The sequence below is a fragment of the Pleurodeles waltl genome, chromosome 6 (genome assembly GCF_031143425.1).
Source record: "Pleurodeles waltl isolate 20211129_DDA chromosome 6, aPleWal1.hap1.20221129, whole genome shotgun sequence".
NCBI lineage: Eukaryota > Metazoa > Chordata > Amphibia > Caudata > Salamandridae > Pleurodeles > Pleurodeles waltl.
In genome coordinates this window covers 308990467-309062555 of record NC_090445.1, presented here as the reverse complement: position 1 = coordinate 309062555, position 72089 = coordinate 308990467, and positions in this window count along the sequence as shown.

The window sequence follows — 72089 nt, the reverse complement described above, 5'->3', positions numbered from 1 at the left end:
AGTGATAGAAAAAGAGAAAAAGTTTGTCAGAGCTTTTTAGAAAGTCAGAGAAAAAAAACTTTTTTAACTTTTTAGAACTTTTTGAAAGTTTAGAAGTACTTTTCAGCACTTAGAAAAGAGTGAAAAGAGGAAATGCAAAACTTTTTAGCTATGTGTACACACACTGAACTTGTTTTGTATATTTTTCTCTTATGAAAAGTACAATGACAAGAGTGGTAAGTAGTCTCAAAGCACTTATCCCACCGCTGCACAACCAATGTAGGAGGCTGGACTGGCTTGTAGTGAGTATCAAGGGGTACTTGCACCTTGCACCAGGCCCAGTTATCCCTTATTAGTGTATAGGGTGTCTAGCAGCTTAGGCTGATAGATAATGGTAGCTTAGCAGAGCAGCTTAGGCTGAACTAGGAGACGAGTGAAGCTCCTACAGTACCACTTAGTGTCATATGCACAATATCATAAGAAAACACAATACACAGTTATACTAAAAATAAAGGTACTTTATTTTTATGACAATAAGCCAAAGTATCTTAGAGTGTACCCTCAGTGAGAGGATAGGAAATATACACAAGATATATATACACAATAGCAAAAATATGCAGTATAGTCTTAGAAAACAGTGCAAACAATGTATAGTTACAATAGGATGCAATGGGGACACATAGGGATAGGGGCAACACAAACCATATACTCCAAAAGTGGAATGCGAACCACGAATGGACCCCAAACCTATGTGACCTTGTAGAGGGTCGCTGGGACTATTAGAAAATAGTGAGAGTTAGAAAAATAACCCTCCCCAAGACCCTGAAAAGTGAGTGCAAAGTGCACTAAAGTTCCCCTAAGGACAAAGAAGTCGTGTTAGAGGAATAATGCAGGAAAGACACAAACCAACAATGCAACAACAATGGATTTCCAATCTAGGGTACCTGTGGAACAAGGGGACCAAGTCCAAAAGTCACAAGCAAGTCGGAGATGGGCATATGCCCAGGAAATGCCAGCAGTGGATGCAAAGAAGCTTCTACTGGACAGAAGAAGCTGAGGTTTCTGCAGGAACGAAAAAGGCTAGAGACTTCCCCTTTGGTGGACAGATCCATCTCGCCGTGAAGAGTCGTGCAAAAGTGTTTTCCTGCCGAAAGAATGCCAACAAGCCTTGCTAGCTGCAAATCGTGCAGTTAGCGTTTTTGGATGCTGCTGTGGGCCAGGAGGGACCAGGAGGTCGCAAATTGGACCAGGAGGTAGAGGGGACGTCGAGCAAGACAAGGAGCCCTCTTAGCAGCAGGTAGCACCTGTAGAAGTGCCAGAAACAGGCACTACAAGGATGCGTGAATCGGTGCTCACCCGAAGTCGCACAAAGAAGTCCCACGTCGCCGGAGACCAACTTAGAAAGTCGTGCAATGCAGGTTAGAGTGCCATGGACCCAGGCTTGGCTGTGCACAAAGGATTTCCGCCAAAAGTGCACAGGGGCCAGAGTAGCTGCAAAAGTCGCGGTTCCCAGGAATGCAGTCTAGCGAGGTGAGGCAAGGACTTACCTCCACCAAACTTGGACTGAAGAGTCACTGGACTGTGGGGGTCACTTGGACAGAGTTGCTGGATTCGAGGGACCTCGCTCGTCGTGCTGAGAGGAGACACAAGGGACCGGTAATGCAGCTTTTTGGTGCCTGCGGTTGCAGGGGGAAGATTCCGTCGACCCACTGGAGATTTCTTCGGAGCTTCTAGTGCAGAGAGGAGGCAGACTACCCCCACAGCATGCACCACCAGGAAAACAGTCGAGAAGGCGGCAGGATCAGCGTTACAGAGTTGCAGTAGTCGTCTTTGCTACTATGTTGCAGTTTTGCAGGCTTCCAGCGCGGTCAGCAGTCGATTCCTTGGCAGAAGGTGAAGAGAGAGATGCAGAGGAACTCGGATGAGCTCTTGCATTCGTTATCTAAAGAATCCCAAGAGACAGAGACCCTAAATAGCCAGAAAAGAGGGTTTGGCTACCTAGGAGAGAGGATAGGCTAGCAACACCTGAAGGAGCCTATCACAAGGAGTCTCTGACGTCACCTGGTGGCACTGGCCACTCAGAGCAGTCCAGTGTGCCAGCAGCACCTCTGTTTCCAAGATGGCAGAGGTCTGGAGCACACTGGAGGAGCTCTGGGCACCTCCCAGGGGAGGTACAGGTCAGGGGAGTGGTCACTCCCCTTTCCTTTGTCCAGTTTCGTGCCAGAGCAGGGCTAAGGGGTCCCCTGAACCGGTGTAGACTGGCTTATGCAGAATTGGGCACATCTGTGCCCAAGAAAGCATTTCCAGAGGCTGGGGGAGGCTACTCCTCCCCTGCCTTCACACCATGTTCCAAAGGGAGAGGGTGTAACACCCTCTCTCAGAGGAAGTCCTTTGTTCTGCCATCCTGGGCCAGGCCTGGCTGGACCCCAGGAGGGCAGCTGCCTGTCTGAGGGGTTGGCAGCACCAGCAGCTGCAGTGAAACCCCAGGAAGGGCAGTTTGGCAGTACCAGGGTCTGTGCTACAGACCACTGGGATCATGGGATTGTGCCAACTATGCCAGGATGGTATAGAGGGGGCAATTCCATGATCATAGACATGTTACATGGCCATATTCGGAGTTACCATTGTGAAGCTACATATAGGTAGTGACCTATATGTAGTGCACGCGTGTAATGGTGTCCCCGCACTCACAAAGTCCGGGGAATTGGCCCTGAACAATGTGGGGGCACCTTGGCTAGTGCCAGGGTGCCCTCACACTAAGTAAATTTGCACCTAACCTTTACCAGGTAAAGGTTAGACATATAGGTGACTTATAAGTTACTTAAGTGCAGTGTAAAATGGCTGTGAAATAACGTGGACGTTATTTCACTCAGGCTGCAGTGGCAGGCCTGTGTAAGAATTGTCAGAGCTCCCTATGGGTGGCAAAAGAAATGCTGCAGCCCATAGGGATCTCCTGGAACCCCAATACCCTGGGTACCTCAGTACCATATACTAGGGAATTATAAGGGTGTTCCAGTAAGCCAATGTAAATTGGTAAAATTGGTCACTAGCCTGTTAGTGACAATTTGGAAAGAAATGAGAGAGCATAACCACTGAGGTTCTGATTAGCAGAGCCTCAGTGAGACAGTTAGTCACTACACAGGTAACACATTCAGGCACACTTATGAGCACTGGGGCCCTGGGTTACCAGGGTCCCAGTGACACATACAACTAAAACAACATATATACAGTGAAAAAAATGGGGGTAACATGCCAGGCAAGATGGTACTTTCCTACAATTCTGCATTCTAGTGTATATGCTGTGTATATTACTTACCTCCAAAGGGAGTATAGTCTAAGGTATTTTTGCCATTGTGTCACCAAAATAAAGTACCTTTATTTTTGTAACACTGAGTATTTTCTTTCATGTGTGTGAGCACCATGACACTACAGTGGTATTGCATGAGCTTTGCATGTCTCCTAGTTCGGCCTTGGCTGCTCATCCACACTACCCCTAGAGAGCTTGGCTTCTAGACACTGACTACGTTTCACTAATAAGTGATAACTGGACCTGGTATAGGGTGTAGGTACCTTTGGTACCCAGTACAAACCAGGCCAGCCTCCTACATTGGTGGTGCACCGGTGGGATAAGTACCTGCAATTGCCTTATCACTCTGTCATCGGTGCTTTCCACAGTAAAGAGTACTCTGTACCTAGAGCTGTACATCCATATACCTAGTTACAGGGTATAGTCTCTTACCTTCCCTTTTAAGAGACTAGGGGTTAGGTAGAGTAGGTTTTTCTTTTCACTTACACTACTCTTACTGCATTATGTCTACTGCTGGGCCTAGCTCTGAGGTCATGGGTACTCCCTATGAGGGGATGACCTTCAAAGAACTTAAGAGGCTTTGCTCAGACAGGAGCCTAGATGTGGGAAGAACCCTAATAAGAATTTTCTGTTAAGTCATCTTCTCCAGGATGATCAGGAGCATGCTGATAACCAGGAGGAGGAGGAGTTGGGAGGTAAATTCTGACCCCTTAGAGTCAGGGAATCATCCTGAAGATTCAGGGGAGGGCTCTTTCAAAGATGTTTTCCCTAGCAAACCTTCTAGCCAGGCCAGCCTCCTACAGGGAATATATGTCAGAACCACGAATGCTGGAACCATGCATGCCTTAACAACGCTGTCGGAACTACGACTGTGTTGTTACCACGAATACTTTTACCACGGATGCCTTAACGATTTTTCGTTGTAAGGGCATTCCTGGTAAAGGCGTGCTTGGAACGGTATGGGTGGTTCCAGCATGCGACTCCCCACCCCTAAAACAATCATACCCCAAACTCCCACCCCTAAAAACAATTCTACCCCTACCCCATTCCCCCACCCCTAAAACTACTGAGACCCGCCACCCCCTAAAAACTAAAAATACCCCACTACTGCGATTCCCCAACCCACCAAAACCTAAACTACATGACCTCCGCCCCTAAAAACTACAAATAAACAACCTCCCTGCCCCACCCCTAAAACTAATGTGACCCTCCCTAAAACCTAAACTATCCGACACCCACCTCCCCACTCTGCCCCTAGAACTACAGCACCTCCCACCCCCTAAAACCTAAACTGCACCAACCCTCCACCCCTGACCCTAAAACTACAGCAACCCCCACCCCCCAAAGCCTAAACTACACCGACCCTCCACTCCTGTCCCTAAAACTACAGCAACCTCCATCCCCCCTAAAACCTAAACTACACCGACCCTCCACCACTGCCCCTAAAACTACTGCGACCTCCCACCCCCATAAAATCTAAACTACACCGCCCCGCACACCCCGTCCCTAAAACTACTGCGTACCATGACCCCACAACCCCTAAAACCTAAACTACCCCAACCCCCACCCTGCCCCTAAAAACTAAAAATAACCCGACCCCCAACCCTAAAACTACCGCGACCCCCCACCCCTCCTAAAACCTAAACTCCCCTGACCCCTCACCCCTAAAAAATAAAAATACCCGACCCCCCACCCCTAAAACAGCCCCAGCACTACTTACTGACCGCTTCCTCCTCAGAAGCAGACTCCCTTCTTCTGTGCCTTATCCATGCATTTGTGTTGTTCAGCACATGTGTGGTTAAGGCACAGAAGAACGAAGTCGTGGTTAATGAAACCGTTGTTCCGCTTTCTTTGTTCACAACTTAATTCTTCCGAAGTCGTGGTTTGGGATGTTTCCCTCCTACAGGGGGTTGTGTCCAACTCTACCTCAGTGCAGATGACATACTGCTCATCCTGACTGACCTGGGACGCTCCCTCCCAGCCCTTTTCAAGATTATTGATGGCTTTGCAACCCTTTCTTGGTACTGGGTGAATTGGGATAAGAGCGAAGCGCAGCCCCTTTCCAACCACACCAATCGAGCGGCAATCCACGACTTTCCCTTTCGCTGGACACTGCTCCACCTCAAATACCTGGGGATCCTTGTTAACTGAGGACTGGAGCACATGGTAGCAGACAACGTAGACCCTCTCATCACTTGCATGGCTGCGGCCTTTGAAAATATTGTCTCAACTGGGTCTCTCCATGTGGGTGAGGGTACAGGCAGTGAGGATGGTTACACTGCCGTGCTCTACCAATGTGCTAGGTATGGTACCTCTACAGGTGCCCCTCTCAACCCTCAGACAGATCGATAAGGCAATCAGAGGCTTTGTGTGGGGCTCCTCCTGACCCCGCTTATCGTCAGCAAAACTAATGGCGCGCTGCTCCCACAGAGGTATGGGGCTTCTGTCGATAGAACACTATGCCTTAGCCCTACCTAGCTCTCAGTTAGCATATTTACTACCCGAAGTAATGATCCGCCGCAATGGATCATTACAGACGTTTGTTGCTGTCCAGTAGAGGTGGAATTAGTGTCTTGTACAAAATTCACCCAGGTTCTGGTAACCCGATGCTGAAGGCAATGCATGCGGCCTGGCATAGGGCACATCACCTCCTAATAACCCATCCTTTTCTCCACTCGTTGGCCCCTATATGGGGTAATAATGGCCTACGGGTAGGAGGGACCTCCGTTCACCGGGAGCCCTGGAGCTGTATAGGCATTGACTATTTGAACCAGTTGCTCGAAAATGGTGAAATTAAATCATTTAAAACCTAAGGGCGGAGTATGGCCTCCACACCCCATCAAGAGTGCCATAACTTGCAACTCACACAATGTATCCAACGTAATATGGGAGCCGGACCCTGGTCCCCTATCCTGTCTTACCTTAAGACGTGGGGCAGCCTTAGGAGTGTAATGGTGGGCCTAAAAGGGGTTGTTACGTCTCACCTTTATTCATAGCCCCCTTAGAAAACCTACGCTATAAATGGCAGACATGCCTACAGGCAGAGATTAAGATAGAGGACTGGATGGATATGCTGGAGGCCTTGGACAGAGGAGTCCGAGAAGCACGCCTGCAGTTTTGTCATTTTAAATTCATTCACAATACCGGACTCATGCACAACTGCACATAATGGGCCTCCTACCCCACGCTGATTGCTGGCGCTACCCGGAGACCCACTGTGACCTGATCCACATCCTCTGTGAATGCCCGTTGATCCGGCCTTTTTGGGAGTCTGTGTTCCACCCTTAGTGCTTCCATGACACTCCAGACACTGCTCTCGTCTCCCTTCTTACTCTTACCTTTGCGACAGCCAAGATCTGGATCCTCCGTCATTGGAGGTCCCCTGCCCCTACAACGATGGAAGAGTGGATGGTGGCAATGATCCGAACCACCGCACACGAACGCGTTATATACCTAATGGAAGACCAAACTACTCAGTATGAGCAAACATAGGCACCCTTTATCACTGTTAACTCTCTCAATCATAATAACCCTGAATGACAATACCCTCTCCCCTCCTCTCCCCAGATGGCTGTCCTCACAGCCCCCTCCATCTGCTTTCCGCCTTCCCCTTTCCCCCCCACCCACTCACCAACCCTCCTACTCCACTGATTGCAACCCTTCCCCCAACCCTCTTCGAAATGCACCGGACTCTGGGCACCCACTCTCCCATCCTCCCCCCCACACCTCCCCACCTTCCTCCTTCGTGCTAAATCCATCTCATATCTCATCCTCTCCACCTCACACTACCATATCTCCTTCCCCTCCACACACACCCTCTTTATTTTATTTTATTCCACTATAATGAATTCTGTCTGCCGTCACTTTTCCTTCCTCAATTTGACCTTGCCCCTCTCTAATCCATCCTACCTTATTCAAGCACACATCATAACCTCGTCTTAACTCACAGCTCACCACACTACACCCTCGCACAGACTGCTTCCCACATGCCCAATCCAGCAGCCTCCTTCACCATCCCATGGCATGGCATGAACACCTGTTCCTGCTATCAAACGTAATGGCCTATAATCTAGACCTCCCTGATGAGGCACTTCTGTGTCCCTCCCTCTCTCAGCCTCACTACCCTTCCCTCCTATCCATAGTCCCTCTGCAGTAGGAAGTTCGGATCAACTGATGGTCGATTTTACCCCCCCCGGCACCCCATGACTGCTGAACACAAACCCGAAACTGTGTCAGGGCATGGGATCCTCCAATCCCTAGTTCAATATGCACCCGGCCTGAACCAACATCCGAGTGGCCCAGAATTGACTTGTCCCTTGCCAGATAGCAGCACCCCTGCAAAGGGGATCATTCCCACCACTGCATCCCACCTTCACTGTTTATGCGTCAATTGATGGTCAATTGTGTTCTGTTCATTTTTCTCTATGTATTGACTAATGACAGGTTACACTGTGAATCTGTATACAGTCTTGTTATACTAATAAAAAATTACAACACAAAAGAAGTCCTTTCAGGTATAGCAGCGGTCTGGCAGAGTGCACAGCAGCAGGTAGTCCTCTGATAGTCCTTTTGCAGGTCCAGCAGTGAACTGAAGAGTGGGTCTGAGGTCCCTGTTTTTATACCCTGGTGCCCTTCTCTTAGAAGGTGGATGACAGTTCCAGAAAAGGCACTTGAAGTTCTGGGAATTTCCTACCTCCCCTGCCCTGCTTCCCAGCTGGCTGAACTGAAAATACAGCGTTAACCCTATTGTGAGGAGATAGGACACAGCCTATTCAGGTGCAAGTGGGGCTGTGCTCAGCTCCACCCCAAGCCTGACAGCTGAAAGGCCATTCAGACTCTGCTAATCTCACTATTGTGTGACTGTCTAGAGGTAATTCACATAGGGCCAGATGTACCAAGAAGGCCTTTTGTGAGTCGGAAATAGCGATTTTTGAGAAATCGCTATTTCGGAATCGCAAAATGCAATGTATCACATTTGCGATTCGGTAATAGCGATTTCTTAAAAATCGCAAATGCTATTACCGAATCGCAAATTGCGATACCGGCCCCATTCACATCTATGGGCCTGTAGGACCATATCTGCACATTTTTTGCATTTCCAAAATTGCGATTTCTTAACTGGAAATCGCAATTTCGGAAATGCAAAACCCCAGGGTTCTGGGGGCCTCAGGCCCGTCTGCTGCACCCCAAAATAATTTTTTACAACATGTAAGGTGCACACATGCCAAAAGGGCATGTGTGCTTTACATGTAATTTTTTTTAATGCATTTTAAATGCATTTTTCAAATTTGCACATGGTTACCACCAGGTTGAACCTGGTGGTAGATAGTGATTCCTAAATGCCCAATTCGCATTTAGGAATTGCTTCTTACATGTGCTTTAGAATCGCAACTAAGAAACCTTATTTGCGATTTATTATTTAGAGAGTCGCAATTTGCGACTCTCTAAACAGGGTCGCAATTCTAAGGAATCGCTATTTTAGCGATTCCTTAAAATTGCTTTCAGAATGCCTTTAATACATTCTGAAATGGCTTTTTGCATTCGCCCCGTTTGCGAACGCAAAAAGCTTTCATACATCTGGCCCATAGTTCTGTGACTTATACCCAGTCATTTGACCTCAGACAGGTTGCAGGCACAGAGGGCTAATGGCAGGAAAATGCCAACTTTCTAAATGTAGGACTTTCAAACTTGTAATAATAAACCCTCTTTAATGGTAAAGGAACATTTATCATTACAAGTTCATAGGTGCCAAGCATGAAATATCTACCTCCTCATTTAGGAATGACAGCTTATTAAATATAATAAGGAATGCCCAATGTTATTCTAAGGGAGGTGTAGGCCTCATCATAATAAAAAGTGACTTTGGGAGTTTTTCAATACTAGGACATATAAAACTAAAACATACATGTCATACCTTTCAATTACACAGAACCCTGCCCTCTGGGCTACCTAGGGCCTACCTTAAGGGTAACATATGTAATAAAAGGGGAGTTTAAGGTTTGGCAAGGCATTTAAAATGCCCAATCGACATGCCAGTGGGACACTACATTCAGGCTGCAATGGCAAAGTTGGTGGCACAATAGGTGCAGTAAGCCTACTGGCAGCATTTAATCTACATCCCCTGGGTATATGACATACCACTTTACCAGGGACTTACAAATAAAACAAATATGCAAATTAGGTATATGCTATGTTTAGGGAAGGGTCCAGTCATGTGACCTACAACAGGTTGCAGGCACAGAGGGTTAAGGGCAAGAAAATGCCAACGTTCTAAAAGTAGGACTTTCAAACTTGTAATGATAAATTGGATGTTACCATTAAAAAGGGTTTATCATTACACGTTCATAGGTACCAAGCATGACATATCTACCTCCTCTCATTTAGGAATTACAGCTTATTAAATGTAATAAGGAACCCCCCAATATTATCCAATGGGAGGTGTAGGTCTCATAATAAAACATGACTTTGGGAGTTTTTCAATACTAGGACATGTAAAACTAAAACATACATGTCCTACCTTTTAATTACACAGGCTACCTAGGGCCTACTTTAGGGATGACTTATATGTAAATAAGGGGAGTTTAAGGCTTGGCAAGGGGTTTTAAATGCCAAGACGTCATGCCAGTGGGACACTACAATCAGGCTGCAATGGCAGGCCTGGGACATGTCTTAAGATGCTACTTAAGTGAGTGGCACAATAGGTGCTGCAAGCCCACTGGTAGCATTTAATCTACATGCCCTGGGCATATGGTATACCACTCTACAAGTGACTTACAAGTAATTAAATATGCAAATTAGGTATATGCCATGTTTAGGGGAGTGAGCACAAGCACTTTAGTGAGTGAGTCCTCGGGCCAACAGAAACTCAAATCCAGAAATAGTAGAGGCAACCAGGCAAAAGGTTTGGGGGCCGAACAACCTAAAACTGACAGGTCTAACAGTAAACGTGACCAGGGCAATCTTCAGGACAGGCTATCACAAGGACATTTAGTAGATAGCAACTTAAATGAGAAGAAAAAGGAAAGAAGAATGTGAAAATTAAGAAATATACCAAAAAGTGTTCATGTAGTTTAAAAAAACTGGAGAAAGCCATCACCAAGTTTGGGTTTACCTTAGCAGTTCCATGATGAATAAAAGATCTGATAAAAGCAAAAAGTAAAGGAATGGTGTACAGCGATACAAATCAAAAAATCAATATCACAATTGAGGAATATCCCAGCTCAACAATCAATTGTTCCTGAGCTTAATCATCATGACAAATTCCAGAAAATATTCACACAATAGAGCGTGTCCATAGAGGGCATGTGGCCAACCCTCATACTACCCACTGCCTTGACAATGCGCAGCAAAGTGTTGGCTGCAGGGTCTGGCCAGCATGGGACCGCCTCCATGCTGCATACAACCTTCAGGTGTTCACGTCAGGTGTTGGCCACAGGGCCTGACCTGCAGCCAGGCCCCACAGCTAACCCCCCCTGCAGGCAGCCAACCACATGCTGAGGGTCTATGATATGCACATGGTGACTGTATAGGTGTGTGTGGTTTTATGCGTGTGTAATTAGATGTATGAGTGTATGAGTGGGTGTATAAGTGCATGTGTGAGTGGCTGTGATTTTGTGGGTCTGTGAGTGTGTGTGTGTGAGTGTCTGTATGGGTGTGTGAGTGTGTGTGCGAGTAGCTGTGTGGGTATGTAATATGGTGTTTGACTTTTTGAGTGGGTGTGTGAATGGGTATATAGGTTGCTTAGTGTGTCTGTGAGTAGGTGTGCAAGTGACTGTATGGGTCTGTGAGCAGCCATTAGTGATTTTGTAGGTCTGTGAGTGGGAGTATTTTTTTGTAAATTGTTGTCTGGATATGCAGATCAAACGAAGAGTAACACCGGGGGCCATGGTGAGCGTTATGGAGGACCACAAAAAGAATTCCCTATGCAAACTAGGTCCTAACTTTAAGTACCCACTGTCATTTGCTAGTATGTATGTATGTATGTATGTATGTATATATATATATATATATACACATACACACACACCCACACATACATACGCAAGTAGCTCTGAGTAGCCCCTGCCATCCGAGCTAGGTCTCCTACAGGAGCCGGCATTGCTCCTGCATGCAGGGAGCTGCTCAAAATTCAGCTCCCTGCGTGTGAGGGCAATGTGTTCAACTCTTTCCCTGCCCGCATGACAGCAGGGAGGGAAAGATGAAAGATCCACTCCTAGCAAGCAGGAGAAATTTTAAGTTTAAGGCTCCCGCTTGCTGGAAGCAGAGGTATGTTTGCTTTCACTTGGCCCAGGGGAGGTGCTGGACAGTGGGAAAGGGGGTTTGCATGTCCCCCCTCCCAATATATGCATGGCCTCTTGGGCCCCAGGGAGGTGGTTGTCCCCAGGGACCTGTGGAATAAGCTGGCCCCTGTAGGAAAGTAACCTCTTTCTAAGCATGGTTACCCCCACTTTTTGCCTGTCTGTCAGTGTGTTTGACTGTGTTCACTGGGATCCTACTAACCAGGACCCCAGTGATTATGCGCTTTCCTTCAAATGTGGTTACTGGTAACATTTCATCCCACAATTGGCATACTGGTGCCCCCATGTAAGCCCCTAAGTATATAGTACCTAGGTACCCAGGGCATTGGGGAGCCAGGGGATCCCTATGGTCTGCAGCAGTTATTCTGCCATCCATAGGGAGCCCATGCAAAGGGTTCTGCAGGCCTGTCATTGCAGTCTACGTGAACCGGGAGCATGAACACGTTTTCACTGTAGGACACTGCACCAGCCCACTATAAGTGACCCCTATGGTAGGCCCTCTCAGCCCCGAGAGCAGGGTGCATGTACCTGTGTGTGAGGGCACCCCTGCACTAGCAGAGGTACCCCTCCCCCCAAACTCCAGACCCACTTTCCTGGATTTTGTGGGTGCAGGGACACTATTTTACGCATGTACTGGACATAGGTCACTACCTATGTCCAGCTACATAATGGTAACTCTGAACCTAGGCATGCTTGGTATCAAACATGTTTTTGCAAGTATTGTTTGTATGATTCCATGCACTCTGGAGGTTCCTTAGAGGACCCCCAGCATTGCTTCCACAGCCTTCTGAGGTTTTTCAGGCTGCCCCAGCTGCTGCCACTGCACAGACAGGTTTCTGCCCTCCTGTTGCTTGAGCATCTCAAGCCCAGGAAGGCAGAACAATGGATTTCCTTTGGGAGAGGGGTGTCACACTCTCTGCCTTTAGGAATAGGTGTTACATGGCTTTGGGGGATAGCCTCCCCAAGCCACTTGTATGCTTTGAAGTGCACATTTGGTGCTCTATGTGAATAAACCAGTCTACACCAGTTCAGGGCCCTCCAGTCCCTGCTCTGACATGAAAGGGGACAATGGAAAGGGGAGTGACCACTACCCTGTCCATCACCATCCCAGGAGTGGTAACCAGAGCTCCTCCAGAGGGTCCCTGGGCTCTGCCATTTTGAATCCAAGGTTGGCAGGGAACTCTAGGAGCATCTGAGTGGCCAGACAAGGCAGGTGATGTCAGAGCCCCCTCCTGATAGGTGGTCACCAGGCTAGGTAACAAATCCCCCTTCCAGGGCTATTTAGGGTCTCTCCTTTGGGTGGTCCTCGGATTCAGCTTGTAAGATTTAAGCAGGATTCCTCTGCATCCCTCACTTTGACTTCTGACCAAAGAAACTGTATCTGGACTCTCCAGGATCTGACAATCTGCAACAAAGATGAAGACCTTGCCTGCAACATTGTTTCTCCAGCTCCATCCAGCTTTTGCAACATTTCCCCAGTCGTGCAGCCTCTGAGGACAGCCTGTCTTCAGTCTGCATAGGAAAGAAGGAATTTCCCTTGGAGGAAAGAGTCACTCCTCGGCATCTGCAGGCACCAACATCAACGATAACTGGCTGCATGGATCCCCTCTCCTGCTGAGCTGCATGGGTCCTGCAACACGGGTGGGATTCTGAAGTGGTCCAGTCGGTCCTCTCTACCAGCTGTCCAACTTGGGTGCAGGTAAGCCCTTGCCTTCCGACGCAGGAGAGTACCCCACGCACCATGTCCTTTGCAGCTCCCAAGGCTTGTTTGCACTTCTTCCAAAGGGTCTTCAGTCTTCATGTAGCTCCCGCCACAGCACTCCTTCCTGTGATACACAGCTCCCTGAATGACCCTCCTGCAGCGTGGGACTTCTTTTTGTAGTACTGCATAGACCCCATTTGCACCTTCTGTGTCCCTGTCCTGTGGGACTCCTGTGTGTGCGGCCTGTGCTTCTGTGGGCTCTCTGCAATGCTGAGGGTCCCCTCCGACTCCACCTCCTGGGTTGAGTCCTCCTGTGCCCTGCTGGTCCCCAGCAGCACCACTTTCCACCAACTGCAAGTTTTGCCTGTGCCAAGGCTTGTTCTGGACACACAAACCTAACTGCAATCTTCCTTCAGGTGTGGGACATCACCTGCATCCTCCAGGAACCCGACTCCAACTCCAGAGCTGCAGTGCTGACTTTCCTCCTGCACCTTCAAGCAACTCCTGTAATCCTCAGCCTGGTGGATAGGGGCTCCTGCCCCCACTGGACTCTGCTGTATCTTTTGGACTTGGTCCCTTCTTTCCACATGTCTTCCTATTCAGTAATCCACTGTTGGTTTCCAGCAGTCATCTCTGAGTTTTGCAGTCCTCTTCTTTTCTTCTAAGTGGGTGTTCTGGGGAAATTCTAGTAATTTACTCCTGCTTTCCTGGTTGCTGGGGGCGTTGTGGTACTTACCTTTGTGCTTTCCTGGTACCGCCAGCGACCCTCTACACACTCCACTTATCCTGCATGGGGGCGACACTCTTGCATTCCATTTTCTTTTTGTATATGGTTTGTGCTCTCCCTAGCTCCGCTATTCTCTATTGTGTTTTACACTATTTGCACTGTTTTCTAACTATTCTTATGCCTATTTCTGACCACTAGTGTATATAACTTGTGTATTACTTACCTTCTAAGGGAATATTGCCTCTATAGTAATTTTGATGTGTGGTGTTACCATATTAAAGTACCTTTATTTTTGTAACATTAAGTGTATTCTTTCAAGTGTGTAAGTGCTGTGTGACTACCGTGGTATTGCATAAGCTTTCCATGCCTCCTAGATAAGCCTTGGCTGCTCACCCACAGCTACCTCTAGAGTGGCTGGCTTCTAGACACTGCCTACATTTCACTAATAGGGGATACCTGGACCTGGTATAAGGAGTAAGTATCTTAGGGACCCACCACACACCAGGCCAGCTTACTACAGGTCCCCCATTTGTTTTTTGATTCTAGTCCCAGGGAGGTGGTGGTCCCTGGTGCTTCCAAAAGCCCTAGGATGGGGCCCCATGAGACCCCTACTTAATGTTATATGTGCACATGCTCCCGGGACCTGGCCCACCTGGGGGCAAAATAATTTTAAAAAGCAAGAGACTGCATTAAAAAAAAAATAATAATAATAATAATATGTTTTGCACTCGGCTGAAGCAGAGTCCCAAAATGGCTGCCAACACTTCCTAGTTGAAGTGTTGTCAGTGAATCAGATCTCAGCATGAGATCTCTGGGATCCATGGAGCCTTCGGACCCCTAGATAGCTATATTATTTAGTCTTTAATATTTCTAAAACTACTGAACAGATTTACACCAAATCTCTGAAAGCATGATCTGTGCACCAATATCTAGCTTCCTACCAAATTTGTTTTAATTCCATTCAGCAGTTCAGGCTGTACTCATGTCTAAAATCCCTGTAGGAATTAATATGAAAAATGCACTTTTGCTGACCCCCCCTTTCTCTCGCCCACCAGTTGATGGATTGTCCTGAAACTTTCCATGCACAACAAGATCCTATTGGAAATTTTCTATAAGATTTGTCAAATAGTGCCAAAGATATAAGGAAGTCAAAACACTTTTCCTATGGATACCAGGTCTTTACTATATTAAAACAATGGTTAAAACTTAGTTATAGTTAAGAAGAACATTTTATTTTCAGAGCGGAGTGTCTTCAGGTGGAGTTTTCTTAAGTGGAGTGTTATAGAATATGGTAGAGGACAGTGTCATACATTGTAGTGATGTAGTGTCATACAATAGAGTGTCAGAATGCAGTCGCGCAAGGTGGCATGTCACAAAGTGGAGTAGGATAGAGTGGCATGGCATAGAGAGGAGTAGCATAGAGTAGAACAGCATAGAGTGGAGTGGCATAGAGTGAAGTGGTGTAGAGTCAAGTGGTATATAGAGGAATAGCCTAGAGTGGTGTGGCATAGAGTGGAGTGGTGTGCAGTGGAGTGGCTTACAGTAAAGTGGCATGGGGTGAAGTGGAGTGTCTAGAGCAGAGTGGCATAGAATGGTACACCATAGAGTGGAATAGTGTAGGATGGCTTACATTTGAGTGGCATTGCGTCGAATAGCATAGAGTGGAGTGGTGTAGAGTGGAGTGGCAGAGTTGAGTGGAGTACCTCAGAGTGGCATAGCATGGAGTGGCATAAAGTGGAAGAGCATAGAATGGAATGCTGAATAGTAGAGCGGCATAGAGTTGATTGGTGTAGAGTGGAAAAGCATAGACTAGAGTGGCGTAGAGTGGAGTGGCATAAATCTGGCGGATGGGTTTCTCCATCACAATGGTGACGGGTATCCCATCTGCCAAAATCTAAATGGAAAAGGATGCAGTGGGATTTAGATTTCGGTGGATGGGATATCCATCACTGTTGTGATGGAACAACCCATCTGCCAATATCTAAATCAGGCCCTAAGTGTCATAGTGGAATGACAGAGTGGAGTGGCGTAGAGAGGAGTGGCGTAGGATTGAGTACCATGCAAGGGAGTGGTGCAGAGTGGCATAGTGTCAAGTGGATTAGTGAGGAATAGCAAAGAGAAGAGTAGCGTAGGGTAGATTGGTAAACAGTAGAGTGCCTTTAAGTGGAGTGGTGTAAAGTAGAGTAGTGTAGAATGGAGTGGTGCAGATTAGAGTAGCATAGAATGGATTGGCATAGAGCGGATTGGTGTCCAGTGAAATTGCATGCAGTGGAGTGGCATAGAGTGGAGTGGTTTAGCGTGCGGTGGCATAGAGTGGAATAGCATAGACTGCATTGGTGTACAGTGGGGTGCCATAGTTTAGAGTGGCAAAGAGTGGTGTAGAGTTAAGTGGCAGAGTAGAATAGCATAACGTGGAGTGGCATAGAGTGGAGTAATGCAAAGTGAAGTGGTGTGCAATAGAGTGGCATAGAGTGGAGTGTATAGACTGGAATAGAGTATAGTAGATTGGCAGAGAGTGGAGTGGTGTTGAGCGGAGTAGAATGGGGTGGTGTGAGTGGAATGTCATAGAGTGGAATACCATAAAGTAGAGTAGCATAAAGCAGAATTGTGTAGAATGGACTGGCATGGGGTCAAGTGCCATAGAGTTGAATGGCATAGAGTGGAATACTATAGAGTGAAATGATGGAGAGTGGAGTGGTGCAGAGTGGAATAGCATAGAGTGGAGTTGTAGGAGGCTGGACTGGCTTGTAGTGAGTACCAAGGGGTACTTGCACCTTGCACCAGGCCCAGTTATCCCTTATTAGTGTATAGGGTGTCTAGCAGCTTAGGCTGATAGATAATGGTAGCTTAGCAGAGCAGCTTAGGCTGAACTAGGAGACGTGTGAAGCTACTACAGTACCACTTAGTGTCATATGCACAATATCATAAGAAAACACAATACACAGTTATACTAAAAATAAAGGTACTTTATTTTTATGACAATATGCCAAAGTATCTTAGAGTGTACCCTCAGTGAGAGGATAGGAAATATACACAAGATATATATACACAATAGCAAAAATATGCAGTATAGTCTTAGAAAACAGTGCAAACAATGTATAGTTACAATAGGATGCAATGGGGAAACATAGGGATAGGGGCAACACAAACCATATACTCCAAAAGTGGAATGCGAACCACGAATGGACCCCAAACCTATGTGACCTTGTAGAGGGTCGCTGGGACTATTAGAAAATAGTGAGAGTTAGCAAAATAACCCTCCCCAAGACCCTGAAAAGTGAGTGCAAAGTGCACCAAAGTTCCCCTAAGGACAAAATAGTCGTGTTAGAGGGAAAATGCAAGGAAAGCACAGATCAGCAATGCAACAACGATGGATTCCTGACTGAGGGTACCTGTGGAACAAGGGGACCAAGTCCAAAAGTCACAAGCAGCTCGGAGATGGGCAGATGCCCAAGAAATGCCAGCGGTTGGTGCAAAGAAGCTCTTACTAGGCTGAAGAACTGTGAATACTGCAGGAACGACAAGGGCTAGAGACTTCCCCTTTGGAGGATGGATCCCCCACGCCTTGGAGAGTCGTGCAGAAGTGTTTTCCCGCCGGATGGACGCCAACAAGCCTTGCTACACGCAAATCGTGCGTTTGGCGTTTTTGGACGCTGCTGGGGCCCAGGAGGGACCAGAAGGTCGCAAATTGGACCTGCAGAGAGAGGGGACGTCGAGCAAGACAAAGAGCCCTCACTGAAGCAGGTAGCACCCGGAGAAGTGCCAGAAACAGGCACTACGAGGATGCGTGAAACGGTGCTCGCCAAAGTTGCACAAAGGAGTCCCACGTCGCCGGAGACCAACTTAGAAAGTCGTGCAATGCAGGTTAGAGTGCCGTGGACCCAGGCTTGGCTGTGCACACAGGATTTCCGCCGGAAGTGCACAGGGGCCGGAGAAGCTTGCAAAGTCGCGGTTCCCAGCAATGCAGCCCAGCGAGGTGAGGCAAGGACTTACCTCCACCAAACTTGGGCTGAAGAGTCACTGGACTGTGGGGGTCACTTGGACGGTGTCGCTGGATTCGAGGGACCTCGCTCGTCGTGCTGAGAGGAGACCCAAGGGACCGGAGATGCAGCTTTTTGGTGCCTGCGGTTGCAGGGGGAAGATTCCGTCGACCCACGGGAGATTTCTTCGGAGCTTCTGGTGCAGAGAGGAGGCAGACTACCCCCACAGCATGCACAAGCAGGAAAACAGTCGAGAAGGCGGCAGGATCAGCGTTACAGAGTTGGAGTAGTCGTCTTTGCTACTATGTTGCAGGTTTGCAGGCTTCCAGCGCGGTCAGCGGTCGATTCCTTATCAGAAGGTGAAGAGGGAGATGCAGAGGAACTCGGCTGAGCTCATGCATTCGTTATCTCAAGTTTCCCCAGAGACAGAGACCCTAAATAGCCAGAAAAGAGGGTTTGGCTACTTAGGAGAGAGGAAAGGCTACTAACACCTGAAGGAGCCTATCACAAGGAGTCTCTGACGTCACCTGGTGGCACTGGCCACTCAGAGCAGTCCAGTGTGCCAGCAGCACCTCTGTTTCCAAGATGGCAGAGGTCTGGAGCACACTGGAGGAGCTCTGGACACCTCCCAGGGGAGGTGCAGGTCAGGGGAGTGGTCACTCCCCTTTCCTTTGTCCAGTTTCGCGCCAGAGCAGGGGCTAAGGGGTCCCTGAACCGGTGTAGACTGGCTTATGCAGAATTGGGCACATCTGTGCCCAACAAAGCATTTCCAGAGGCTGGGGGAGGCTACTCCTCCCCTGCCTTCACACCATTTTCCAAAGGGAGAGGGTGTCACACCCTCTCTCAGAGGAAGTTCTTTGTTCTGCCATCCTGGGCCAGGCCTGGCTGGACCCCAGGAGGGCAGCTGCCTGTCTGAGGGGTTGGCAGCAGCAGCAGCTGCAGAGAAACCCCAGGAAGGGCAGTCTGGCAGTACCAGGGTCTGTGCTACAGACCACTGGGATCATGGAATTGTACCAACAATGCCAGGATGGCATAGAGGGGGCAATTCCATGATCATAGACATGTTACATGGCCATATTCGGAGTTACCATGGTGAAGCTACATATAGGTAGTGACCTATATGTAGTGCACGCGTGTAATGGTGTCCCCGCACTCACAAAGTTCAGTGAATTGGCTCTGAACAATGTGGGGGCACCTTGGCTAGTGCCAGGGTGCCCTCACACTAAGTAACTTTGCACCTAACCTTTACCAGGTAAAGGTTAGACATATAGGTGACTTATAAGTTACTTAAGTGCAGTGTAAAATGGCTGTGAAATAACGTGGACGTTATTTCACTCAGGCTGCAGTGGCAGGCCTGTGTAAGAATTGTCAGAGCTCCCTATGGGTGGCAAAAGAAATGCTGCAGCCCATAGGGATCTCCTGGAACCCCAATACCCTGGGTACCTCAGTACCATATACTAGGGAATTATAAGGGTGTTCCAGTAAGCCAATGTAAATTGGTAAAAATGGTCACTAGCCTGTCAGTGACAATTTGAAAGTAATGAGAGAGCATAACCACTGAGGTTCTGGTTAGCAGAGCCTCAGTGAGACAGTTAGGCACCACACAGGGAACATATACATGCACACCTATGAGCACTGGGGCCCTGTGTGACAGGGTCCCAGTGACACATACATATAGGCCACAAACCTATGAGCACTGGGGTCCTGACCAACAGGATCCCAGTGACACATAACAACCATACTGAAAACATGGTGTTTTCACTATGAGCACTGAGGCCTGGCTATCAGGATCCCAGTGAGACAGTGAAAACAGTGACAAACACCCTGACATACACTCACAAACAGGCCAAAAGTGGGGGTAACAAGGCTAGAAAGAGGCTACCTTCTCACACAACCCCCCCCCCAAACGAAGGACAATAAGGCTAACCTTGGCCAGTTGAGACTTTATTGTCTAAGTGGTGATAAGTAGAGAGTAGCTCTGCAATAGACTGGTTACTCCCTTTATCATCCACTATATGGCTACTTCCCTGTGGGGATGTAAACCACCCTGTTTGAAGTTTTTTAGCTAAGCAACAATGTGAAGATGTATTTTCAGAGTTTCTATCAGTAAGTTTTAGGTTAGAGCAGTGGGAATTGTCCACTGAACCTATTTGTAGTGATGGAAATGCCAGACAGGGATGCTGTCTCAGAAAAGCCATAGCTGGGCAAAAACTTTGTCCATCTGGCTGGAAGAGAGAACAGGGATGCTGTTTCTCTTGAGTTGGAGCAGGGCAGGGATGCTGTCCTATGAGCTCCACACTAGGGCAGGGATGCTGTCCTAAGTGTTGTGAGGTACTGCAGGGTTTCTGCACTAAAGTTTCTCTGGGAGGGTTGGAGGGATGCTCCATGTTAACTAAAATGGTGCTGTTTTTCTCACCAATGTTAGTTATCCCACAGAGAGGTACTTCCACCTCAGGGAGTCCAGCTTTGCCAGCTGATGATTCCCTTGGAACAGGTGCCACCCCAGGAGAGGTTTCTCCCACCACAGGAATAGTATCCTGAATGGTAGGGTGGTTAGGGGATACTGTGATACCCTTTTTACCTGTTGATGGAGAGGGATCCTGAGTTTTCAGGCCTTCTCTCCTTTGCTTTTTCATTTCACTTGAAATGAGAGGGAACAATTCCTCAGGGATGCCCAGCATGGCTGCATGGGCATAAAACTCTACATCAGCCCAACCTGAGGCCTCTAGGTAATTACCTAAGAGACAGTCTACAGGTAAGCTAGGTGATACCACCACCTGCTTAGGGCCAGTAACTCCACCCCAACTAAACTGAATTATAGCTAAGGGAAGAAACTTAGTGGAGTTATGGACATCAATAATCTTATACTGTTGTCCAATGATGTGTTGTTCAGGAGGCACTAGGTTTTCAGTCACCAAAGTGAAACTGGCACCTGTGTCCCTGTAGGCCAAGGCCTCAACACCATTTATTGAAACTGTCTGCCTGTACTTATCCATTGTAAGGGGACAAGCAGCCAGTGTGGCAAGGCCAATGCCACTAGGTGTGACAGAAACTGTCTTGGGACTGATTACATCAGTTTCCACTATGGACCCATAAGTGAACCCAACTACACCCTTTGCTTGACTGTTGCCAGCAGTCCCACCACTAGTACCACTACTGCTAGGGGCACTAGAGCTTGATGTATTAGTGGTGGTAGGCTCAGGGGGTTTACCTGGACAGGACTTATCCCCTGGCCTATGGCCTCTCTTTTTACACACAAAGCACCAAGGCTTTTTAATGTGTGCAGGTTGGGAAGAAGAGGAAGAATTTGTTTTATCCCCACCCTCTGAAGAGTGTTTAAGATTTGAAGTGGGATCTTTGGTTTTACCCTTATCCCCATGCTTATCTTGAGATTTTTCACCATCTTTCTTCTTATTGCCATCTTTGTCATCCCCTGTATGAACTTTTCTGTTCACTCTTGTTCTGACCCATTTGTCTGCCTTCTTTCCCAATTCTTGGGGAGAGGTCAGATCAGAGTCTACCAGGTACTGGTGCAACAAATCAGACACACAATTATTAAGTATATGCTCTCTCAGGATTGTGTTATACAGGCTTTCATAATCAGTAACTTTACTGCCATGTAACCACCCCTCCAAGGCCTTCACTGAATGGTCAATGAAATCAACCCAGTCTTGTGAAGACTCCTTTTTGGTCTCTCTGAACTTTATCCTGTACTGTTCAGTGGTTAAGCCATAACCATCCAGGAGTGCATTCTTAAGAACTGTAAAATTATTGGCATCATTTTCTTTCACAGTAAGGAGCCTATCCCTACCTTTTCCACTAAATGATAGCCATAGGATAGCAGCCCACTGCCTTTGAGGGACATCCTGTACAACACAGGCCCTCTCAAGTGCAGCAAACCACTTGTTAATGTCATCCCCCTCCTTATAAGGGGGAACTATCTTGTGCAGATTCCTGGAATCATGCTCTTTTGCAGGATGACTATGGGGAATACTGCTGCTGCCACCATGGGTATCTAAACCCATCTTCTGTCTTTCCCTCTCTATTTCTAAAGACTGTCTATCCAAATCCAGCTGTTGCTTCTTGAGCTTCAGTCTGGTTTGCTCCACTCTCAATCTATTGAGCTCCCTTTCTAACAATCTGTCATCAGGGTGGGTGGGAGGGACATTTCTAGATACAGAGGTATGATGGGAATGAACAGAAGGAGACCTGTCCCTTACAGAGGGCACCCTAACAGCTTGGCTACCAGTATAATGTGAGAGCACATCATCAGTATGATGTGATTCAACCTCTGTACCAACTATGCTAGACTGTCTAGTAATGGGCAGGCTAAGAAGTTTCTTTCCTGAACCTTTTCCTGGGGGAGTCCCTGGATCAGATTGAGAACCATTAGCTACTTTTTCCACAGATTGGGCACTTATGGCCTTATCCTGTACTCTAAGCATATTAATTAACAGTTCTAAGGAAGGATTCTTCCCTACACTCAAACCTCTCTCTATGCAGAGACTCCTTGCTCCTTTCCAGCTAAGGTGATCATATGCAAGTTTGGACAGTTCAACTTTTTGGCCTGTGCCAGACATTTTTTAGAGACAGTTAAAGTGATAGCAAAAGAGGAAAAAAGTTTTCAGAACTTTTTGGAAAGACAAAAAAAAAACTTTTTAAACTTTTAAGAACTTTTTGAAAGTTTAGAAGTACTTTTCAGCACTTAGAAAAGAGTGAAAAGAGGAAATGCAAAACTTTTTGGCTATGTGTATATACACTGACCTTGTTTTGTATATTTTTCTCTTATGAAAAGTACAATGACAAGAGTGGTAAGTAGTCTCAAAGCACTTATCCCACCGCTGCACAACCAATGTAGGAGGCTGGACTGGCTTGTAGTGAGTACCAAGGGGTACTTGCACCTTGCACCAGGCCCAGTTATCCCTTATTAGTGTATAGGGTGTCTAGCAGCTTAGGCTGATAGATAATGGTAGCTTAGCAGAGCAGCTTAGGCTGAACTAGGAGACGTGTGAAGCTACTACAGTACCACTTAGTGTCATATGCACAATATCATAAGAAAACACAATACACAGTTATACTAAAAATAAAGGTACTTTATTTTTATGACAATATGCCAAAGTATCTTAGAGTGTACCCTCAGTGAGAGGATAGGAAATATACACAAGATATATATACACAATAGCAAAAATATGCAGTATAGTCTTAGAAAACAGTGCAAACAATGTATAGTTACAATAGGATGCAATGGGGAAACATAGGGATAGGGGCAACACAAACCATATACTCCAAAAGTGGAATGCGAACCACGAATGGACCCCAAACCTATGTGACCTTGTAGAGGGTCGCTGGGACTATTAGAAAATAGTGAGAGTTAGCAAAATAACCCTCCCCAAGACCCTGAAAAGTGAGTGCAAAGTGCACCAAAGTTCCCCTAAGGACAAAATAGTCGTGTTAGAGGGAAAATGCAAGGAAAGCACAGATCAGCAATGCAACAACGATGGATTCCTGACTGAGGGTACCTGTGGAACAAGGGGACCAAGTCCAAAAGTCACAAGCAGCTCGGAGATGGGCAGATGCCCAAGAAATGCCAGCGGTTGGTGCAAAGAAGCTCTTACTAGGCTGAAGAACTGTGAATACTGCAGGAACGACAAGGGCTAGAGACTTCCCCTTTGGAGGATGGATCCCCCACGCCTTGGAGAGTCGTGCAGAAGTGTTTTCCCGCCGGATGGACGCCAACAAGCCTTGCTACACGCAAATCGTGCGTTTGGCGTTTTTGGACGCTGCTGGGGCCCAGGAGGGACCAGAAGGTCGCAAATTGAACCTGCAGAGAGAGGGGACGTCGAGCAAGACAAAGAGCCCTCACTGAAGCAGGTAGCACCCGGAGAAGTGCCAGAAACAGGCACTACGAGGATGCGTGAAACGGTGCTCGCCGAAGTTGCACAAAGGAGTCCCACGTCGCCGGAGACCAACTTAGAAAGTCGTGCAATGCAGGTTAGAGTGCCGTGGACCCAGGCTTGGCTGTGCACACAGGATTTCCGCCGGAAGTGCACAGGGGCCGGAGAAGCTTGCAAAGTCGCGGTTCCCAGCAATGCAGCCCAGCGAGGTGAGGCAAGGACTTACCTCCACCAAACTTGGGCTGAAGAGTCACTGGACTGTGGGGGTCACTTGGACGGTGTCGCTGGACTCGAGGGACCTCGCTCGTCGTGCTGAGAGGAGACCCAAGGGACCGGAGATGCAGCTTTTTGGTGCCTGCGGTTGCAGGGGGAAGATTCCGTCGACCCACGGGAGATTTCTTCGGAGCTTCTGGTGCAGAGAGGAGGCAGACTACCCCCACAGCATGCACAAGCAGGAAAACAGTCGAGAAGGCGGCAGGATCAGCGTTACAGAGTTGCAGTAGTCGTCTTTGCTACTATGTTGCAGGTTTGCAGGCTTCCAGCGCGGTCAGCGGTCGATTCCTTATCAGAAGGTGAAGAGGGAGATGCAGAGGAACTCGGCTGAGCTCATGCATTCGTTATCTCAAGTTTCCCCAGAGACAGAGACCCTAAATAGCCAGAAAAGAGGGTTTGGCTACTTAGGAGAGAGGAAAGGCTACTAACACCTGAAGGAGCCTATCACAAGGAGTCTCTGACGTCACCTGGTGGCACTGGCCACTCAGAGCAGTCCAGTGTGCCAGCAGCACCTCTGTTTCCAAGATGGCAGAGGTCTGGAGCACACTGGAGGAGCTCTGGACACCTCCCAGGGGAGGTGCAGGTCAGGGGAGTGGTCACTCCCCTTTCCTTTGTCCAGTTTCGCGCCAGAGCAGGGGCTAAGGGGTCCCTGAACCGGTGTAGACTGGCTTATGCAGAATTGGGCACATCTGTGCCCAACAAAGCATTTCCAGAGGCTGGGGGAGGCTACTCCTCCCCTGCCTTCACACCATTTTCCAAAGGGAGAGGGTGTCACACCCTCTCTCAGAGGAAGTTCTTTGTTCTGCCATCCTGGGCCAGGCCTGGCTGGACCCCAGGAGGGCAGCTGCCTGTCTGAGGGGTTGGCAGCAGCAGCAGCTGCAGAGAAACCCCAGGAAGGGCAGTCTGGCAGTACCAGGGTCTGTGCTACAGACCACTGGGATCATGGAATTGTACCAACAATGCCAGGATGGCATAGAGGGGGCAATTCCATGATCATAGACATGTTACATGGCCATATTCGGAGTTACCATGGTGAAGCTACATATAGGTAGTGACCTATATGTAGTGCACGCGTGTAATGGTGTCCCCGCACTCACAAAGTTCAGTGAATTGGCTCTGAACAATGTGGGGGCACCTTGGCTAGTGCCAGGGTGCCCTCACACTAAGTAACTTTGCACCTAACCTTTACCAGGTAAAGGTTAGACATATAGGTGACTTATAAGTTACTTAAGTGCAGTGTAAAATGGCTGTGAAATAACGTGGACGTTATTTCACTCAGGCTGCAGTGGCAGGCCTGTGTAAGAATTGTCAGAGCTCCCTATGGGTGGCAAAAGAAATGCTGCAGCCCATAGGGATCTCCTGGAACCCCAATACCCTGGGTACCTCAGTACCATATACTAGGGAATTATAAGGGTGTTCCAGTAAGCCAATGTAAATTGGTAAAAATGGTCACTAGCCTGTCAGTGACAATTTGAAAGTAATGAGAGAGCCTAACCACTGAGGTTCTGGTTAGCAGAGCCTCAGTGAGACAGTTAGGCACCACACAGGGAACATATACATGCACACCTATGAGCACTGGGGCCCTGTGTGACAGGGTCCCAGTGACACATACATATAGGCCACAAACCTATGAGCACTGGGGTCCTGACCAACAGGATCCCAGTGACACATAACAACCATACTGAAAACATGGTGTTTTCACTATGAGCACTGAGGCCTGGCTATCAGGATCCCAGTGAGACAGTGAAAACAGTGACAAACACCCTGACATACACTCACAAACAGGCCAAAAGTGGGGGTAACAAGGCTAGAAAGAGGCTACCTTCTCACAGGAGTGGCATAGAGCGGTGTAGAATTGAGTGGCAGAGTGGAATAGTGTAGAGTGGAGTGGTATAGACTGGAATGGCACAGAGTGCAATGGCATACAGTGGAGTGGCATGATGTGATGTATAGTCCAGTGACATAGAGTGGAGTGGCATAGAGTGGATCGGCATAGAGTGGAGTGGCATTAAGCAAAATGGCACAGAGTTGAGTTGCACCGAGTGAAGTGCAAATTGGAGTGGTGTACAGCAGAGTGCAGTAAGGTGGACTGGCATAGAGTAGAACAGAGTAGAGAGGAGTGGCATAGAGTGGAGTGGCGTACATTGGAATAGCATAGATTGGAGTGGTTTAGTGTGCAGTGGCAGAGTAGAGTGGTGTAGACTGGATGGGCATAGATTGGGGTGGCATAGAGGAGAGTTGCGTAGAATAATGTAGAGTCATGTGGCATAGAGTGGAATATCACAAAGTGGGGTAGAATTGAGAGGATTGGCATACACAAGAGTTGCGTACAGTGGAATACAGTGGAATGGAATATAGTGGAGTGGTGAAGAGTAGTGTTTTGTTGAGTGGAGCAGAGTTGAATAGTGTAGAGTGGAGTGGTGTACAGTGGAGTGGCTTATAGTGGCATAGAGTGAAGTGACAGAGTGGAATAGTGTAGAGTGGCATAGACTGCAGAGGCATAGAGTAGAGTGGCATACAGTAGATTGACATACAGAGAAGTGTACATTTGAGTGGCATAGAGTAGAATAGCGTTAAGTGGAATGGTGTAGAGTAGAGCAGCATAGAGTGTAGTTGTGTTCTGTAAAGTGGCATAGGGTGTGAAGACTTAGGTGGTCATTATGAACATGGTGGGAAACAACCGCCAACCGCCGTGGCGACGGTGAACAGAAGACCGCCAGTGGCGGTGAACAGCACACCACCATATAATGATGCCAAAAACAAACCTCCAAAAAATCTGCTACCTCCAGCCACCGCCAGGGCCCTTGGCGGCAGAAAGGCTGCACACCCCACCCTGCCACCGCCAAGCAGGCAAACGCACCGCTCACTAAATAATGACACACAAATCAGCACGGCGGTGTGGACGACAGCGGTAAGACGTCGGTAGTGTGGGACTGTCCATACACAACATGGGACCCCAGCTTCCGTCATCGAGGACCCTGAAGAATGTAAGGCAAGCGGGGTCCATGGGTGAGTGTGGGTGTCCCTATGTGTGCCTGGGTTGTCTGGGTGATCAAATGTGGTGTCTATGTGGCTGTTGGTGTTCCGTGGCGGTAAAAATAAAAATTTGTATTTGTGATGTTTAAGTGTGTGGGGGCATGCGGTTGGTGGTGGGGGCCATAGTTTGAGTCATGGATGTGAAATTTGTGGGAATGGGAAGTGCCTATGGTGTTGCCTCCCAGTCCCCACTATACTTACAATGGGGACCACCATGCTTTACCTGGCGGTGATGACCGCTGCGGTACAGGTGGCGGTCCCTGTCATCATTATACCCGCTGTGTAAAAATGCATAGAGTAGAGTGGTATAGATTGGAGTTGCCTAGAGTAAAGTGACACACGGTAGAGGCGCATAAAGTGGAGTGGCCTGTAGTAGAATAGTGTAGAGTTGAGACAGTGTCCCACACACTATACAAGATGGCACTCCACTCTAACACTTTACTCCACTCTATGCCACTAGACAATACTCCACTCTATTATATCAGACTTTACTCCACTCTTTTACTAGTTCACTCAATGCTACTCCATTTGATTTCACTGTGTGACTATTGTACCCCACTTTATACCACTGTACCACTGTTCAAAACTCCAATGTATGATGCTGAACTCTACAACAATCTACTCTATAAAGTGCATTCTATAACACTCTACTATGCTCCACACCACTGTACAGCATTGTGTGCCCTTGCACTCTACTGTGCAGCACTCTATTCCACTCTATGCTACTGTACAACACTCTATTCAACTTTATTACACTCTACAATACTCTACCCCACTCTAAGACACACTACACAATTAGCTTCAGGCCACTCCACCACCCCATTTTATGCAACTGTACTCTGATATGTTACTCCAATCTACTTCACTGTACTCCACTACTCAACTGTACACCACTCCACGCAACTCAATGAGAGTCAACTCTAGAAAACTCAATATCACTACACTCTACAACAATGTACTGTATGCCACTCAATAACACTATATGGCACTCCAATGTACTGTACTATACATCACTTTCCAGCACTGTATGACCCACCACTCGACCCCACTATACAACATAGCCCTCAACTCTATGACACTTTACTACACTGTACCATATGTCAGGCCGATCTACTCCACTCAACAAGATAACAATCCACTGTATTACAATTTACTCCACTCTAGCCTACACAACTCCCCTTAACTCCACCCCCTTCTGCTTCAGCGTATGCTACTTTAGCCCACTGTACACCAGTGTGACACTCCACTCTATGCCGGTCTACTGTACAACACCATATTGTATTCTATGCAACTCCACTCCACAAGACTCTTCTACACTCTATGCCACTATATGACAGTTTACTCCACTCTCCACTGTACTATAGTGTATAACATTCTAGGACACGCTACTCCACTCCTCTCTATGACATTTCACTCTACTATATGACGACAGTACTCTACAACACCCTCCTACAGTATACAACAATGTACCAGTGTCCACTGTACAACACACTTCTCAAAGACACTTCACTGTATGACACTAGACTGTACAATACTCTCTGCTACTCTACTGGATGACACTCCTCTACAGAATACTGAACTATATCACACTTTACTGAATTGTACTCAACTTGTGTACAACACTCTTCACCCTCTATGCCACTGTACAACAGTACACTTGATGGCACTCCACTGCACCCACTGCAGAATACTTATCTCCTTGACACTGCAGTCATTGGCACTCCACTATCGGAGTCTTGACTGTACAATATGCCAATCTACTGTACAACACACCACAGCACTCTAATCTCCATTTGACACACTATGCCACTGCACTGTTTAACACTTTACTCAACTATAAGCAACACCACTCCTCTCAACTCCATTCCATTATATTCCACTCCAGACTATGCCCCTAGAAAGTATGACACTATCCTCGACTATACTCTAAGGAAGTGCATTTCACAACACTTAATTCAATGATACTCAAGACTTCGATTTGAAACACAGTTTTATTACAAAGTAATAGCCATTCAAATTCAATGTAAAAAACAAAGGCTAAAACTAAGTTATAGTTAGGAAACATTTATTTGTTCTTTCAATACAAACCCTACTTAAATTATACAAACACTAGAAAGTTATAGTAACAACATAAATTTCTAATTTACGCCTCACCGAGTATAACTTACATTTATAATGTATGCACCGCCTTCAATATATATAGGTTTTGCACACTTCCATACACAGAACTGTTGCCTAACTTGCTACACTACAAAAACGAAAACTTGCCTTTTCCCATGCATAGTGTTGGAAATTGTCCTCTCTATAGGGTCACCCTCAAACTTTTTGCCTTCCTTCTACTTTTTGCTGGACTTTTGTTTGATGACCTTAGGAATCTGTGCTCTTTACCACTGCTAACCCGTGCTAAACATGGTTTGATTGGCATATACTTAATTGGCATAATTAATTTACATTTACGTCCATGTAGATTAGTATACCATATACCCAGGGCCTGCAAGACCTATTGTGCCATCCACTTAACTAGCACCTTATAGCTTGTTCCAGGCCTGCCATTGCAGCCTGAGGACAGTGTTGCGCCGCCATGATGACTTAGCATTTAAAAACCCTTGCTAAGCCTTAAACTCTCCATTTATTACATATATGTCACCCCTAAGGTAGGCCCTAGGTAGACCAAAGGACAGAGTGCTGTGTAATTAAAGGGTAGGACATGTGCTTTTAAGTTCCTCATGTCCTAGTATTGTAAAACTCCCAAATTTGTTTTCTCACTACTGTGAGGCTTACCCCTCCCATACAATAACAATAGGCATTCCTTATTAAATTTAAAAAGTTGTAATTCCTAAACTAGAGGTGGCAGATATTTCATGTTTGGTATCTATGAACTTGTAATAATAAACCCTCTTTATTGGTAAAGTGTGGTTTATTATTACAAATTTGAAGATGCCACTTTTAGAAAGTTGTCATTTGCCTGCCCTTGGTCCTTTGTACCTGCAGCTTACCGTAGGTCACATGACAATGTGTAACTAACCGTTTTGACTTTGTGAATTCACTCTAGATAGCCACACAATGGTGGGATTAGCAGGGCCTGAAAGGCCTTTTCACTGGCAGGATAGGGGTAGAGCTGAGCTTTGCCCCACATACATTTGAATTGTTAAGCTCTGCTGCCAGAGAATAAGCTTAACAACCCTGTATTTTCAGGGGAGCAAGATAGGAGCCGGGGGGGGGGGATGCAGAAAATTCCTGAACTTCAGACAATCCTTCTGGAAACCTCTCCCAATTTTTGAGAGCAGGGTGCCAGGGTATAAAAATAAGGCTCTCAAACGCACTCTTTAGTTTACTACTAGACATGTGGAAGGACTGTCAGAGGAGTGCCTGCTGCTGTGACCTGTTGTGCACTCTGCCAGACTGCTGCTGCCGTACCTAGAAGGACTGCTTTGCTGCCTGGAGCCTGCACTGAACCTTCTGAGGCCAGCCCTACTGGTGAGCCCTGCATCTTCACCTCTACCAAGGGCTCCAGAAGTGATTCCAAGAGCTAGTTGGCCCCTGACCAGAGCCATAGGGACATAACAGGCTTCCACCATCTTGAACCTGCACATGGACCCACCCTGAGGGAATCTTGAACCCCCCAAGAGGACTCCATCCACTTGTGGACCCTTGGTTGTGATGCTGAAGGTGCCCAGGTGGCCGTTTTCTACAAAAGAGGACTTCATGCTATTTTGAACCTAAACTTTACAATTCATAACTCTGGTTCTACTGATTTGGGATTTTTTTAATGTGTTGTGTTTTCACTGTATTGCTGTTTGTGTACTGCATAAATACTTAACACATTGCCTCTAAGTCACAGCTAGTTATTCCCTTGCATATTACATCACTTACGCCATGTGACATCATAGCATTTATAACACTTATAACATCTCATTTGTAATGATGGGTGGAACTTTAGGAGTTTTATTCATGGAATTCCATGGAGCAACATAAAAACTCAGTGTGATTCCGTGGAGTTCTGCGATCTGGCAGAATTCAGGTATGGCATGCTGCTTGCGAAGGGCACCATGTGGTGTGCAAGCTTCTTTCTGCTTGAGTAGATTTTCCACTCGAGTGGCAGGTTCCTTAACGCAAACGGTTGCTACCTGTTGTGATCACTCACATTGAGAAATCTTGCAGGGAAGAGTGTTAGCACTCAAATATCCCACTAGTGAAGGTAAATTCTCGCTTGCCAACTTAACATTGGTGAGCCATGTGCGAGAGTGTGAGAAAAAAACTCTGCCAAGCAGCTGTTGGTAGAGTTTTGCCGGAACTTCGGGCCCCAAGTGGAACAAGGAGTTGGTAAAACTCTGCAAACTCTGCTGGTGGAGTAGAATTTTTCACCCAGTAATAATAATGTCTGAGAACAGAGTACATGGTAGAGTGGTGAGTTATACTTACTGTATTGTGCCGAGTGAGGTGACAAGACTTTGTATTGAGGTGCACACAGAGAGCTGGCCAGAGAGCCAGGAGCAGCACATAGACAACAAAGGGCAGGTAGGTGGATCAGATGCAGAACTCAAACAATGGAGGGCATTTGGGATGGACAAAGGAAGCAAGCTGACCACAGAGGCCAGGTGGGAGAGGTATAGTTGCACAATGGACCATGGAGGGAGGGTGAGAGGGTCAGGGGTGGTACACAGACCTCGGACAATAGGCAGGAGCAAAAGGGGCAGCACAGCAAGGTTTGAGGGCAGGTAGGAGGTGCATTGGCAGCACAAAGTACCACAGAGGGTAGGAAGGAGGTTCTGGGTCAGCACAGGCACAGTAGAAGACAGCTGAGAGGGTCAGAAGAACCAAACTGAAGACGTAGTGCAGGTGGGAGGGGAAGAGGTAGCACAACATAACACTGAGGGCAGGCAAGAGTGCCACTTCCAGTGCACAAACCACAGAGGCATATGGGAGGGGTGGTGGCAGCAAACTGAGGAAGGGGGGGCACAGGGAGGGGCATTGGCAGCACAACAGACCATGTGATGGAGGCAGGAGGTGCAGCACACGGACCAAATAGTGCATGCAGGAGAGGCAGGGTCACCACACTGAGCATGGATGGCAGGTTAATAGGGGCAGAGACAGGACAATGAAAGGCAGGTGGGAGGGGAAGGGAAGTACAGGGTCCATAGAGGACAGGTAGGAGGACAGGGGTAGCAAGATGAGCACACATGACAGACGAAAGGGGCACGGGGATCACAATGACCAATGGAGGGTAGGCATTTTTACAGGGGCAGCAACCAGAGCCTGGAGGACAGCACAGATGACCAAGGAGGACCAGTGAGAGCAGCACCGAGAGCACAACGAGCAGGATTGATGTACAACACCAGCAAGCTGATCACAGAAAGCAGGTGGGTGGGGCATAGAGAGCATGCGGGTGCAGGGACAGCACAACAAGCCATAGGGGGCAGGCTGGGCATTAGACGTCTCAGCTCTTGACATGGTTTCCCTGTCTTTTTGCTTCTGACCTCCAGTTTTGACCCCGTGCTGAATTTTGTTTTTGCTGGTTTTAGGACTCTTGGCACTTTACCGCTGCTGACCAGTGCTAAAGTGCATGTGCTCTCTGTCTAAATTGGATTGGTAATGTGTTTCTCTTTGATTGGCATATTTATTTTACTAATAAGTCACTAGTAAATTGCACCAAAAGTGCCCAGGGCCTGTAAATCAAATGCTACCAGTGGGTCAGTAGCACTAATTGTGAAACCCACATGAATGGCCCTGTAAACATGTCTCAGACCTGCCACTGCAGTGTCTGTGTGCAGTCATGAACTGACAATTTGACCTGGCAAATGTACCCACTTGCCAGGCCCAAATATTCCCTTTTACTACATGGAAGTCACCCCTAAGGTAGGCCTAAAGCAGCCCCATGTGCAGGGCGCAGTGTACATTTGGTGTTCACTATTGCAAGGCCTAGCTCTCCCACAGGCTAACATGGGGATTGCTTTGAAATATCTTTTAAGTGTCATTTCCCATTGGGACTCCATAGAGATATGAGGTTTGGGGTCTCTGAAATCACAATTTAAAAATATATCTTTAGGTAAAGTTGCTTTTAGATCACAAGTTTGAAAATGCCACTTTTAGAAAGTGGGCATTTTCTTGCTTAACCATTCTGTGCTTCTGCCTGGCTGTTGATTACACGTCTGGGTCAGACTGACATTTAAGTTGTTTGTGAATTCACTTTAGACAGTAATACAAAGGGAGCTGAGGTGTGCCCTGCATATCATGATGGGGCTTCCTGGGCTGGAGTGAGGTAGGAGCAGACACTTGCATCTGAATAGGGCTGTGCCTGTCCTTACGCAAAGCAGTCTCCAACCCCCTAGAGTGTGTCTGGGTCCAGGGCAGAGAGAGGCAGGGTTTTGTGCACTACAAAGACTTTCATTTGAAGTTTGTGTCCTTCAAATGAAGAAATGAGTATAAGTACTGGTCTGCTGACCCCCACAACTTCAGAACACTTCTGGACTGAGGACCTTCTGCCAGGGAGAAGAGCTGGATGCTTGAGGAGGACCTGCCACTGCCTGTTGCCTTCCTGTGCTCGACAATAACTTGGTACACTGTTCCATAAATAAAGAAAGAGAATCAATACACACAGAGCTAGAGATAGTCAGTAGTTAAGGAGAGCCCTCACACACCCAATAGGGTGTCAAGCTTCTTCACTGAGAAACCCCTCCACCGAGGAGATAGTAGTCAATTTATCCTGCAGACCACTTACCCCACATGAATCTAAAGCCCTCAACAGAGGCTTAGGCTTTATACCTACACCATCTGAAGATTTCTTCCGACTAAATTGTGAATGCTCCCAATTTTTTCAGGAAGATTCACCTGCATTTCTTTTTTAAGGACCAACCCCTGGTCCCTATGACCGAGGACACTGGTTTAAGGAAACCGTCCACTTTTGTTCCTCCATCACAAGCCCTTCCATGTGAGGTCCTCGCCTTTGAAAAAGCAGTCCTGTCTGACCTCGACAAGATTCAGCTGAGGCATCCATTCATCAATATATCTACATTGGAAAGGGAGGCTTTGAAGACTCTATCATCAGAACAATCAATAGTGATCAAACCAGCTTATAAAAGGGGCTGCTATAGTTATTATGGACGCTACTGACTATAGACATGAAGGTCTACGTCTCTTGAGCGATACTACTTACTGTGCACCTCTCCTATGTGACCACACTGAGAACTTGCAAACCCAGATCAGGAGTATGATTGAAGAGGCCTGCAACAATGCGTGGATCTCCCCTAAAGAAGCTGAGTTCTTTGGTACTGCTCACCCCCGTATTCCATATTTTTATTGCCTTCCCAAAATACATAAGGGTACATTTCCCCCGCCGGGGCGCCCAATTGTATCAGGAATTGCTCAGTCCTAGAACCGCTGTCTACATTTTGTGACCACTTTCTCCAAACCTTGGTGAAGAATTCAAGCACTTTCCTAAAAGACACCAAAGATGTCCTTAATTTAATTGAATCCATCAATTCAAGTACTGAGGGCCAGGCCTTGATTACTTTGTATGTAGAAGCCCTGTATACTAATATACCACAGGAAGCCACCCTACGAGTTGTTGAGTCTGCTCTTCTTCAAAGCCCATGGACCTCGTCTACCCCTATACAGTTTGTTATGCAATGCGCTACACTAGCCATAACTAAGAATTTTTTCAAGTTTGAGGACTCTCTTTACCACCAAGTCTGAGGTACATCCATGGGTAGTACATTCACACCAAGTCTAGCCTGTCTTTACATGTATGACTTTGAATTTTTTTTTATTCTACCGACATCTAATCCCTTCCATGATGGGATTAAGTTGTGGCGCAGATATATCGATGATATCCTCATTGTATGGCAGAGAACTCTTGAGGCTGTGAATCTCTTTACAAATTGGGCCAATACTTTAGACCCCTTTTTGAGATTCACGGCTCACACTTCATCTAAACAGGTTTCCTTCTTGGACTTGTTGATTAGAATTAACAACGGCAAGCTTGTGACTGATACTTACCATAAGAGTACCAACCGCAATAGCTTACTACTTTATGACAATCACCATCCTAAGGCCCTACATGACAATCTTCCTTTTGGCCAGTTCTTGAGGCTACGCCATAATTGCAGCTCTGTACTATTATTTGATATTCATGCCCAGGACCTGAAACGTAAGCGTCGCAATAGACATTACCCCCAGAGCGTTATCAACCCTGCCTGTAAGAGGGCTCGCAATAACCACAGGGATGCATTATTGGCACCAGTGGTCAAGGAACCAGATACTCACCTGACATGTGTATCGACATTCACCCCCCTGTCTAATACCGTCAAAAAACGTATTAATAATGGTTGGACCATCTTACAGAGCGGTGGCACACGTATAGCTAGGCCCCTTTTTGCATTCAAAAGGTCTACTAATATCAAAGACCTGGTGGTTCATACACATGCCCGTCAAAAACGGGACCTGTCGGTACAGACTTCCCTATAGAACCTTCCTCCTGTCACTGGCCACTGTCCTTGTGGCACTTGTAATGTCTGCCCCCTCACCATTAGGCAGATTGGACTTGAAATACATTGGGGTTTGGCACCTTAACAGACATACCAACTGCAATACATGACATTGTATCTACATGATTACCTGTCCTTGTGATCTACGCTATATTGGTATGATAACAAGGCCTGTAAAACAGAGGATTAATGAACATCGGAGCAACATTAGGTGCTCCCGCATCACTACTAAATTTAGTTCTCATTTTTTAGAAGCACATCATGGTCCTGACGACTTATGGTGGATTGTACTACAAGCTCCTAGGCTAGCTAATAATGACCATAAATACTGACTTTGTTATTGCTCCATTTATTCTTCAAAAATGGCTGCCGTGTAGTGCCGATGTCTTGTTTGCACTACAGACCATTGTTTCTTATTGGCCCGTGTATACCACCAAGATGGCCGCCTCGTAATACCTATACGCTAGCCCTCTTTTTATGTCTGCTGTCAACCTGCTGGCCCGATGGGATAGCGTCAGAGGAACGTTGGGCATTTCCAACGTAAGGAACCACTTCCTGGTTTTACGTGTGTGATCGTGTCTGATTGCTTTCTTATATTAGGATCGGAACCGCGACCCCTCATTATTTCCAGGAGCGCTGCCGGGTAGGTCTACGCCACAGACCAGGGATTACCAAGTGTGAATACTTTTGGTCACTTTGACAATTTACTTTAAGTACTGATTTACTCGGGATGGAGGAGACGAGTGTTTTTTCTGTTTACCTTCTTTTCATTACCCAGCTGGCTATACTAATCATGACTCTGTGAAACTGATTGTGGGTTTACAGTTGCTAGTAAGTCCCACCCCAGTTATCCAAGATTGGACATAGCATCACTAATTCTACTCTCACAATAGCTCAAAGTCAAAGTCAAAGTCAAAATACTTTATTTCGATAAATAAATATCATAAAAAGGCATAAAAAAAAGTACAATCAAATATTACAAGCAATCAACAATTCATATTATCTACAAAATTTAAAAGGGGGGTCAGTAAAGTAAAACCTCCTAAAATCATCATTTAACGTGAAACATTAATATTCTCCCAGATTCACAGAAATTACATTTCCTATACAAAATTAATTAATCACTCAATTCATTCCAATAAAATAATCGGATTGATGGCGAACTTCTTTTTCTTAACCCTAACAGCTCCCACTAAAAAACTAGCAACATGGAACATAATCCTAGGGGTCTGCAATAACTGTAAGAACAAGAGGGCAGGTTTAACCTGTATAAACCCCTCCTCCTTTAAAATTGGGAACAAATATTTCTTTCTTAAGGCCGCGTAATGGTCACAGAATAATAGAAAATGCATTGTATTCTGGATCGAAAAATTATCACAATTACACGGCGTTCCTTTTTCCGGAGGAGACCAGGTTTGAAAGTGGCCAAGAGTTAGATGGATCAGGTTAAACCGAAAGCGTGTGAGTAGAAACCGGTGAAAAGGTTGATTTACAATAGACAAATATAATTCAGGGCCCACATAGGTACTCAAAATGATACTGGCCCGCACCGATGGTTTCTCATATTCGACTTGTTCTCTTTCTAAATATAACAGATCTTTCATCATGCTTTTAATCAGACCAATATCTTTAACAGTTATTGATTCCGGGGAATAAAAAAGATCCGATCTCCCTAATCTAGCAAAACAATTTTTGATATAAACTAGCCACGCTATTTTATTTACTTTATCCAGCTGCAGGCAATCTTTTAAAATGGAGTGGTTGAGCGGAATTTCTTGATTCAGCCAGATCTTTAGCCAGGCTAGAACGGGGGCCAGTTTGATCAAGTCTGAAATGTAGCCCACACCCAATTCAGTATGGACAATGTGTGTGGAAGTAGACTGGGGAAGAGAGAGAACCGATCTTAGAAATTTATTTTCCGTGATCTGTATACTTTCCATAGAGCAATAGCCCCATATCGCACTTCCATACGTTGCTATTGCAAGGCATTTTGCTTCATAAATTTTTAGCAAACTAACAATTGGCCTCGCCCCGAGTTTATTCATAAAACCCCGAAGAGCAGAAGACGACTTTACAAGGGCAACATTTCTATTTTTTATCTGGGGGCCCCAGGAGCCTTTCTCATCGAAAGTGATCCCTAAGTATGGAAATATTGCTACTCTACACAATTCTTGCCTCCCACAAGTAAAAATTTTGGGGCGTTTATTTTTATTACCCTTACCCATAATCATAATCTGGGACTTTTTAACGTTGATCTTTAAATCCAGGGAAGTCAGAAAAACCTCAAAGGCGTCCAATAATCGTTGAAGACCAACACCAGTACGAGAGAGCAGGACAGCATCGTCCGCGTATAGGAGGACCGGAATACCAAGTTCTCCTATCCGAGGGGTGTCCTGGGTAGCATCTTTTAATGTGGATTCCAGGGCATTTATATAAATAGTAAAAAGGAGGGGAGCCAGAATGCACCCCTGCCTGACTCCCCTTTCTGAGGTAAAGTGGCTAGTGCATCGCCCCGCAGTAGTAACTCTAACAGAAGCTGTTAGGTCAGTATGTAAATCTACTAAGAGGTTAACAAGAGCCTTGTCCAGTCCCATGTTAAGTAAGATTTTCCATAATTTAGATCGATTTACAAGATCAAAGGCTGACGAGAGGTCGATGAACCCCAGATACATGGAACCCTCCTTCGCCTTCGTGTATTTCTCTATTAATAAATACAAATTCTAACCTTGATCTATAGTACTCCTTTTAGGTCTAAAACCATACTGCACATCTGCTAGGACCCCTTTCTCTGTTAACCAATCGTTCAATTTATTGAAAATAACTCGACCTAAAATTTTCACTGAGGAATCAATCAGTGAAATCGGTCTGTAACAAGATGGGTCTTGCCTATTACCCTTTTTAAACACTGGTATAATTATAGATTTCTTCCAGGAAGACAGGATTTTATCAAATGCAAGATTATTAAAAACCTTGCATAATACCTTAGACCAAAATTTTGGAAAACTTTTAAAAACGTCCCCAGGTACCCCATCTGGGCCTGGGGCTTTGTTTTTTGTGGTTAGGTCTATAGCCCTTTCAACATCTGCAACTGCAAAAATAACTGCATCCTTGTCAGGGAAGATTACCCCAACATCATCTGCTAAAATTCCACCAGGAGGACCAGTATTAGAGTATATCTGACTAAAGTGTTTTATCCAGCCCTCATCTGGAATGTTTGCCTCTAAACGAGTATTAGTTTCATCAGAAAAAAAGGGCTGATTTATTATTTTCCAGAATAAACCACTGTTTTTTAAGGTATCTGGATCCAAGAGTTGAGCCAAGGCGTTATCTTTCAGAGTCCTTTTCCTCTCTAGAATAGTTTTTTTATACACTTTCCTAGCATTTACTATTTTTGATCGATCTTTAGGAATAGTTTTTAATGCCTTAAGTAGTACACCATGTGCTTTAGAGCATTCCTTATCAAACCATCTATTGCCCTCTAGCGCCTTCTGGCTAGGTTTAGCCTGAAGACTACGATTAATTTCTAAGCAAATCTGATCAAATGCTACTATAACCTCCTTAGGATCTGGATTTTCCGCTAGACATATAGAGATTTCATCCTCCACTTTAGATAAGACCTCCTGGAAAAAAGTTTCAGGGACTATTTTTGTCCACTTCAACCTACGATTCTGGTCTTTAACTTTAAGGTTCAAGCCCCCACTCTCTGCGACTAATTTGAGAGAAATCAGTTCAGTGTTCTTAAAAACAAGTACAACAGGATTATGATCACTAAAAACTGACACCTCAGTACAATAATCTAAAACACTATTTAATAAAAAAGAAGACAAAAAAATATAATCTATAATAGTACCATTTTCTTTGCCCTTAAACGTAGGGGACCTACTATTCCCATCTCCACAGCCAGACTCATATAAATTCCATTTAGCGAGGAAAAGCTCAAGATAATCCCCCTGCCTAGTATGTTCTGGATGAGCAGTTGAGGAAAAGGGAGGGCCTTCCTCATCCCTCCTAATACATGGTAGGGTACATGGATGTATGTTAAAGTCCCCAAGTAATATTAACTCAAATGTATTAACATTTATACTATAGACTGACAAAAATTTATCCAAGTCATCCAGGTTTTGACTGGTGCAATCATTAGCATGCGAATTATAAAAATTTATAAAAAGGATCTTACCCTTATCCTGGGTGGAAAGCTCAACAATTAAACAATTTATTGAGCCCGAGGGGCATTGAGTTAAGGTACCTTTCATATCCAGTTTGAAAAGGCTTAATAGTCCCCCCTTAGGTCTTCCTGCCACACTATTTGTAGCTGGAATGCAAAAATGACAAAAGCCATCTAAAGAAAAGCTATTCGTTTGATCCCAAGTCTCTTGTAAAGCAATAACGTCAAAGGATTTTAGTGTCCTTTCCCATTCGGCTATCCCAGACTTGCTCTTTAAACCAGCAATGTTCCATGTAGCAATCTTGATGGACGATGCTGAAGACTGGGAAGAAATTCCCAAGACGTTTGGCAGTCAATCATTTTCCTCCATAGAAGATAAAGCAGCATACCGATTGTGGAGAGGTAAAGTGTTAACGGTCTGCCTGTAAGACAACTGATGATGACTTGGCTCCCCCCTAATTTGAGACCGGGACATATTCACAAATACATTCGGGGTACAGGCATCCATACCTCTTCCGTTCTCATTTGAACATTGCCCTTGCACATACAACGAGCGACATTGAGTATTGGCCCCATGATTATAAAAGAAGCCAAGAGGTCTAGCAAGAACCGCATTTTCTAGAGTTGGCAAAATTGCAGCTCTCAGAAGCACTGTTGCCACGTGTTGTGGGTGTTTAAAATTTATAATAATACAGTCTCCACCTCTATTTTTAGGGCCATTGCCAATCCAGCTAACTCTGCGGGTAAATAAAATGTCATTTGCAAGAGCACAAGGAAATCCACAGTTCTTATTCAACCAAGCAAGCGTCTTGTTTTTAAGAGCAGGATACTTTTCTACCCCAGAACCATTCAAGCACAAGTCAACCTCTGGGACATTTGTTAAAACCACAGTATATGGTGCACATTCTGGCGGGAGATTAATAGAATTATGTCGCCTAATTATACTTCTTCTGTCAATGGCTGTCCCTCTTATAGTGTCCTGAGTACTCCTTTGTATTGATCGTGGTTGACTAAATGTATTTTGTGCACTAGCCGACGCTACTGGCGATGTGGACGAGGATGAGGCGGTCGGCACACTTACAGTCGGTGGGGCCTGGACAATAACCCCCAAGCCCTCCACCCTATTACTGACTATAGAGTGTATAACTGAACCCACTGGGCGGTTATCCATAGAGCCTATTGAGTCTAAGTGGGTAATCGGAGGAACAGTGGACCGAGTCAGACAAGATTCTACAAGGCCTTCCAGTCTAGTAACCCTAAGAAGCACTCATTCTACCTTGGCCACCAGGGGGCTGATCAGTACTTCCAATTTAGATTCAAGGATTGTAACCAGAAGATCAATTTGACTTGAGTGCAGACTAGTCCCCTCAATAATATTGGTGGGCTCAGGGACATTTCCCCTATTGGTTGCTGTTGGGCCAGCTTTTTTTGGCTTCCGGCACCCTGCTTTCTTGACCGGCCCCTTCCTACAGGCACGTACCGCTCCCCTAGTGGGAGATTGAATAAGAGGAGACCTTGATGGTAATGTCCGATCCTGTACTTGAATAGGTTCGGAACAACAAACCTGCTCTACCACAGAAACATCAATATTTAAATCGTGCTCATTGTTGGAAATAGTCGAGACACTCTGAGACATTGATGTAGAGGGTAAGCACTGCCTTATGGGAGATGTTTCTGGACTAACCCTACTTAATGATGATCTCCTATCTTTGTTAATTTTACTAACTACCTTAAAAAGATAGTTATCCAAGGTCTTTGAGTCATTATTTGTAGCCATTTTAGAGGACCTCAGTTTGGACATGATGGAAACAGCGGACAAGGCGGGGCTCTGGGCGATTTGTAGGCGCCTCCTGGCGCTGGCACCGGGAGCCACGCGCCGCCGCTAAGGCTACCGGGAGTAAAAGTCCTGGGGCGGCGACGTGGGAGATGGTACTTGCTGGGGGGGTAATGGCAGCCCTGGACTCTTGGTGGTGGCGATGGCAGTGACGGCAAGGGTGGCGTGGTTCAGGTAGTTCAAAACAGCTTACACCAAGAATGATAGAAAGGTCAAAAGTTTTTGAAACATCATAGCTTTTTAGAAAGTTCTCACCACGTCTTAACCCCAAATAATTAATTACCAAGAGCAGGCCCTGTTTGGGGTTGCAGGAGCAGACGAGGAGGCGGCCAGGCGGGACACACGGGGGTCAACGGATCCCTCTACACGCCCGGGGGGGACCCTGCAGCGAACGGCTCTCGGAGGCTCTCGGAGGAGCCTAGGATGGGAAGCCCCAGTGCTCAGAACCAGCGGGCGGGGAGGGTGGGGGCCCGCAGGAGATGACGCAAGCATGAAGATGGTAGAGGCCGGGTGACAGTAGGCGGCGGAGCGCGCCACAAAAAAGCTGCTGAGACGAAAACGCGGCGTCCGCACAGGCTGAACCTGCCTTGGGAAAGATCTCCTCAGCAGCGCTTCCTCCACGGTCGCCGGGGTCCTGCTGCCACTTCCGACCCGGGCGTCGTAAAACACTTGGTACCCCCAGGGAGTCTGTTGTTTATCCCCAGTCTGCTGCTCGGCTGTCCTCGGGGCTCCTCGGGATGTGTCGTGTTACGGTCCAAGTTGGCGATCAGGGTGAAATGAATGGATAGAGGAAACGAAAAAAAGCTGGTATAATTAGCTCCACCAAGCTCCTCGCCTCAAGATTATCCTTGGCGGGGTTTTTCCCTCGCGCCCCCCCAAGTGCAGCAGTAGCGGTGGTGGGGCAGCGGCACCGGCACCGTGCTCTGCGCCGCGCTGCACTCCGACTCTGGCTCCGACCCCGACTCCGACTCCGACGTGAGCCACCCGGCACCTGCGGCACCTGCGTGAGGGGAGTGTTCTCACAATAGCTATTTTGATTTTGATCTAGGAGGGACACAGTAATTCATCTGAGATTGATGCTACTTTTTTATGATACCTTTCGGTGGCAACTTGTGATTGTGTATCCAACTTTTGTATTCCTCTAATGTTTTTGTGCCTAGCCTTGCTCCCTTGGTTTGAGGCTTGCGCATTCCTATGAAGTCCATACTCTGCAATGGGATGGTAAGCCTGATTTTGTTACTTCCTTATGTGCCACGCCTGGGACTGGTTTTTAATTGTTTGATCACTCTCCTTTAGCTCTCACCATGTACTTTAATTCCTTCACTAATGAATCTTTCTGTTCCCACGCAGGGCGACTGGCTTACCAACTGACTATGACGGGCAGTCTTCATTAAGTAAGTGACCATCCAGCACTTATTTTTTTACATTAGTATAGGAGAAGTAGTAGCAACGGTCATGAAGAAGCATCACGGGATCACTACTACCACTCAGAAGCGAAACATGTTGACCAATTTTTTTAGGATTTAGGGCACTACCTTTTTTATGTGTGTGGAGTGCAGTGAAACATTATTCCCATCAGCACTCCCCTTTCTTCCTTTTAATCTTGGCCTGAACCTATCTCTGACTTATTAAATGTCATGCTTATGGGTCTGAGCCAATTTGAACTTTTTCCCTCTCTCCTACATATTTCAACAGTCAGTATTCATCCTAGGTCGAACCAAATTTGGTAGATGATCTCCGGTTAAGTACCACCACCGTAATAGGGGTGGCCCGTCAGACATTGAGGCACCGGTCTGACGAGGAGATTGCCCAGTGATGAAGGTTGACACCCTATTAGGTGTGTGAGGGCTCTCCTTAACTACTGACTATCTCTAGCCCTGTGTGTATTGCTTCTCTTTCTTTATTTATGGAACAGTATGCCAAGTTATTGTACTCATTAGATTTGGGAGATTGTACACTGGACCAACAACCTCCCAGTCCCCTTATTTTCTTTGCTTTCCTGTGCTGGCCTGCTGCTGCTTCTTCTGCCTTAGGGGTGAAAGGACTGGACTTTGGTTTCTACATCCTGTTTTCCAAGGTTCTCCAAGGGCTTTACCTGATCTTGCTCCTGTTTTGAAGTCTCAGGGACATCAAAGACATTATCTGCAGTGCCTGGGTTCTTTTGCTGAGTGTCCTGACTTGCTAAGTGGTGCCAAATCCAATTCCTGGGCCTTTAGAAGTGGAAGCTGGTAACCTACTGGGGAAAATCCATGCAATGATGCGTGCGCATCAGAAAAATCAACACAGCACCTGTCCTGTGGCCTAAAATTCAACACAGTACCTACCTCATGGCTGGAGAATTGACTCCGTGCCTGTTCTCAATGCGGACCCTTCACACAGTGTGTTGGAATCATTGAAACCTTTCTTGCATCGACCCTGGGTGTCAAATCTTCACCACTGCAGCATGGACCTGGGGATGCATGTCTGGAAATTGCATAGTTCTCCTGCGGGGAAAGACTAATGCATCACCAACCAGTGGGAAAAGAATCGATGCACTTCCTCCCTTGCGAGTAAGGAATTGATGTTTGTTTTTCTCATGTATCACCTCTCCTGCGGCTTATTTTTGACACATACCAGGTACTTGGTGCTAAAACAATGTATCCATTGATTCTTATGGATTAAGACTCTTAACTTTAAAAATTGGTATCTTTTCTTGTGTATGTTGGATTTTTGTCATTTTGGTCATGTTTTATTCAGATAAATATTGGCTATTTTTCTAAATTGATGTGGACTACTTTTGTGGTGTTTTCGCTGTATTATTGTGTGGGTGTACAAATACTTTACACATTGCCTCTGAGATAAGCCTAAGTGCTTGTGCCAAGCTACCAAGTGGGCGATCAGGGGTTATCTTAGGTGTGTGACTCTCTTACCATGAGTAGAGTGAGGGCCCCTACTTGAACAGGGTGTAAACTGACTGCCAACTAGAGACCCCATTTCTAACAGAGAGCAGAAGGATCGTAGAGATAAATTAGGATTAGCAGAGACAGCACACGGAGTACAGCAGACAGGCGGGTAGGGCAATGGAAGCAATTTGACGACAAAGTCCTGGAGGGAGGGACAGGGATAGCAGAGCACATAGGGTAGGCAGGATGTTAGGGGTAGAAAGCTGAGCACTGAGGTCCTGATTCACAAAGGTAAACTTAAACTTTTGTTTAAGTTTTATGATTTTAGCAACTTATAAAAGGATTTTGTACGTAGAATCTTTAGAAGCTGAGCATGGAGGGCAGGTTGGAGGAACAGAGGCAGCACAATGGACCACTGAGGGCATATGGAGGGGTAAGGGAGTTGATGCAGCATATGGACCAGGAGGACTGGTGGGAGGGACAAGGCAGCAAGGTGAGCAAAGAGGGCAGGAGGGGCAGCACAAGAGATGACAAAGTAGGCAGGGGAAGCATATTGATCACAGAGGGCAGGTCAGAAAGGGAGAGGTAGCAAACTGAACACAGAAGACACGAGGGGGAGGCAGTGGCAGCACCATGGACCATGGGGTGTGTGTGGGAGGGACATTGGAATCACAGAGCATGGAGGTCAGTCAAGAGCAGCAGGTGCAGCATACAAAATCAGAAAGGACAGGCAGGGGGACAAGGGGCAGCACAATGGATCACAGAGGGCAGGAATTAGTTGCAGGGCTTCACAGGGACCACAGAGAGTTGGCAAGAGAGGCAAGGGCAATAAACTGAGCACAGAGGGAAGGTAGAATTGCCAGGGGTAGCCAAAGGACCATTGATGGCAGGGTGAAGTGATAGAGGCAATACAGAGACAATGGGGGGCACATGGGAGGGTCGTGGGCAGCACACTGAGAAAAGAGAGCAGGCAGGAGGGGAAGGAGCATCACAAGAGACCACAGAGGGGCAGGGAGCAGGGCAGGACGGAGGGGAGGGGCAGCACACAGACAACAAAGTGAAAGTGGGAAGGGTGATGTAAGCATGCTAAACATTGAATACAGGCAGGACTGCAGGAGTAACAAAGGACCACAGACTGCAGGCAAAAGTGATAGTGGCATCAAACGGTGCACGGTTGTCAGATGGGGCAATGGCAGAACAATGGACCATTGAGGGCATGCGTGAGGGGCAGCAAGCAGACTATGGAGGGAAGACAGGAGTGACAGAGGCTGCACAAGAACCACAGAAAGCTGGTGGGGTAGGCAGGTGCAGCATGGTGAGCATGGAGAACAGATGGAACAGACAGAGGCAGCACAACATACCATAGACAGGAGGGGGTGGGGAAGAACACAGACCATAAGGCTAGGCAGGAGGCACAGGGGCAGAAAGCTAAGCCGGATGCTGGCAGAAGTGGTTGAATCAGCAAAATTTACTATGGAGTGCAGGTGGAACCAACATGTGCAGAAAGCAAAGCATGAGCTGTAAGGACAGCACAGTGAATCAGAGGGTTATCACAGGACCGAGCCCACAGAATGCAGGAAGGAAGGTCAGGAAGCTGAGCATGAAGGGCACCCAGGAGTGTTAGGGACAGAACAAAGGATCACAGAGGGAAATCAGAAGTAGCAAGGTAGCACAGGGACAATGGAGGGTTGGTAGGAGAGACAAGGGCCACTATCTGAAAATAGACTGCAGGAAAGAGGGGCAGAGCCATCCTAATGGCCATCGAAGACCAGCAGTAGAGGCAGCATACAGATGAGAGATGGGAGAGCAAAGGGCATATAAGCAAACAGAGAAGGCTGGAAGGCTATGGCAACACAACCGATCCCAAAGATCGGTCATTAGGTGCAAGGGTAGTACATGGAGCAAGAGGCAAAATAGGCAGGGTACACAGACCACCAATTTCAAGAGTACAGGTAGGAAGGTCAGGAGCAGCACAAGGAACCATGAAGAGAAGGAGACAGAACAGCAATCTGAACATGTATGGAAGGGGAAATGGGCAAATGCAGCACAAAGTTCTAAGGGCAGCAGGAGGGAGGACAGGGGTAGCATAAGGACCACCGAGGTGAGGAGAGAGGGGCAAGACAACATGCTCTGGAGAGCAGTTGGGAGGGGCAGGGGCAACAAGCTGAGCACACAGGGTAGGTGGGAGGGGCAAAAGGAGTACAACATACCAAGGATGGAAGGCAGAGTCAAACCAAGGAAAATGGAGGTGAGGTGAGAGGGACAGGAGGAGCAAGTTCAGCACAGAAGGGAAGCAGGAGTGGCAAGGACAGCACACGGATTATGTAGGGCAGGCAGGAGGGGAATAGACACCAAAATTAGCATGGCAGGCAGACTGCAGGGGAGCACAACAGACCATGATGGTCAAGTATTGAGGGATGGAACAACACAAGGACCATAGGGAGCAAGCAGGAAAAGCAGAAGCAGCAAGCTGAGCATGAAGGGTGAGCAGGAGGGGCAGGGATAGTACAATTGACAATGAGGGGCACACTGAAGGGGCAAGAAACGAGCAAGGATTATGGAGGACGAGCAGGAGGAGCAGCAAGCAGAACAAAGAGGGCAGGTGGGAGGGGCAGCATTCTGAGCACTGAGGTCAGGTGGGAGGGACTACATCAAAGGCAAGGCAAAATGAGACAGAACAGAAAGCTAAGCATGAAGGGCAGGCAGGAGTGGTAGGGACAGGCCAAAGAAGGTAGCAAGAGAGGCAGCAAGCTAAGCATGGAAGGCAGGGAACACAAAGAGTATGTGGGAGTGGCAGGGGCACCACAACAGATTTAGGAGTTCGGGTGGGAGGTGGAAGGGGCAGCACAGGAACCAGAAAGGACAGGCAAAAGTGGTAGGGGAAGCTATCTGAGCACAGAGGGCAAGTGGGAGAGCCAGTGGCAGCACACAGAAGACAGAGGACTGGTAGGAGGGCAAGGTGCAGCACAAGGATCTTTGAGGGCAGGTGGGGTGGGCAAGGGAAGCAAGCTGACCACATAGGGCAGGTGGGAGATGCCGAGGCAGCACCCGGAACATGGAGTGCATGACATGAGATCATGGGTAGCAATCTGACCATGGAGGGCAGGCAGCAGAGACAGGCACAGCACAGTCGACAACAGACCGTAGACGAGTGGGTCAAGGGCAGCTTTTGCACCATAGATGGCAGGCAGGTGGGACAAGGGAAGCAAGTTCAGAATGGAGGACAGGTGGGGAGCGGTAGTGGCATACAAAGGACCTCAGAAGGCAGGCAGGAGGGACAGTGTCAGCAGGTAGGCCACTGAGGGCAGGTTGGAGAGACCCTGCACCAAACTGAGCGGAGAGTGGAGATGGGCAGGGGCAACACAATGTACCACTGAGGGCAAGTGGTAAGGGCAGGTGCAGCACACTGGACCATGACGGGCAGGCAGTGTTTCAGGAGGCAGCAAGCTAAGCAAAGATGGCAGTTGTGAGGAGTTGGGCACCACAAATGACTACAGTTGTATTCCATGAGCTTTGCATGTCTCCTAGATAAGCCTTGGCTGCTCAGCTACAGCTACCCCTAAACAGCCTGGCTTCTAGACACTGACTACATTTCACTAATAAGGGATAACTGGACCTGGCATTAGGTGTGTCTTTGGTACCCACTACAAACTAGGCCAGCCTCCTACACAATTAAAGCAGAAAGGGCAGGTTTGAATGCAGGACCAGCAATCTGACAACAGAAGGCAGGTGAGAGCTCCAGTTCAATCGATCATGGAGGGCCGGGGCAGCATACACACCATGGAAGGCAGGTGAGAGGGGCTGGTGCAACAATCTGAGCAAGGAGGGTTGGTGAAAGGAGTAGGGACAGCACACTGAGGCACAGGGGGAGGTGCAGGGATTGTGGTAGCACTGTGGTCACAGAGTTCATTCTGGAACTGCAGGGGAAGTCCAAGGTACCACAGAGGGCTGGCAAGAGAGTCGGGGACAGCACACATCCCACAGCAAACAAGTTGGAGGGGCAGGAGCAGCAAGTTGAGCACAGGATCATGGTGGCAGGGGCAGGGTTAAAAACCAAGGGCAGGCAGGAGTCAGCCAACAAACCATAGAGGACAGGTGGGAGGGGCAAGACCAGCACATGGAGCACCAGGGCAAGTGTGAAAGCACAAGACAGCAAATTGAGCATGGAGTGCAAGCGGCAGGGGCAGAACAATAGACCATGAAAAGAAGGCAGGAGAGGCAGGGGCATAACAGAGCACAGTGTGTTGGTAGAAGGGACAGTAGCAGCAAGCTGAGCAAATAGGGCAATTAAAACATGCAAGAGGGGCACAAGGGACAGCATGGTGAAGGCAGGATTGGCAGGGACAGAACAAAGAGCATAGTGTGCAGGTGAGTGGAATGGAATGGGGACAATAAGGGCAGGCTGGAGGTGCAGGGCAGCTCAATGGACCATCAAGGTCATCACGGGGCATCAGGGGCAATCATGACCAGGAGGGGTAGTACATGAAGCATGGGGTCAGGCAAGAGTGGCAGTGTCAGCTCAACACACCATAGAGGGCATGTAGGAGTGGCAGGAGCAGCACTGGGCTTAGAGGGCAGGTGGGAGAGACCATGGTAGACCTTGACACTGGATCGCAGGAAGAAGAGAAAGGGCCAGCAAGCAGTTGACCTAATGTATGTGAAGGGGGTAGCACAACAAACCACTGAAGGCATGTGTGAGGGGCATAGAGAGCACATTGACCACTGAGGGAAGGTGGGAGGAGCAGCAAGCTGAGCATGGAAACAGATGGGATGAGCATAGACAGGGCAAAAGATGAAGGGCAGGTGGAAGGAGCAGGGGCAGCACTAGGACCCTGATGAAAGGCAGGAGGGGCAGGGGCAGAAAGCTGAGCATAGAAGGCAGGCAGGAGAGGAAGAGAGAGGGGGAAGGAAAACATATGGTCCATTGAGGGGAGAGGGGCAGAGGCAGCAAGCTGAGCATGAACGGCAGGCAGACACATCAGGGGCAATGCAACAGACCACAAAGGAAAGGCAGGGGTAGTAGGGCAGCACATGGACAATAGAGGGTAGACTGGTGGGACCGGGACAACAACAGGCCACAAGGAGCAGTCAGAATGGCAGTACATGAATCACTGAGGGCAGGCAGAAGGGATAGGGACAAGAAGCTGAGCATGTACAGCAGACAGGAGGGGCGGTTATAGCACAACATACCACAAAAAATATTTAAGGTGCAGACCAACAAGCTAGAAGACAGAAGGGTTGGGGCAGAACAGCAAACCATGGAGGGTAATCTGTAGAGGGCGGGGCTGCACCTGCACTACAGAGGGCAGACAGGAGAATCAAGAACATCAAGCTGAGCACAACCAGCCAGAGAGAGAGAGAGAAATAGAGAGACAAGGCAATGCAGATGACCATTGAGGATGGGCAAGCTGTGCATTCACTGCAGGTGAGGGTGGCCAAGAGCAGCACAACATACCACAGAGAGAAAGCGGGAGAGAAAATGCCTGCACATGGAACCCGGAGGGCAAGAGGGAGTGCCAGGAGCAGCACAAAGAAAACACATGGCTAGGGCATCAAACTGAGCATGAAGGCACATGGAGTAGCAGGTGTAGCACAAGAGAGCAGGTGGCAGCGTCAAGGACAGTACATAGACCATGGAAGACAGGCGGGAGGGGCAGGGGCAACAAGTTGAGCATGGAGGACAAGCATGATGGGTAAGTGCAGCACAGAGAGCAGGTAAGATGGACTGGTGCAGCTATCTGAGCACAGAGGGCAGGAGGGAGAGTTGAGAGCAGCACATCATACAATTGAGGGCAGGCAAAAGTGACAGGGGCAGCAGATGAACCACATAGGTGAGGTAGGAGGGCCTGTGGCAGCAAGCTGAGCATGGAGGACAGGCAGGTTAGCAGGTTATTTGTGTATATATATATATACATATATATACATATATATGTATATATATATGTATATATATATATATATAGACACACACATATATACATACACATACACATATATATATATGTATACATAAATACACATATATATGCCTATTTATAATTAATTTTATTGAAATATATATTTTTATTGATTTCAGCAATATTTTTGCTCATGATATTGTTTTTGTGGTTTTGGTCGTATTTCTCTCGTTTTATTATACTGATAATTGTATACATTTTTTATTTTTAATATTTTTTATGGCTATTGTTTTGTAGTCGATGTTTGTGATTTTGAGTTCTATGTTTAGGTTGGCAATATTTCTGTTAACAATAATTTGTTTGTGAGATATTTCTATGCTGATATTGATCTCTATATTGTGTCCTAGAAGTGTAGCAGAATTTCAACCATTATTGCTACATATAGGATAAAGCTAGTCCATTGTGTAGGAGCTGCTTCACTTCTGCTTCTCAGAAAAAACTCCATACCTCAGGTTCTGTCAGACAAATTGGACAGATAATATAACAGCACACATCCTCATGTGTGCCCTATTGTCCAGTGCTGCCTTTAAGCCCCAAATCTGTAACTTGTACCTTTTCCGGCCCCACTTAGTCTTATATCGGCATCCTTCCCTGTATAATGATTGCTATAAAACTTACATTATACTTGTTTGATTAGGTTTCAAAAACACCATGTTCTACTCTGTTACTTCGAGTAGATATATTCCTTTTTAAATTAAATTTAGATGATGAAATGTCAATGATTAACCAGGACAAGTTATTTTTGTGCTACATTGGCAGTCATCTCATTGTTGGAAAATAGGCAATTAAAAGACTAATTCTAGTGCACCTCAAAATAGTTAAAAATTAACATTAGTTCTATTAAAAAGAAAAGGGAGCTGTAGAGGGCTATAAAAGGAGAGGTTGCCCAGGCTTCCAGGACCTTTAAGTCTGGACCACTTTGATTTGCATAGTGCCCAATGTCACAAATGCAAATTCTGGAAACTTGGAAAAACACCTCCCTGTAATTCAATATTAATAAAATACTATAACAATTGTTTCTCCCAATAAAACACAGTAACGCAGTCATAGAGGTGATCGTGCAATTTGAATGACGAATTAGAGGGATGACAGAAGGAAAATAGGGCTTGCCTGGCACAGCTTGAAATATAAGAATAATGTATTTACTTTTAGAAACTTGTTAGGTTTCGTCTCATTCGATTTTCATCCTGACAGACATTTACCAGGATCCAATGCTGTGATACACTTGACCTACAGAAATTAAGATTCAGATGAGTTTATTTTTCACGCAACCCAATGTGCTGCACTGCTCTGGGCCAGAGGGAATAGCGCAGATTGGCATGCTGCTGTCATTTGTTCGGCAACACATAATCAAGCTACCTAATTCAATGCACAACTTTGAACCATGGTGCAGAGGTGAGAGTATGTTGTCTAGCATGGAAATGTTATTGGAAGCACACACTTCCACTACAAAGTAGTATGCCTAGACAGATTCCGGAGGATTCCATGCATTAAATGTGCTTTGTGAACTTCAGCACACATGCAATGCGCTAGGTATTTCGAGAGCAGATGTCCCCTTGTTTATGCAGCAGTTTTTGATGCAAAGTCTGATCTGGCTTTCTTAGTAGTTTTCACTTTGCCTCAAAATCTATGGGTGAGATTTTGCATCACAATCTATGGATGAGAAGGAGCACAGTTAAATGTATACCATGTAGTATGGTGGGACGAGTGTGAAAAGTATGGTTCTGGCACCTTTACTGAATAGCATTCAAGCAAAAAAGCTAATCTGTGGTACGAAGGAAGGTTGTTGCAGAGCCATAGTTCATGTGCAGAGAAAGCCTTTTGGCATGCACCTCCTTTTTTAGTCTTTTCTTTTCCCAGACCAGTTATGGTTATGGAAGTATTTGTGCAACTTGATTGAGTGTCTTAGCAAATGTAGCCATTTTTATTCAAGTGGAGTGGCTCATCAGTCACACACAAACTTTGAAGTGAATTCGGACAGGGAAAAGCCACAAATGTAATGCTTTCTAGATAGGGGAGAACTTTTCACAATGTTAGCAGTATGGGCCTGATTTGCAAAGGTATCACTTACACTTTTGTGTAAGTTCATAATTGTTTGCTGTTCTCACTGGTATTTTACTAGTGGTATCTTTACATCTTCAGAATCTCATCACATAAAAAGATAGGAAAGTTCTGTGTAAGTTTACTAGTAGTAATTTTATTAGTAGTAAAATTGCGTTCGTATAATTATTAGTAACAAAATTACAGTTTTACTTTGTGAACACCAAAATATTAGCAAAGTTACAAAAGCAAATTTAAATTTACCTAAAAGTGTGCATTTGCCTTTGTGAATCAGGCCCTGGGTGGTTGGTCAAACCTCTACATTAGGACCAGTTATAAGTGAGAATGAGACCTCTGAGATACCAGTGATTATTTTTTGTGATTTTCCCCTGTGAGGTAAGAGAATGGTCTGGACTGTGGACCCAGAATTACATCTGAGGAAGGAAGTGTTTAATTTTGAGAAACAGCATGGTAAAGCAGCTGAAACCACGCTTTTGTGTTTTTTCTATGCCCATTTTTTCCCGTTAGGGGGCACAGAATATATGAGGACTTTATAGAAAATGAAAGATCGGTGAGCAGGTTCATATTGTTGGGGTTCAGCCCTTGCTCTTCGCCATAGTCATCATTTTGCTACCTTCTCTCATCCTTTACACTTATCTCAGCAGAACTAACAGGAAATAGCAACTCCTGCCAAAAGCCACTTGCTTCCCTCCACCCTCAAGCCACATAACAGTTAATTGCCCTCAGCCATCTCCACCACCATTTCGCCCACAACTCTGCTGAGTTTCTAATGCTTTTCATCACCCAGTTTTACCGAATTCTTCAACGTGTCTAACACGTGCAAAGGGTCGGCGAGCTTCACTAGACTTTTCTAACTGTTCTCAATCCGGGCCCATTATCAAAGTAATTTTCTTCCCAATATATTTCTGAATTTTCTCTGTGTGCCCTTTATCATCCAATGTACCTCTTTAACAATTCCCTGCACACGCTTTGCTTATAGTTTACTTCATGATAATGAACAGTTGACAAACAAGGATCTGCTTCTCTACGGTAAAGTAATCAGTGCAGAAAGTGTTAGTTCTCATCTTATTACGGCTCCCACATATCCTAACATCATTACCATCTAAATATATGCTAACACCATTATTTATAACATGCAGGGGAGACATTTCAAGCACATTTCTTTCATTAGGGTATAGTACAAAAATGTGATCATTGTGACATAACTCACCATCGTGGGCGACGTTATTTGGGGAGGGGCAGAGGCTTTGTGCCCCCGAGGTAGGTGGTAGGCATCCCTTTGTGAACCCTAGAAATCATAATATCACAGCATTGTTAAAAATCATCACTACTTCTCGGGGGGGGGGGGGGGGCAGCCAGACGTTTAGTGGGTCAGTAGCAACACAGTAGAGCTATGTGTACACTTCTTAGAACACTACATTCTATCCTCGGCAGGGTTTCCATGCCCTACTGCGGCAGTCCCAACTTTCTCTGAAGGGGCTTACTTGGGGAGTTCTTATATTAAGGTATCTTCAAGCAAGCAATGTGGGGCCACGCAAATGTTCAAAATAATGATTTTATAGTCCAATTTAAAATGGTATTGTCCAATTTAAAAGTTGTCTGGAGCGTTGCTCAAGAACGGTGCAGTGAAGAAAAACGTCTGCATTTGAAAGTTCGTAGGGCCAGTAACAATAATTAAAACTTCAAATAGGTTCAGTATTATTTACTGAATCTCATTGTTCCCTTTTCTGCATTTCGTTCTAGGAACGTTTTTTATGTCTCCTCTCTCAAATATTCCAAAACACCCGTCGCCCCCATAACTCCGGTCTTATTCTTTAGGAATCTTTCTCCTGCCTTTGCCACGCTCCTGCGAGCTCTCTCATCTTCGATTTTCTCTCCCTCTCCTGTCACTCCTTTCTCTCATTCTCTCACTATTTCGCTCCACTTCGCTTTTTATATTTCTTTCTCGTGCTCCTTTCCTCCGTCTTTCTCTTCTCCTTGCTCCAATTACATTTCTCTTTATCTCGTGCACTATTAACATACTTTTTTGTTTTGTTTTATGCGTCCCCTCTTGTCGCTGGCATCTCGATCCCTCTCTCCTCTAGGTCATTCTCCTCTGTATGCCCGGTCTCTCACACTTTCTCCGTTTCCCTCTCTGTCTCTCTCAAGCTCGCGTTTTTTGACTCCTCATTCGTGGTTGCCCTCTCTTTCCATTGAACATCTTTTCCTTTCATTCTTCTACTTGTAATAGAATTCGGATTCTGCAGATTTTATAAAGATCTATGCAGAAGGTTCATTAATTCTCCAGTCATTTTAGTGCCACAGACCAGTGGTTCAGAGAGGTCCTACTGCCGAAACAATTAATTTTAAGACGAACTTTACTTATATTTGATTTTTCCCTAGTCTGGCGTGACCCTGCAGTACCTATTGGACAACACCGGCGCCCAATTAGAATAAAATGGTTGGCGTCAGTAAATTATTTTCCAATTTCGTACTACACAATTAGATTGGTCACATTTGAGAAAAACAGAGTTGAACTTGGTCTCTGATACCGTCATTCCACCCAAAATGCATGTGTGCAAATGGTCACTGGAAGGATATTTCGAGATTTCTGGGACTTTTTCACTTTGCCAAACCCTGCGGCAATGTAATCACTCTCTTTTTAACGACGACATAAAAGGATGATCCGAACTCACTGATTACTCACCCTCTCACAAGCAATCGGTCATTTATGTAATTAATAGATAATCCCTTGCATTGATTCGTTGGTCTCACATGTCTGATGTATTTAGTGGTATAAATGATACACAAACTGCTTTAAATTGATGGGACAATAAAATCCACTTCTCATAGGCTACCACCAGATAACATACTTGCAGTGCTTAATTTGTAAATAAAAATGTGCCGGTGCCCAGAGCCGTCCTCTGAAACACACGGCTGCTGCAATTAAATGTGTGATGACGCAGAAACAAAGGTTTTACTTTTATTAGCGCATAAACGTAGTGCCGCAATAATCAAGTGTGACTTTAACCGAACTAATAAAGATTGTACGGGGACAAATGTGCCCTCAGAGTAGTTCGCCAACATTTATAAGCGTGCTTTATATAACGTGATGTATTAGAATTGTACTAATCTGACATAACCGTAAACGTGTGCCATGATTTGCTTGTTTGAAATGTTTTAACTTAGCATAACTTTAGTGGAGGCTTCGGCCTAGTTGCCTTGTCTCACGGTTTAGATGCTCGTGTTTTTCTAATGTGCTAATAAAACATGTATTCCTGCTTGAAGCTGTACTTTTCCAGTGAGATCGGTTCACATGCTTATCTTTAAGGTTTCGTGCCAGCCTGGCATCTTCTTCTTTGCTCCAAGGTCAATCTGCAGGTGCAGACAATGGAAGCTCTGAAAGAGAGTTAATTGGTAAAAAATGTTGCAACTTACGTTGCCGACTCCAAGGATAATGTATGCCTAGGTAGAAGCTTGTGAATTGTTGTTTTTGATTGGACAATTTGAAGCCAACCTATGAACCCTCCAATGGAAGACCCTACTGGATTTGAACTGTTGTCTATTTAAACCTGGTGCACAAGAAGAAAGCACGCCATTTTTACCCGCCATTAGCCATTGCCCATCGCCATTACCCGCCATTTGCAGGACATTGCAGACATTATGGCCCATCTTGCCGACTTCGTCATTTTGCCATCTTCTACGATGCCAATTGATGTTCGACGCCATTTTGAATGAGACTTTGATGCTTTCTCTAATCGAGAGAAAGAGACTTTAAGTAATTCTCGCCCTAGAGACTTTAACTTTGATTCGTCCCTTTGCATGAAGTAGTAGTTTTGTCCTTTTATCTTGCCGCTGTGAGGCAATTGCCCCGTCCACCCTGCCCCTTCGCCCCGTCCCATGCTGATCGGAACCGGTACCTGTGAGACGAAGACTTCCTTGAATGCTGATTGAATTTGGTAAATATGAAAGGAAAATGTACAATTGCATTGTGTTTCTTTTTAGGTAACCAACTGCTGATTTTTGATAAGAGCCCTAGTTAGGAGTTTTCCAAATCAATGTTGCTAAATTGTTTTTGCATGAAATCCCACATGCAGATGCTAATTTGAGGTTAGATGAGGATTCATTTATTGCACGATGCAATTTGAGACCTTGTTATGCTGACTAATGTATGCAATTAGCTCATTACAGATTATAGTTTTAGTGGTTTGCGTTGCTATTATCGAATGCATTGTTATTCAAATGCTGCATAGATTGCATCTTTTTCGCCGTTATGGACAGCTATTAATGTTCATTTACATATATCATTTGGTGTTGAGACACATTTACATTGTGCTAGCTTTGTTAATATAGGGAAATAAATTCATTAACTTTGAATAAACTGGTGTGGTTATTCATGGCCGGAAGGTCATGGTTCGCCGAAATGTTTTCTGGATTAATTGTGACGTGTTATGTTGATCAGGGCATTGCTTATGTTCGTTATTGATTATTGATTTGATCAAATTGACTAATCTCGGGTGAAGAGAGCCCCACTTGGTCAAAAGATTCATCGACCCAGGAGCGTCCAAATACAGGTAATTTATTAGGTCGGAACGCTCTATCAGTAGATGGTAGCAGAGGACGGTTTCGCCCTTTGGGACCCCACTCGAGGGGACGGTTTCGCCCTTTGGGACCCCACTCGAGAGGTAACGGTTTCGCCCTTTGGGACCCCACTCGAGAGGTAACGGTTTCGCCCTTTGGGACCCCATTCGAGAGGTAACGGTTGCGCTCTTTGAGACCCCACTCGAGAGGTATATGGTGTTGAATTAGATTTTTCTTGGGTAAAACAGATTGAGAGAATGATGATGCCCTAAGTCCCCCGCGACTTTCCCGGGATCTCGGAGCTTGCGAATGGAGAGAATGGAGGTGTGAAATCGGCGTTGGCGGTACTAGTGACGGTATGAGTGAAGTCAGGGTTTTGCGCTTGCACAGCTTATTGCCGCAGATTGTTTGAAAAGGTTGCGAGGATTTTAGAGAATTACGGAGGTGCGACTCCGAGTGTGAGAGTAGGGAAGTCGTCGAACTTCATGTGCATGTGGCGCTTTGTGCGGAAAAAGGTCCACGTGGTTGTTGTTGTTGAGACGGGCCCTGCGAGGTCAAGAGACTCCGGAGTATGTTGAAAAGTGTATGAGACACTTGTTTTATGTTGTGGTCTGGTCGGTTTAATAGGTTGACCGGGCGTGGTCAACGAGTCGGTACGTGTGTTAAGGGAGTGAAAGAAAACTTCGACTTCGGGCTTTGACAAATTCTAAGTGCACTAGAATAGATCACTGACAAGATGAGAGCAGAATCTGCGGGTCAGATTTGCTTGCGAAAGTGGGGACCGAGAAAGATGGAATAACTGCTGAGGCTAGTGAAAAATCCCTAAGGTCCTGAAGCGATTGTGTTACCCTTCCTGTAGTAAACCGACAGATCTGTTTTATTATTATTTGGTTGCTCGCGATACATGCCAGAAGTTGTTACGAGAGGAGCTGAGTGAAGGAGGACTAGCCGCGAGGCTTTGTCAGCCGCAGTGTGTGTGAGTGTGACGTCACTAGGAGCCGCGCTGGGATAGGTTGGTTGCAGAGAAGGGTCGCGCACGGATTGGACGCAGTCCGTGGGGCTCGATTGGAAGGGGAAAGGCAAGCGAAGAGTATTCCGGGAATTAAAGTCACTTATTGATTACAAATTTTGTGAAATAAAAGACGAGAAAATGAATTTTTTTAAAGCATTAAAGAGTGCGATGAAGGGGGAGTCTTACATTAAAGCGAGCGTAGGAGAGGAGACGCCACCCGAAGGTACACCAGCTTACATTGTAATGGAGGAAAAGGGGGTAGCTCCGTGCCTTTGGCTAAAGCAATGGCACAAGCTGACAGAGAAACATGGGAGCGTAGCGTTCCCGATCCATGGGACATTCAATATAAGGATCCTAGAGAATTTGAGATTCGCGATGTACGACATGAAGGTACCTCCAAGGCCAGCACAGTTTGAGGCTCTAGCGATTTGGGAACTAATGGCTAGACAGCAACAGCAAAAGAAGTTCGAGACCAGGATAAGAAAGGTAGAAAAGACACTAGCGGACGCTAGGTGGGATAATGCACAGAAGGTGTGGAGGTCAGATATATTGCAGGGGATAAAATTGTTTCCCGCAATTGCTAAGGAAGAAGAGGCGACAGGCAAGAAAGCTACCTGTAAGACAAACAGGAGGTGTTCCAAAGATAGAGAGGACGAGGAAAAGTTAAGGAGAGAAGACGAGTCAGAGGATGAGGAGTTCATCATGCAATTGCTGAACGACCGTCCACCACCTTATGTAGAGAGTGAACAAGGTCCAAGTAACAGTTCTGCCCCTCCGACACCGGTACAGAATAATGAAACTCCGAGTTCAGAAACGCCATCGGGATCTAAGGACCCGAGTTTACTGTTCACCCCGCAGATACCGCAGGTTAGGAGAATATATCCAGATGTGCCTATAGTGAAAACAGCAGAAAATTATCAGCCGCAGGTCCCAAGGTACTACAGCAGTGACAACAGTACGGGAATGATTCTAGATCCAACCGTAATGGGAGTACAGAATGGTCGCAACCCAACATTGGCACAAGCTGAATCAACCCAGTTTTTGATGCCTCAGAAGCAGATGCAGGGGGGAACCGCACATGCTCAGATGACGGGGAGTCAGACGGGCATGCCGGCAATGATGACCCATAGTGTGGGAATGAACATGCCTCAGAACCTGGGGAATGGACAGAACCCAGATGCGATATCCCTACCCATTACTAGAGGTCCACCGGTACCTTTGTACATTCAGCCTAACTCAGGTATGAGCGGTCAAGAATCAATGGTGCAGAATGGGACGGAAAGGAGGTGCATAGAAAACACTCCAGAGACAACTCCGATAGCGGCTCAGCCAACTGGATCTGGGTCCTTGATGGAGTTTAGTCCCATATGTGCTCAGTCAACAGTGGTGAGGTCGAGTCCCCCACTGATGATACCGCTGTCATCGAACACTGAAAAGTTGCCGCAACCATCAATGGCAGTCGATGTGAATGCTACACTGATGGGGTTGAATGCGCAACAGCTGACACAGTGGTTCAACAGTCTGAATTCCACACAAAGCTCAGCCAGTGGGAAGGGAGAAGACTATCTGAATAGGGTCAGGTTGAACATGGAAGCAGAAGAATTGGTGGAAGGGACTATGGGTTTGAATAGGTTAGAGTCCTACTCGGAAGAAGAGCTGAGGTATCTATGTCCCAGGATTACGAGAGAAGTGAACAAGGTACATAGAAGGCTGCAAGAAATAGCTGACAAAAACGGGGTTGAGATAGACAAGACAAAACACTTGAGCAGGAGCTATAGATTGGATTTCGGGACCACAGACTTTGAACACATGAGGTCAGCAGGCATGAAAACGCACCTTAGAGAATTGCTGCAGAGTGCACAAGTGTGGAGGTGCTTAGACAAATGGGAGAGCAGATGGGCAAAGAAAAAGGAAAAGAAGAAAGACAGTGTCCCAGAGCACAACGAGAAAAGATCACAGAGTAGTGATGCAATAACCATGTTACCAATGAGGGAGACAGCAGGGGGAAAATTAATACATGTACCGTGGCACAGAAGCGACATTCAGTCTTTTACGGATGATTTTCCCAAACTGAGAGAGAAACCGATTGAATGGTATCAACAGACTGATAGGTTTGTGAAGCTTGCAAAATGTCTTTGGGAAGACCTGAACACCCTCTTTGAGATTGTGGTTCCGGCAGATTTGTGGGAAGACTGCAAAAGGGCTGTAGGTTGGCCGACAAGTGAACCAGAGAGAGACAGGGATACGGGTGCACCATCACCTATGGTAATGAGCTTGTACTATAAGGTGATTGAGCATTTGAAGACGAAGGTTGCCGCGAAAAATGTGGATTGGCAGAAGATTGATCGGACTGCCCAAGAGGCTAAAGAGTCGATTCATGGTTACTATGAGAGGTTGTTGAAGGCGTTCAAGAACTACAGTGGCACGGAGACAATAGAGGCGAGGGACATGCTTCATTTTGTGTTTAGATTTGTGGAAGGGCTGAGACCAGAGATAAGTCAGATGATAAAGACGCATTTGATTTGTTGGCAGTCGAAACCTATTGATGAGGTGTTGAATTATGCGAAATACTGTAGCGACGAAATTGAAGTGAAACAGAAAAGGTTGAAAGAGAAAGTGATAATGATGCAACTTAAAGCAGCTCAGACAGGTCTGCAAGGGTTGCAAGGGTTCCAACAGCAGATACCGCAGCCGCAGGGAAATATGGTGTTTCAGCCACAGGCGAGAGGCAGAGGCAGAGGAGGCTTTGGGAGTAATGGTCCAGATTTGAACACTGTTGCGATTCCGAATGGTGTGCAGGCAATGAAAAGGGTGATGCCGTGTCACGTGTGCGGAGTCGTCGGACATTGGAAACGCGAGTGCCCGATGGTGGTGCAGGAAGGTGCAGGTGTTGGTCAGCAAAACAATGATGTCAATGCATTCCAGACAATGAGGGGACCGAAAATGAGAGGTCCAAACCCAAATTTTCAGACCATAAATCAGCTGCAGTGATTACAGCCCATGTAGCCGCAGCAGATGCAGATGCCCCGTATGCAGATGACGCAAATGCAGCCAATGCAACAGCAGTTTCCCATGGTACCTAATCAGCAAATACAAATACCTTTGGCACCAGTGAGTCAGCAGCAAGTGATGGTTCCTCCACAGGTCTCGGGTCAGGTGATGAGTACAAATGGCACAGTACAACAGTTCCCATTACACAGTGAGAATGGAATAAACAATGTATGGGAGAGTGAAAGTTCAGATGAGGAGGGAAATTGTGTGCTTGCAGCATCCTTGGAAGTTGATCAAAAGGGTCCATATGTGGAGGGAAGAGTTATGGGTCATCGTGTTTCATTCTTGGTTGACACAGGAGCCACACGCTCAACTGTTAGGAGCATTGAAGTACCAAATTTGCCACTCTCAGGGAGAACAGTTCAAGTAGTGGGAGTAGCAAACAGGCACCTGACAAACCCAATCACAGATCCAGTACAAGTCAGAATTGGTAACTATCAAGGGTTACATAATTTTGTGGTATGTGACTCAAGCCCGATAGCACTGTTAGGGAGAGACCTATTGTGCAAATTGGGATGTTCAATTATGTGTTCGAACGATGGAATTAGAATTCAGACGAGCAGTGATGGGGAAGAAGAGGACAGTGTAGAAGGGGATGAGATGGAAACTGTCGATGAAGAATATCCTCTGATTAATCTTTTTCCGATGATAACTGAAGAAGATATTCCAGCTGAATTACGGGAAACAGTCGGAAAGGAAGTGTGGGATATGACAGGAAAAGAGGTGGGATTGGTGAAAGGAGTGGAACCAGTGAAAGTGACCGTAAAACCCAATGTAACCTTTCCCCAGACCCCACAATACCACATGGCACAAGACACCCTCATTAAAGTCGCCCAACTCATTGACGAGTTTGTAAAACAGGGAGTATTGAAAGAAGTGTTAAGCAGTCCATGTAATTCACCAATCATGGGACTAATAAAGCCGAGTGGAAAGGTCCGAATTGTGCAGGACTTGAGGAAAATAAATGACATCATAGTTAAATGCTGCCCTGTAGTACCGAATCCAGCTGTGATAATGTTTCAAGTCCCTTGCGATGCCGAGTGGTTCTCAGTCATCGACTTGTCACAAGCATTCTTTTCGGTGCCTTTTCATGAGGACAGCCAATTTCTCTTTTGTTTCAAATTCTTAGACAGAGTTTACAGTTGGTGTCGAATTCCTCAAGGGTTTTCTGAGTCACCGTCAATTTTCAATCAGATTCTAAAGAAAGACTTGGAAGCGTTAGAATTGCCATTCGAGTCAACCCTAGTACAGTACATTGATGACCTACTGATTGCATCTAAGACAGAAAGTGGCTGCACAGCCGACACCATTGCTCTATTGAACCATATGGGAAGGAATGGACACAAGGTGTCTCCTTCAAAGTTGCAGTTCTGTCAGAAGAAAGTGAAATACTTGGGTCATCAAATAGAGAAAGGGTCACGGAGAATAATGAAGGAAAGAATAACAAGTGTACTTCAAATGAGTCCACCAAAGACGAGGAGGGGGGTGAGGAAGTTTTTGGGGATGGTGAGCTACTGTCGCCAGTGGATTCCCAACTTCTCAACTCTAGCAAAGCCTTTACTGAAACTGACCCAGAAGGATGCCTTGGATGAAATTGAGCTGAAAGGAGATGAGATGGATGCTTTTATTGAATTGAAAGAATGCATGTGCAGGGCTCCAGCTTTAGGTATGCCTGATTACACAAAGCCTTTCACATTGTTTTGTCATGAACGTGATGCATGTTCTTTGTCTGTCTTGACCCAAGCCCATGGTGGCATAAACAGACCAGTAGCGTATTTTTCAGCTACTTTGGATCCGGTCGCAGCAGCACTTCCAGGGTGTTTGCGCGCCGTAGCAGCAGTTGGTATCAGCCTCACTCAGAGTGAAGGAATAGTGATGGGACACCCATTAACAGTCATGGTCCCTCACTCAGTTGAGATACTTTTGACCCGCTCCCGAACGCAACACATGACTGGAGCAAGACTCACAAGGTATGAAACAATAATTCTGGGCTCACCGAATGTGCAGCTGAAAAGGTGCACTACGTTGAATCCAGCAACCTTGCTTCCCGGTGAAAATGCTGAAGTTGAGAACGCTGAAGACGTCGAGCATGACTGCCTTCAGGTGACTGAATTTTGCACAAAACCCCGACCTGACATTAAGGATACTAAGCTTGATGAAAATGACCAAATTGTTTTTGTTGATGGGTCATGTTTAAGAGATGCATTGGGAATATTGAAAGCAGGATATGCTGTACGTACTGTAACAGGTGTCTTGGAAGCATCCTGGCTCCAAGGAGTCTATTCGCACAAGTAGCAGAGCTTGTAGCCCTTACAAGAGCATGCCAACTGTCTACATTGATGAAGGTTACCATTTACACTGACATTCCGTACGGGTTTGGAATTGTGCACGACTTTGGGCAACTATGGTCACAGAGAGGTTTCCTGACCTCTTCAGGGTCCCCAGTGAAAAACGGGGAGAGAATAAGGGAATTGTTACACGCCATTCAGATGCCAGCCGAAATTGCAGTGGTAAAGTGTAGTGCTCATACAAAAGAACAGGACTATGTTTCCCTGGGAAATGCATATGCGGATCAGGTCGCAAGATTTTGTGCCTTGAACTGTATATTGCTCAGGGATGAATGGAATTTGATAAATGAGCCAGAGCTCGAACCAGCTGAAGCATTTGCCTTGAAGGTCGTGGATACAATGGATGAACTAAAAGCATTACAGAATAGCGTCAGGGAGGATGAAAGAGTCTTCTGGATTAAGTCACAATGTACAAAGAGACCAGATGAGTTATGGGTTTCAAATGAGGGAAAATTTGTTTTACCAAATAGTCTCTTACCGCAGCGCGGTTCTATCATGGGCAGGCTCACCTAGGGAGAGATGCCATGATAAGATTGTTCAAAACTGATTGGTTTAACCCCAGATTCCGTCAAGTTGCAGAAGCAGTTTGCCATCGTTGTGTCATTTGTCAACAGATGAACCCAGGAAAGGGAACGGTTGTGAACGTGAGCCACATTGGCAGGGCGGGTGGCCTGTTCAGCAGAATGCAGATGGACTTTATTGAGATGCCTGTGCATGGAGGTCTGAAGTATGTGTTGGTGATTGTGTGCATTTTTAGTCACTGGATTGAAGCATACCCCACACGTAGAAATGACAGCCTTACAGTTGCAAAACTATTGTTGAGGGAGTTGATACCACGTTTCGGATTCCCGATCTCTTTAGAATCAGATAGAGGAAGTCACTTCAATAACGAGGTGATAAAGTTACTTTGCGCAGCGCTGAACATTGAGCAAAAACTGCATTGTAGCTATCGCCCTGAGGCCTCAGGACTGGTGGAACAGATGAATGGTACACTGAAATCAAGAATGGCGAAAATATGTGCATCGACAAATTTGAAATGGCCTGACGCATTGCCTTTGGTGTTAATGTCAATGAGAAACACCCCTGACAGAAAGACTGGATTGTCCCCGCACGAAATTCTCATGGGCAGGGCCATGAGACTTCCTGCAGTTCCCGCAAACGCGCTTTTGAATATTACAGATGATATGGTGTTAGACTACTGCAAAGGTCTGGCTGACGTGGTTCGCTCTTTCTCTCACCAGGTGGAAGCAACCACCTTGTCACCGATCCAAGGTCCAGGACACACACTGAAAGCAGGTGACTGGGTCGTGATAAAGAAGCACGTGAGGAAGTCGTGTCTGGAACCCCGTTGGAAAGGCCCTTTCCAAGTGATCCTGACGACCACTACCGCTGTGAAGTGTGCGGGAGTTCCCAACTGGATTCACGCCAGTCATACAAAGAAGGTGTTGTGTCCCACAGATGAGGAAGTTGAAGCGCTGAAACTGCCAGTACCTGATAACAAAGTGCCGAGCGCTGAGACAGAGCAAAACAGAACTAGAAGCGAACAGGCAGAAATAGAGGAGAGAGAAATATTCTCTGAGGACGAAACAACCGATTCACTTGGGGAAGACCAAGGAGAAACCTCAGACAGCGACGAAGCAGCTGAAGGTAACAAAGAGCCTGAAGCAGCTGAAAGTGACAAAGAGCCTGAAGAAAGTAACGGTGACAAAGGGCTTGAAAGAGGTGAAGAAGCAGGAGAGCCTGATCAGAGGAGGGCTTTCCCAGAAGCAGACGGTACAGAAAAAGAAAAGAAAAACCTGATTGACTCCCCAGAAGGAGGGGACAAGGCAGAACAGAACGAAACTGTCAAACTTCTTCAGAAGAGATCGCAGGTCCATCAAGTGGACACAGTGCAAAGAGAAGACCAAGTATATCACCAGTAAAACTAAGAACTAGAGAAACGTTGAACGACAGTGAAGGGCCAAGAGTGAAAGAGAAAAGAAAGGAAGTGTCTGTCGTGGTACCAACATCAAGTGAAGAAAAAGACTTGGCCAAAGAGGAAAGTACCAGTGAGGCAGAATCAAAGAGAGATGCAAAATTGAAAAGGAAAAGGATACCAAACAGGAGATATTCCGGTCCAGAATGGGCATATGTAGTCAATGACGATTGGACCGACGAATTTGTATCTCTTAGCCTCGAGAACGAAGAAGAAGAGATACCAATAGAAAAGAAAAGTTTTATGGACACTATTGATTCAAAAAAAAAAAAAAAAAAAAAAAAACTGATAAATGACATTGCTTGCTATAATCTAACGTGATACAACCAGCTGAGACATTGCTAAACCGGATGAGACATTTGCTAACTTGATAAGACTTTGATAACCTGATTGTCTCTTAAACCTGATTTGAGACAACGTTGCTAACTGATAAAAGACTGAGTTATTGCCGAATTGAGACAAATGCTGCTAACCGATAAGTGACTGGGCTCCTGAAGAAAACTGTGTGAACATTGCGCTCGGTCAGCTTTGTAACTAATTGCTAAATTGTTTTTTTTATAGGTGCTTCTAGCTCTCTGATTCTATACAGATCATGACTAAGTACGCTACACAAAACAGTAGAGTGAAATATTGTAAATATTCGTGTATAGGCTTGATAACTGCATGTGTACTAATAATAATGGCAATAGTGCTTGCAACGCGTGGTCAGGGTGAGAATGAGAAAATTGATGCTTCTACTTCTGCTCCTGTTACTGTCACTGAACTAACCACATTGAAAAGACTAGAATTAGATGAGAGACACTTGCATGATAAGAAGGAACTTTCGTATAATGTTTTCTATCGCCTACTAACAGAATATGTTGAGACTATGGATGCGAAAGATTGTTATGTGTGTACACAGATAACGACATCGGTAACGGAAGGGGTGACTTATCACCACATGCCTCTTACATATGGGATTACATGTAGTTTAGTAACTTCTAGATTTTATGGTCAAACTAACATACAGTATTTTTACTCAAATTATGATGTTACCTTTGCATATGTTCCTATAATAACGCAACTAAGCCAGATTGCTAAAGATTGGGATGCTAAAATAATGAGGGAATTTTTCGAGCCAATGCAACCTTTTGAAACAGCTCACGCTCATAGGGAAAACCTTACCTGCTCGCTCTCTGCAGTAGAAATAAGCTTTTTAGATCGCACAGATGATAGAAGGGCACAAATTAATGCGAAATTAGAAAAAGAGCTAAGTAAGAGGACTTCAGTAGATAATTATGCTTTTGCCGCAATAAAAACACAAGGGAAAATAGCTTTAGACGCTTGGCATGTAGGGAAATTTTGTATATATCGTGGTGAATCTTATTATGATAACATTTTCGTGGGAGCGAGTGAATGTAAACATACGTTTATCTTTAAGGCCAAATGGACATTCATGCTGAACGGACTTGACCCTGTCATACCTGGTGTATATTACATTTGTGGGCATAATGCCTATTATCGTCTTCCAAAGGGATGGTGGGGGAGATGTTATTTGGGTATAGTGTTCCCAAAGGTTTATCAACTGGATGACCTATCGGTGATTCCAAAGACGCCTGGATCTCATCGTATCCAGAAAAGAGAGACCGCAGCTGCTGTGGTAGGAGATATATTTGGAGCCATGATTCCTTCATTGGGAGTTGTGTTGAATTCCATCAAAATAAGAAAGTTGTCTACTATAGTGGATAACATGTTGACAAAGTTTTCAGGTGCTATAATCCTGATGGATGCTGAACTTGCAGCAGAAAGAGCTATGACTCTTCAAAACAGGCTTGCCCTAGACATTCTTTTAGCAAAGGATGGCGGCGTTTGCAAAATGCTTGGTGCGCGTCACTGTTGCACGTATATACCAGACAACAGTGTGAAGATTAAAACAATGCTTGCAAATCTAACAAAAGAGAGTGCAGACTTGAAGGAATTGAAAGAACCAGGAGTTTGGGAGAAGGTTGGAAAGGGAATTGCTTCAGTAGGAAATTGGCTTGGTGGCATTTGGAATGGAATATTACTAAAAATAATACAGGGAATACTAATAGTACTAATTTGCATCTTTGGGATTTGGGGAATAAAGAGGGGAATACTAATGATCATGGCAAGAATTAAGAGAAGGAAGGAAGAGAAAATGATGAAAAGAATGGCAGAAGAATAAAAGGCAAGAACAAGGGGAACTAAAAGGCAAAGAGAACTGACAGAATTTTAATGGAATAAAATTTGTGGGAATAGTTTTGTGTGATGACAAATAGTCATCAGAGGAGGGATTGATGACGCAGAAACGAAGGTTTTACTTTTATTAGCGCATAAACGTAGTGCCGCAATAATCAAGTGTGACTTTAACCGAACTAATAAAGATTGTACGGGGACAAATGTGCCCTCAGAGTAGTTCGCCAACATTTATAAGCGTGCTTTATATAACGTGATGTATTAGAATTGTACTAATCTGACATAACCGTAAACGTGTGCCATGATTTGCTTGTTTGAAATGTTTTAACTTAGCATAACTTTAGTGGAGGCTTCGGCCTAGTTGCCTTGTCTCACGGTTTAGATGCTCGTATTTTTCTAATGTGCTAATAAAACGTGTATTCCTGCTTGAAGCTGTACTTTTCCAGTGAGATCGGTTCACATGCTTATCTTTAAGGTTTCGTGCCAGCCTGGCATCTTCTTCTTTGCTCCAAGGTCAATCTGCAGGTGCAGACAATGGAAGCTCTGAAAGAGAGTTAATTGGTAAAAAATGTTGCAACTTACGTTCCCGACTCCAAGGATAATGTATGCCTAGGTAGAAGCTTGTGAATTGTTGTTTTTGATTGGACAATTTGAAGCCAACCTATGAACCCTCCAATGGAAGACCCTACTGGATTTGAACTGTTGTCTATTTAAACCTGGTGCACAAGAAGAAAGCACGCCATTTTTACCTGCCATTAGCCATTGCCCATCGCCATTACCCGCCATTTGCAGGACATTGCAGACATTATGGCCCATCTTGCCGACTTCGTCATTTTGCCATCTTCTACGATGCCAATTGATGTTCGACGCCATTTTGAATGAGACTTTGATGCTTTCTCTAATCGAGAGAAAGAGACTTTAAGTAATTCTCGCCCTAGAGACTTTAACTTTGATTCGTCCCTTTGCATGAAGTAGTAGTTTTGTCCTTTTATCTTGCCGCTGTGAGGCAATTGCCCCGTCCACCCTGCCCCTTCGCCCCGTCCCATGCTGATCGGAACCGGTACCTGTGAGACGAAGACTTCCTTGAATGCTGATTGAATTTGGTAAATATGAAAGGAAAATGTACAATTGCATTGTGTTTCTTTTTAGGTAACCAACTGCTGATTTTTGATAAGAGCCCTAGTTAGGAGTTTTCCAAATCAATGTTGCTAAATTGTTTTTGCATGAAATCCCACATGCAGATGCTAATTTGAGGTTAGATGAGGATTCATTTGTTGCACGATGCAATTTGAGACCTTGTTATGCTGACTAATGTATGCAATTAGCTCATTACAGATTATAGTTTTAGTGGTTTGCGTTGCTATTATCGAATGCATTGTTATTCAAATGCTGCATAGATTGCATCTTTTTCGCCGTTATGGACAGCTATTAATGTTCATTTACATATATCATTTGGTGTTGAGACACATTTACATTGTGCTAGCTTTGTTAATATAGGGAAATAAATTCATTAACTTTGAATAAACTGGTGTGGTTATTCATGGCCGGAAGGTCATGGTTCGCCGAAATGTTTTCTGGATTAATTGTGACGTGTTATGTTGATCAGGGCATTGCTTATGTTCGTTATTGATTATTGATTTGATCAAATTGACTAATCTCGGGTGAAGAGAGCCCCACTTGGTCAAAAGATTCATCGACCCAAGAGCGTCCAAATACAGGTAATTTATTAGGTCGGAACGCTCTATCATGTGCGAACACGGTATACTGAGGCAGCGTAATCCTGAAGCCACCTCGAGACTCTTCAATCCCTATAAAGCCACCCTTGCCCCTTCAGCTCACTCTTGCAGCTTTCTACTTACCCCCTTTGTGACGCTTTTTTGCTTCTCTCTTCCCCGTCTTTCCCATTTGTGTCTTTTGCTCGCAGCAAATGCTTGAGGCAGAAGAATATAAAATAAACGCCGGTGCTCGGCGCCGGAAACAACAGGCACAAATTAAGCACTGATACTTGCTATGTTTTCAGTGTACACAAGGTCACTCTACAATCAACCCCACTATAGGTGTGCAGGCTGTAAATCCTACACTCTTCTGCCCTCCAGCAATCGGTAAAGGAGTCACAATATGCGGTTCGATGTTACTGTCGATCGAATAGCCGTGTTATCTGACACGTTACATTAGCAAATCACCCCATTAGTGGCAAAGCACACTGAAATGTCGAAGGCTTCTCAGAGGTGTGCGATGGAGATCGAGCGTATGTGCAGCTGGCGGGCTTTCATTTTGAGCACTGACCTGCACCGTATTGCCTGATCTATTTGCCTGCCTCCTTCCCCTTCTATCTGTAAAGCGATGTTTGCTGTACTTTTTTTTTATACACAGTGAAAGGCATGGCTTTGTTTGATTGACGTACACCCTGCCAACGAGGTTGCTATTGGGCGTTGTCTCTCTTCCACCTTTTTCTTTTTCTTTTTATGGTCTCCCTGGACCATTGATACTCAAAGTAGTCCCGGGGGCGCAGGCGGTCCCCCTGACCTTTACATGCGGGCCCCAAAATCAAAAGCAGCAGTGGTTGCTAACACTGAGAAATAAATTAAATAAACAAGCAAGCATTCATGTAAAGATTAACATGAAATTAAAGAAAGGAAGTAACTAGGTTATCCTGCACCGTTTATCTTTAGAAACACCTTTATTTTTATAGCAATATTGTAAAAATATGATTAAATCCACTCAAAATTCAGAAAGCGTATTTCATTAACATATAAAACCGTTCCACCTTTCTATATCACATTTTATCAGTGTATTGAGACTATTTTTTTTAAAGCAATAGTTTTAACGCCATGAATATGCATTCGTTTTTCCCCCACCCTGACAACAGTGTCAATAGTGAGCTAAAATGCATGTCAATTGTTAAGTGCACCCTTTGGGTTGGGTTCCTGTTATACACAAACAACATTATAGTTTATTAAATCAATCACAGGGGAAGGTTTTGCACATTCCACATCTTGAAGTCATGCATTTCAACATGCTTTTGTATGTGATATTGAAGAAAAAAAGGGAAAGTGGAACAAAACAATTGCCTAGGATCACACAATTTGATAAAGTGGGGAAGTTGGGGTTAATTCTAGGTTGCATCTGTTATGTGTTTCGCTTCCAGTAAACCCACTTTACTGGCACCATTCCCTGGAGCTTTCTCCTTCTGAGTGCCACATTGCTGGCATTAATGCAGCCCTCGTCACATCATAGCCCAAAAATGTTGGCACCCGGTAAAATGTTTGTGAGTACCCATGCCCTAGATGTTGCAGCGGTTGTAAGACACTTATGCGAGATTCACCAGGAGAAAGGATTTGGCTCTGCTCACGTGTTGGGTGTCAAGAGTACGTTTGGATTGGGTTGAAGTTGTGAGCTTCTACAAAACAAGCATTTGCAGTGCAATAGGTCTTGAGTTTGCTTGAGTTACAGCTATTGGCGTTGTAAACTGATAACTGGACTTTTTTGTCACCTAAATTGGTCAACCCTGCCTCATAATTTTCGTCTTTTCCTGCCACATAATTCCAGTGGCCACAGCAGAGGACTTTTAAACATTCAGGCCCTGATTTAAGATGGTCTAGCGCCACTTTAGTGCCTACTTAGTGTCATTTATTTTACACTGAGGCAGTACTAAGGTGGCCTTTTCCCTGTGCCATATTTACAAAGTGGCACAAAGCATGCATTGGGCCACTTTGTAACCCTTTGTGCTACATTATGCCTGCCCCAGGAATAATGTATGCAAAGGGGGTGTTCGCCCGTTTAGGGGGCCAAAACAATGACGCAAATAGATCTAAAAGATTACTTTGCGTCATTTTTTTCCAGCATTTCTAATGCCTGCTCAGAACAGGTATTAAAGAGATCCACACCATTGTTTACAATGGGCCTCTTTGGGCTTTGCAGGATTCGATTTGAACTAGCGTAAAACAATTTGATGCTAGTTCCTAACTACTACCGCCATGGTGCGCCATATCTTAGGTACGGATGCACACATGGTCGCGTTTGGGGGTGCATTAAGTGGTGCAAAAAAAGTGGTGCTGCACTGGGTGCAGCACTACTTTTATTAAATCTGGGCCTTAGAGTGGCTGTGGCTTTTAAAAACAGTTAAAGTGTTGCATTCTATAAGTCAGCTACTCTGGAATTTTTAACTGCTCTCCCTCATGTATTTAAAATTGAGGGCACATTTCGTACCTCTACCAAGCATCCAGGACTGGAGGGGCACCACTTGGAGGTAAGGGCTCACTCACGCTGGCTCTACGTGCAAGTTCATGATGGTTGGAGCTTTTCCTGTCTCTGAGACTCTGATCAGGGGGCCAGCCAACTATCTCTTAGAGTCACTCTTGTAATCCGGG